The sequence below is a fragment of the Myxine glutinosa genome, chromosome 1, assembly GCF_964187855.1.
Source record: "Myxine glutinosa chromosome 1, kmMyxGlut1.1, whole genome shotgun sequence".
NCBI classification, from domain to species: Eukaryota; Metazoa; Chordata; class Myxini; order Myxiniformes; family Myxinidae; genus Myxine; species Myxine glutinosa.
In genome coordinates this window covers 366,691,426-366,763,514 of record NC_136261.1, presented here as the reverse complement: position 1 = coordinate 366,763,514, position 72,089 = coordinate 366,691,426, and the positions used below count along the sequence as shown (strand labels likewise).

The 72,089-nt window shown below is 44.5% G+C and overlaps 2 protein-coding genes across 2 annotated transcripts; one reads left to right on the top strand and one right to left on the bottom strand.

The window, feature by feature from the left end:
* The first annotated feature begins 7,973 nt into the window (after positions 1 to 7,973).
* On the top strand, positions 7,974 to 19,303 carry LOC137419368 (E3 ubiquitin/ISG15 ligase TRIM25-like). Its single transcript, XM_068105449.2, has 4 exons — positions 7,974 to 8,045; positions 8,150 to 8,297; positions 16,118 to 16,177; positions 18,605 to 19,303. Exons 1-4 carry the CDS (start codon positions 7,974 to 7,976, stop codon positions 19,126 to 19,128), a joined length of 804 nt encoding a protein of 267 aa, XP_067961550.2. The 3' UTR covers positions 19,129 to 19,303.
* A 16,759-nt stretch (positions 19,304 to 36,062) lies between these two features.
* Positions 36,063 to 53,078, bottom strand: LOC137414902 (protein FAM107B). Its single transcript, XM_068100460.2, has 4 exons — positions 52,982 to 53,078; positions 50,286 to 50,484; positions 41,505 to 41,658; positions 36,063 to 37,752 (listed from the first exon to the last, which is right to left on the bottom strand). Exons 1-4 carry the CDS (start codon positions 53,010 to 53,012, stop codon positions 37,630 to 37,632), a joined length of 507 nt encoding a protein of 168 aa, XP_067956561.2. The 5' UTR covers positions 53,013 to 53,078; the 3' UTR covers positions 36,063 to 37,629.
* Positions 53,079 to 72,089: the final 19,011 nt, after the last annotated feature.

Below are 72,089 nucleotides of genomic sequence, written 5' to 3'. Positions count from 1 at the left end.
TGAATAAATATAAATAAATAAATAAATAAATAAATACACTCAATAATTTTCACCTAATACACTTAATACAGATGTATTGAAACCTGTGGTGCCACATGTACAAAGCGGAGAAACCAAGCAAGGTGGAGGGGCATGAGTTTAGATTCCAGACCACACCATCTGCTGGCTCTCCAACAACCATGCAGACTGGCTTACTGCACCTCAATGGTCCCAATCCCGGAGAGAGTGCAAGCATCCCCCACTCCAATGACTCCTCTCGACTGACACAAATCACTCGACTCCAGAGAGAGCATGCACCCAGCTCACTGCCCTGACTTCAAGGAAAGCAAGAACCATGCTCACTGCTCCGACGTGAGGGTGAGTGTACGTATCTGTATACAGCTTTTTATCCCCTGCCTTTGAATGGCCCGTGCCTTCTAACCTTTTTCACTCGTGCCCCATCACTGGCCAATGAGGTAGAACGTCGCCGCCGCCGTAGCGACGTCATGTTGACGAGGTGTTGCCACCAGCGCTACTTGAACCCATGACGCAAAACCTTGCAGCCTGCCAATGGTGTTGCACCCTCTGGGGTCCCTGTGATGGCCAGCACTCTGCAATACTCCTTGCACTCAAAGCGAGAGCCGCGGAGGGTCATATCAGCCCATGCACCGCCAACACATCCAAATCCACCCATCTCCTTATCTTGCCTGGTGCCTTGTCCGGTTTTACAGAGGACATGTATGAATTATGCTTTTATAGCTGACCACTATGTCAACTATTCCGATTATTATGGCACACGTATAAACAAAACAACTTCACTCGAATGGGTCCCTGGTTACAGAAAATGTTCTAACCTACAAGAACCTACAAGAGGCCCTGGTGTTGGGCTAGCGGCTAGGGTGCCGGCTTAGGATCCTATGGATCCTGGGTTCGAATCCCGGTCAATCACCGAATCAACGCCAGGGGGGTTGACTCAGCCTGTAACATACCTTCCGAGGTCGGCTAATTGAGTACCAGTTCACTGGTAATTCCCTGCTTGTCGTTAAAGGCGGCAAAAAGGGCTGGCGTCAGGAAGGGCATCCAGCCGTAAAACATTGCTTCAAAAAGGGGACCAAAAAACAACAACAACCACGGTGCCCGAAAAAGGCCAACCCCCACTTTGTGGGGAAAAATGGCCTCTAAAGGTGTTTTTTTTTTGTTTTTTTTCTACAAGAACGCATGGACCACACTAACTTATCATAAATGGTAATTCATACTTTCCTAACTAACTAACTAACTTCCTAACTAACTAACTAACACTAACTTCAACATAATACTTTCCTAAAAATAAGCAATCTTTTTCAAATATTATGTCAGGCATTCCACAAAGACATTCATGTATTCCAGATGAAAATTGGAATCATGATAATTTCCCCTTTTTTCCAACCACTCCTTTCCCAAATCCCACCTCGTCCAAAGAATGGTCTCCATGTGGATTTTCCATTATTAGGATATATCTAAGCCGTTTATCTCAGATCGGAACTGATGGATTCTACATCATAGCTGAGGCCAGACCAAGTTCTCATGCGGCCAAATGCAACCAGCTGTTTCTGCAACAGACGATCTTCTTAAATATGATCATTTTATCTCAACCCCAAACTCATTAAATTAAAATCTGGGAATTGTAAGAATTTCAGGTCTTTCTTGTTTTCCGTGCACCAAAGTGGGGTATTAAGAAACGTGGGGTGTTACTAAAATTTGGGAGTTATTCAAGTGGAAGGAGCACTGAAGTGGAGAATTGCCCGATGTCTGGAACATCTTTTGTCATTTCATAAGTACGTCCTGGTTCAAATCTCGTGATATGAGGCATGGAGAGACCATGTTTCAAATTTCAGGAAGCAATGGACAGCAGTAACATAAACACTGATATTATAATCACCCCTTAATGGCATTAAATAGTACTAGTAACGGTACCCGCCCTATGTGCGGGGCTTCAATTGGGAGGCCCAAATGAAAAGGCAAAATATCAGAAATTGAAGGCTTTTATTATTTTAAACGATTTATATAAACATCCGTTGAATCATATCACACGCAAGTCATCAAAATCTAAACAGTATTTGTAGAATTTCAATAAAAGCCACATCACTGTTCATTTCGGTAAATATTTTTCCATCGTGTTTGGAAAAACTGGAAAATAGGAAAAATTGGAAAAAAAATGGAAAAACAATATAGCCTATTTTACTCCAGAGGGGCCCAGGAATACCCACCCAAAATTTCGTTGCGATCGGTTGAGCCGTTTTTGCGGTACCTGGGAACAGATGGTGAATTTGGTGAATTTCACATTTGGTGAATTATAGTAAGATGAAGGTAAGTCTAGCAGCACGATTGGCAATTCTTCCTTTTTCTCTCCTTATATTTTTTGGCCTGGAATGGAGTCCAGACCATCTAGAATTCCCTACCCTTACAAATCCATTATTTGCAACTGTTCAGTTCAGTTGTGCTTGTTCCATTTCATTGGCCTAGCTTATCTTGGCACATTAAATCTTTTAAAATTGTTACATTGGTTTGACCTACTTTCTTTCCAGATATGGAAAATGATGCCAACGACAACAGCACTTCATATTGTCCTCCAGGCACAAACGAAACACAAACCAAATATGCTTATTGAAAGCTTCTAACAATGACGTTAGCATGGAGCTCCGCCATTGAATACCTTCCAACGGACTAATGAAGATGCTTCCAGTCAAGTTGTAACACATTATTTTCAAAATCAAACATCAATTTCACAAACCTAGAAGAAAAAAAAAATACTCACAAAAAAAAAATCACACAAAAAAAAAAAAATCAAGAACTTTTAATTTGAAATCGATTGATTTTGATTTTGTAATATCAAGAAGTCTTTGTGACTTGAGGATCACCTTCATGGGGAACATTTTTGATGTCAAGGCGGCTGTGAATCGCTGATTAAGTCAGTTTGAGCCGTTTTTGAGTTGGATGTACTGTTCTATTGTGACGTCATCACAAAACCGCTTGCAGTGGTGATTAGGTTGATAAATAAGTATGCGATATGGTAGAATAAAGATGGATGTCAGTATCTGCCTTTACTTCATTCGAATAACTTTACCCGTTTTGGATAAAAAGAGTAGGAGGCATTACTTTTCAGCGTGCCCTCGTACATACGCGATACCAAGTCTACGCTTCTCACAAAGAATACAATAAGTCTGGAGACTTAGCGGTGAAGGTGGCTGGCTTTAGATATTGAGTTTGAGCCCCTGTTGTGCAGTTGAATTAACACCAGGTGGGTTGAGTCAGCCTGTCATCCTCCCCATGTGTCGGAAAAAGGAGGACCAGCTTACTGGTAAAAGGACACTGCATCAGTGGTACAACCACGCTTCCAGAAATGATGCAACTTGCAGTAAAGGGCTGCATATGAACAACAACAACAACAACAACAACAACAACAACAGAAAATACAGTAGAGACAAAGACCATTTCAAAATGCAAAAATTTGCTACGATGGAAATGCCAAAAAGCATCTAAAAACAAGGTAGCGATGGTACAACGAAAATATGCATGGACCGTCCCTACATCTTTTTTCACTAAATTAAAGTGTTAAGAGAAAAGCAAACATAGCTATCTGTAGTACTTATCAAAGAAACGTCAGCACCTGTCTGGGTTCTTGCACAACCTTGACTGCTGAAACACCTACAACTACATTCACAAGCACTATGTGATGAAGGTGCTGGAAGAGGTGTACTTCCAGGAAGGCAAAATACAAATGGACTCTAAACTAAGTGTAGAAAGGTATAACAAATGGACTCTTCAAGAATGTTCGTTCAAATCTTGTAGCTGGCTATCTATCTGTCAAATAAGGCATAGCATGATTACAATTCATTTGTAACTGCTTTAACAGTGCACTGTATATATCGTGCTTTCAGAAAGTATTCACACCCCTCGACTTTTTCACATTTTGTTGTTACAGCCTGAATTAAAAATGGATTCAATTGAGATTTTTTGTCAATGATCTACACAAAATACTCCATAATGGCAAAGTGGAATTTATTTTTTTATTAATTTTTACAAAATACAAATGAAAAGCTGAAATTCTTGAGTCAACAAGTATTCCACCTCATTGCTATGACACTCCAAATTGAGCTCAGGTGCATTCAATTTCCTTTGATCATCCTTGAGATGTCTCTACAACTTGATTGGAGTCCACCTGTGGCCAATTCAATTGATTGGACATGATTTAGAACGAAGCACACTTTTCTATATAAGGTCCTACAGTTGACAGGGCAAGTCAGAGCAGAAACTCTACCACGAAGTCCAATGAAGTGTCTGTAGGCCTCCGAGATAGAATTGTGAAGAGGTATAGATCTCGTGAAGGGTACAAAACAATTTCTAGAGTGTTGAAAGTTCCCAAGAGCACAGTGAGCTCCATCATTAGGAAAAGGAAAGAATATGGAACGAGACAGACTCTTTCTAGAGCTGTCTATCCGACCAAACATAGCAACATGGCAAGAAGGACCTTGGTCAGGGAGGTCACCAAGAACCCAATGACCACTATGACAGAACTACAGAGTTCCTTGGCTGAGATGGGACAACCTGCCGGAAGGACAAGAGGTTTGCGGATCTCCATGCATGGCTTGCGGACTTCCTCTCTGGTCGTAGTCAACGTGTGGCCCTGAATGGATTTCTCTCCTGTTCAGGCTGGGGTTCCCCAAGGCAGTGTTCTGCGCCCTGTGCTTTTTCTGGTCTTCATCAATGATCTCTTTGACTCTCTGGAAAATCCTCTCTATCTCTTTGCTGATGAGTCTACTCTCTGTCGCTCCATTCCTCATCCCTCAGATCGGCAGTCTGCAGCCTCCTCACTCTCTGCCGCTCCATTCCTCATCCCTCAGATCGGCAGTCTGCAGCCTCCTCACTCTCTGCAGACCTGGACAAAATCACAGACTGGACAAACAAGTGGAACATGTCTTTCAATCCTGACAAATCTCACACTCTTACTATGTCTCTCTGAAAAGACGGACTGGAAAAACCTCCCATCTACTTTTTCAACAATCCTCTCCAAGATGTTCTGTCGCTCAAGCTTTTGGGTCTCACTATCTGCCATCATCTTTCTTTGGAAAACCACATTTCCAAGCTGGCCTCCAAAGCCAGTCGCCGACTGGGCATCCTCCATCGTGCGAAGTCCTTCCTTGGCACACCTGAGCTCCTCACCACATACAAGGCTTTCATCCACAGCTCAATGGAGTACTGTTCCCCCCTCTGGGCCGGTGCTCCTGCCTCACACCTAGCTCGGCTTCACGCTGTTGAAACCAAAGCTTTCAGAATCATTGGAATCTCCTGCGATGAAGCTAACTCCGAGGGCCTTTCACTCACTCACCGCAGGCAGGTTGGTGGTCTTTCTGTCTTCTACCGACTCCTCTCCGGCCTTGCTCCCCCAGCTCTCTCTGTGCTCTGTCCCCCAAATATTCCAACAGGTCGCACAAGATCTGCCAGCAACCCTCTTATGGTTAAACTGCCAAAATCTAGGCTCTCTGCTCACCTTCACTCCTTCATTCCCCTTTTCTCCCGCCTCTGGAACAAACTCCCCCACTCCCTTCAATCCCACTCCTCCCTCGAGGTCTTTAAAACAGCTGTTCACCACCATCTCTTATCTTCCCCCATCCAAAACCTTGATCTTTTCTACCCCCGCTAATTGGGAAGTCCTTGCAGTGACCATATGTTTTATACGTCTCCCACCTCCCCCCAAGCCCTCTCCCTCCCACAGTTCTCTCGATGTCCCTGCTCTCAAATGTTGTGTTTGTGTCCTTCCCCCTCTCTCCCCATCTTGTCTACCGCTCACCTTATTTTGTGTTTTATGTGTCGGTTTGACTTTTTGTGTGATGAATGATTAATGTTAGCTCTTTCACGAGCCTCGATGTTGTATATAAAAAAAAACATTATAATAAAAAAGGTCTCTGCAGCACTTCACAAATCTATTCCTTATGAGAGAGTGACTAGACGGAAGCAACTCCTGAGAAAAAGGCACATCACAGCACACCTGGAGTTTGCATAAAGGCACGTGAATGACTCAAAGCATGAGGCAAAATATTCTGTGCTCTGATGAGACTTTAACTTAAAGGAAGATGGCCTGAATGGAAAGCGCGAAAAAGCGGAAACCGTGCACAGCTCATTACCCATCTAACACCATGCCTACCATGAAGCATGGTGGTGGAAGCATCATGCTATGGGGATGCTTTTCAGCAGCAGGGACTGGGGGACTTGTAACGATAGAGGGAACAATGAATCGATCCAAATACAGGCAAATCCTTGAGGAGAACCTGCTTCAGAGTGCAAAAGACCTTAGACTGTGGCGAAGATTTACGTTCCAACAGGAAAACGACCCCAATCATACAGCCAAAGCAACACTGCAATGGTTTCAGAACAAGAACGTGAAAGTCCTTGAGTGGCCTAGCCAAAGCCCAGACTTGAATCCCATTGAAAATCTGTAGAAAGACTTGAAGATTGCTGTTCATTGATGCTCCCAATACAATTTGACAGAGCTTGGACAAATCTGCAAGGAAGAATGGGAGAAACTCCCCAAATCCAGTGATGCCGAGTTGATACAGACATACTCAAGAGGGCTCAAAGCTATAATCGCAACCAAAGGCGTTTTTACGAAAGTATAGACTAAGGGGGTTGAATACTTATCAGTTATGAAGTTATGTTATGTGGATATGAATCAATCTGATATGAATACATATCAGTTATGAAGGCACAGATGTAGCATATTCAAGTGGTTCAGAACATTAGATATTTCTGTTTTTCATTTTTAATGATTTTGTAAAATTCGTCAAAATTATTATCACTTTGACATTATGGCTTATTATGTGTAGATCAGTGACAAAAAAAATAATTTATTCCATTTTAAATTCAGGCTGTAACATGGTGGGTAGGCGCAGGCGATTAGTCCATCTCAGCCAATCCAGCGACCTGGAAATATTGCATTCAGAATGGCTCGAACGACTAAGGCCCAATGAGGGGGAGTGCTGTCCTGTTAAAAATGATATCGGGTTGCAGGTCTTCAATCTGTGGGAATGTGAATCCTTCCAACATGTCCATGAAAATTGTTGAGGTCACTGTACCCTCCATAAAGAAAAACAGACACACCAAGTGGTCATAGAGAAGGCCACACCACACATTGACCATTGGACTGTTGCGTATGTGTTGAATGACCCCAGGGGGTTTTCAGAGCCCCAGATCCTCACATTGTGCCGGTTGACCTTCTGCGATACATGAAAGCAAGCTTCCTCTGTGAACATGACCTTTTTCAGGATGTCTGAGCATCATCCTCTGTGTCTGAGCATTTCCAAGGCAAATGCCCTGTGTTTGGGTCCATCAGTTGGTTTGAGTTCCTGCAGAATCTGCACCTTATGGGCACAAAGCTTCAGTCTTTTATATAAAATCCTGTGTACAGTGGTGGTTGGTAGTCCCAGTTCTCTGGATTCGCTTCAGATTGATTTTCTGGGACTTTGTTGAAATGATTCACACACTCGTTCAACGTCTGCTGTACTTGTGCTTGGTCGACCATTACTTTTTCTGTTTCTGACAACTTCCAGTCTCCTTAAACCTCTTGTCCCACTCTCTGATACTATTCCGCGATGGTGGATTCCTTCCATACCTTGTACAAACTTACACTGAACTTGCATGTCGGATCTCGTCTCAATGAACCATTCGACGCACTGAGATTTCTCCTGTGGAGTCGCCATTTTCTTTTACATTAAACCAACACACCTGAAAATATAGAAATATTCATGAGTTTCTATATCATATAAAACAAAGGGTATTCATTGTATCATTTGTGGTCCTAAATATATTAACAAAAAAAATTGTCCAGGTCTTTTTGGAACAGCCTGTACATAAAAGTACAAGGGAAAGGTTACAAATTACCTTATCTGAGTTTTCAAAATCCTGAGTTTCCAAAAACCTGAGTGAGTATCCTGAGTTTTCAAAATCCAAAGTCATAGCACATGCCAACGGATCTGGATGATGTTGAACGATTCATAAAAAGAATTGGTGTTGGCTTCATTTCAAACACCCAGGTTGCTGACATATCAGTTATGAAGGCACAGATGTAGCATATTCAAGTGGTTCAGTTTCCAGGTAGTTAAAATGTGCTGGTTTAGGTTTATTTGTGCGTTGACAGAGATTGATAACTCGCAGAGCCAAAACTCGACTTCCGCAAGGTGATGCCATCACGTCCTTCATAAATGTCACAAAAAGAGGAGTCTTTCCATATTTTTCCACTCTGGGGAGGATCTTCCTGCTGTTCACAAACTCCTTCTGCACTAGAGGTAATGTAATGTGAACTCGGTTGCTGGGTTCAGGATTGATGAAGTTCATACTGAGTAATATTGTACAATGATGGCTATGACAAAAAGGATATTAATTTTGTTTTCTGTAGATTGAAGAACAACTGAATTACAATTGAATTCTCTATTTTGAAAGCTGGAGAACACGAATCGGAACACAAACCTGCAGCATAGCAGTCTCTGGCTCTGAATTTGGCAAATAGTACTCAATAATTGAGTCGCATAAGCATGAGCGGTAACGCAATTGCTTCAGTCTATCAGTCTGGCAGTCAAATAAAATTGATAAATAATCCCAAGTGGGCTGCTGGTCATCTATTGAGGTTGTAGTTCAGGCCCCAGCTGATTTGGAGGAACTCCCCTTGGGAGCCCCCAAATACGAAATTGAAAAAAATCTAAGACCAAGCGATCCTGTGGACCATCGAGTGGAAGGGCTGTATCGGGTTTCAGAGCAATCGGTTGGTAAATAAAGGACAAGTAGGTATCTGAAGTTTGGGGGGTAACCCACCTTGGGAGCCTCCATGATCCGAATTGGAATAAATAGCCCCTAGTGGGCTGACAGTCATCTCTTGAGGATGTAGTTCATACGTCTGCTAATTTTTTGGGGCCCCATTGGGAGCCCCCCTGATACGAAATCGAAAAATGTAAGACTGAGCGATCCTGCGCGCCATTGAGCGGAAGGGCTGTATCGGGTTTCAGAGCAATCGGTTCATACAGTCACGTGAAAAAGTAAGTACACCCCATGTAAAGTTTTGACTTTTTCAACATATTTCAACATACAGCTATTTGATCTTCATTTCAACAATATTGATAGATAAAGGTGATATAATATAACAAATATCATGAAACATTTACATTTTGTAGTCCATTGTATAATTTAAATAAACATAAATGCAAATTTCGCATGTGGAAAAAGTTAGTACACCCCTACATTTATCACTACTTCAAATACCTAAAATTAGAATCAAGTGCACCAGCTCAGGTGCAAATGATTCGAACATCGTTAGAGAGGATCTTGGAGGAACCTGTCTTATTTAAACCTCAGACATTTCGTTTGGTTTGCCCTTTGTTGTTGAAGTGTGCGGCGTCACCATGCCGAGATCAAAAGAGCTCTCTGAAGCCTTCAGAAAGAAAGTTATCGATGTCTATGAGTCTGGGAAGGGATTTAAAAAGATCTCCAAACAATTGGAAATCAATCATTCGACTGTCCGGAAGATCATCTACAAGTGGAGAAGATTCCAAACAACTGCCAACTTGTTCAGGCCAGGCCGCCCCAGAAAATTCAGCCCGAGAGCAGACCGCAAGATGCTGAAAGAAGCCTCTAAGAACCCCAGAATGTCATCACGGGACCTACAGGTAGCTCTTGCCACTGGTGATGTCAAAGTGCACGAGTCTACGATTACAAAGAGGCTGCACAAATTTGATCTACATGGGAGGTGTGCCAGGAGGAAACCTTTGCTGTCCAGAAAGAACATCAGGGCAAGACTAAAGTTTGCCAATGAACACCTAGGCAAAGACCAGCACTTCTGGAACAATGTGCTCTGGACAGATGAGTCGAAGGTAGAGCTATTTGGCCACAGTACTAGAAGACATGTTTGGCAAAAACCAAAGACAGCATTTGACCACAAGAACCTGATACCAACTGTAAAGCATGGTGGTGGAAATATTATGGTTTGGGGCAGCTTTGCTGCATCAGGGCCTGGGCAGCTCACCATCATAGAATCCACTATGAATTCTTCATTGTACCAAAGGGTGCTTGAGGATAATGTGAGGCCATCTGTCGGAAAGTTGAAGCTCAACTGAAGGTGGACCTTGCAACATGACAATGACCGTAAACATACCAGTAAATCCACCAAGAAATGGCTGAAAAGAAAGAAATGGAGGGTTCTGGAATGGCCAAGTCAAAGCCCGGATCTAAATCCCTTCGATATGTTGTGGGGGGATTTGAAACGAGCTGTGCATGCAAGAAACCCCTCAAACATCGCACAGATGAAAGAATTCTGCATGGAGGAGTGGGCAAAAATTTCTCCCAGTCGATGTCAGAGACTGGTAGACAGTTATAAGAAACGCCTACTTGAGGTTGTTTCTGCCAAAGGGGGCAATACCACCTATTAGAACCAAGGGTGTACTTACTTTTTCCACATGCGAAATTTGCATTTATGTTTATTTAAATTATACAATGGACTACAAAATGTAAATGTTTCATGATATTTGTTATATTATATCACCTATATCTATCAATATTGTTGAAATGAAGATCAAATAGCTGTATGTTGAAATATGTTGAAAAAGTCAAAACTTTACATGGGGTGTACTTACTTTTTCACGTGACTGTATATGAGGGACCAGTAGGGATCGGAAGTTTGGAGGGTAACTCCTCTTAGCATCCCCCTGATCTGAAATCCAAAAATCGAAGCCCAAGCGATTGTGCGAGAAACTGTCTTGCATCCACGTGTCAAGTTTCAGAACAATCGGCCAGGTGAAAAGGGAGGAGCAGCAAAAATAGCAAAAAGTTATCGGATGAATGGAGGACCGTATGGACGGACAGACATCCGGACATCTCGGCCCATTTTATAACGTAATTTCTTCGAAAAATTGAAATGAGATGACCTAAAAATCATTCCAAACAGGAAATTTACTGTTTTTAGGGATGTCATAAAGGACACAAACAACAGTCCCAAATGATGAATTTAATGTGTTAATTAAGGTGGTGTAAAAGAGAGTGCATCATCAGCGGTAAACTTCCGATCTATTTCGCAAAGATCGTTCCAAAATCGTGAGTGTCTCTGAGAGGAGTTGGCAGAAGGTTCAGCTCTGGACTGTTCCGCTTGACCCATCGGCTTCGTGTGGTTATATCATCGTGCCTGATATTCAAAGTTTACGAACAAAGCTATTGAAGGTCGTTCTTGGAACTGCCTAAGAACCTGAAAGAGTGATGATAACTGGTTGCTAGACTTTGTCTGATCTGATAATCTGATAATCCCCAAAATAAAGTTATTTAACCACTTTGGGGAAATCTTCACAGGACGTGACCATGGACCCCCACCCAATATTGGTCCTGTGTCATGGTCAATTGGATCTGCAATCGGATATATTTGCCTAAGTCGTGGAGATATCCATGTGACATTCCTGAGTGAATGGCGAGTATGTAATGATGTAGGATTTATCTTTGATGATGTCTCCCTCTGTTGGTTGGTCATACATCCTCCTGTGTCTGTTTGTTTCTCTCTTTTAGTGTCGAATAAGTCAGCAAGGTAACGAAAAAATGCTGAACTAGAAAGGCACTTGGTAGAGCGCATACATCTGAGAGGTCGGATCAGTATACGTTTTGGACGCACTGATAGGCCGAATCTGGATTTGCACCCGAACCAAAATCGAATCGGCTTGTTATCGTCACCTAACCAACTCATCCACCTAGTTTGATCAGAACTCTTATTCAACGTTTTGAAATATCATGCTTCATATTGTTTTTTGTCCCCATCTTTCAATGGTAAAGAAACACTTTTTAAAAAAAATTTTTAACTATCGGATTTGGACCTTTACCAAAATGTAATCATTTCTATCTTGTCACAAACACCACCTCTCCACCAAATTTCAGCCCAATTAGTTTACAACGTTTTAAAATATCGTGCTATATATCGTTTTGGCCCCATCTTTCAATGGTAAAGAATCATGAAAAAACATTTTTAAACCATCAGATTCGGATCTTTACCAAAATTTAATCATTTCTATCTTGTCACAAACACAACCTCTCCACCAAATTTCAGCCCAATTAGTTTACAACGTTTTAAAATATCGTGCGATATATCGTTTTGGCCCCATCTTTCAATGGTAAAGAATCATGAATTTTTTTTTGAAACTATCGGATTCGGATCTTCACCAAAATTTAATCATTTCTTCCTTGTCACAAACACAATCTCTCCACCAAATTTCAGCCCAATTAGTTTACAACGTTTTAAAACATCGTGCTATATATCGTTTTTGGCCCCATCTTTCAATTGTGAAGATTCATTAAAAAAATTTTTTAGCTGGATTCGGATCTTTACCAAAATTTAATCATTTCTTCCTTGTCACAAACACAACCTCTCCGCCAAATTTCAACCGAATTAGTTCACAACTTTTTAAAACATCGTGCTATATATCGTTTTTGGCCCCATCTTTCAATGGTAAAGAATCATGAATCTTTTTTTTAAACTATCGGATTCGGATCTTCACCAAAATTTAATCATTTCTTCCTTGTCACAAACACAACCTCTCCACCAAATTTCAGCCCAATTAGTTTACAACGTTTTAAAACATCGTGCTATATATCGTTTTTGGCCCCATCTTTCAATTGTGAAGATTCATTTAAAATTTTTTTTAGCTGGATTCGGATCTTTACCAAAATTTAATCATTTCTTCCTTGTCACAAACACAACCTCTCCGCCAAATTTCAACCGAATTAGTTCACAACTTTTTAAAATATCGTGCTATATATAGTTTTTGGCCCCATCTTTCAATGGTAAAGAATCATGAAAAAACATTTTTAAACCATCAGATTCGGATCTTTACCAAAATTTAATCATTTCTATCTTGTCACAAACACAACCTCTCCACCAAATCTCAGCCCAATTAGTTTACAACTTTTTTAAATATCGTGCTATATATCGTTTTGGCCCCATCTTTCAATGGCAAAGAATCATTTAAAAAAAAGTTTTCACTATCGGATTCGGATCTTTACCAAAATTTAATCATTTCTATCTTGTCACAAACACAACCTCTCCACCAAATCTCAGCCCAATTAGTTTACAACTTTTTTAAATATCGTGCTATATATCGTTTTGGCCCCATCTTTCAATGGCAAAGAATCATTAAAAAAAAAAGTTTTCACTATCGGATTCGGATCTTTACCAAAATTTAATCATTTCTTCCTTGTCACAAACACAACCTCTCCGCCAAATTTCAACCGAATTAGTTCACAACTTTTTAAAATATCGTGCTATATATAGTTTTTGGCCCCATCTTTCAATGGTAAAGAATCATGAAAAAACATTTTTAAACCATCAGATTCGGATCTTTACCAAAATTTAATCATTTCTATCTTGTCACAAACACAACCTCTCCACCAAATCTCAGCCCAATTAGTTTACAACTTTTTTAAATATCGTGCTATATATCGTTTTGGCCCCATCTTTCAATGGCAAAGAATCATTTAAAAAAAAGTTTTCACTATCGGATTCGGATCTTTACCAAAATTTAATCATTTCTATCTTGTCACAAACACAACCTCTCCACCAAATCTCAGCCCAATTAGTTTACAACTTTTTTAAATATCGTGCTATATATCGTTTTGGCCCCATCTTTCAATGGCAAAGAATCATTAAAAAAAAAAGTTTTCACTATCGGATTCGGATCTTTACCAAAATTTAATCATTTCTTCCTTGTCACAAACACAACCTCTCCGCCAAATTTCAACCGAATTAGTTCACAACTTTTTAAAATATCGTGCTATATATAGTTTTTGGCCCCATCTTTCAATGGTAAAGAATCATGAAAAAACATTTTTAAACCATCAGATTCGGATCTTTACCAAAATTTAATCATTTCTATCTTGTCACAAACACAACCTCTCCACCAAATCTCAGCCCAATTAGTTTACAACTTTTTTAAATATCGTGCTATATATCGTTTTGGCCCCATCTTTCAATGGCAAAGAATCATTTAAAAAAAAGTTTTCACTATCGGATTCGGATCTTTACCAAAATTTAATCATTTCTATCTTGTCACAAACACAACCTCTCCACCAAATCTCAGCCCAATTAGTTTACAACTTTTTTAAATATCGTGCTATATATCGTTTTGGCCCCATCTTTCAATGGCAAAGAATCATTAAAAAAAAAAGTTTTCACTATCGGATTCGGATCTTTACCAAAATTTAATCATTTCTATCTTGTCACAAACACAACCTCTCCACCAAATCTCAGCCCAATTAGTTTACAACTTTTTTAAATATCGTGCTATATATCGTTTTGGCCCCATCTTTCAATGGCAAAGAATCATTAAAAAAAAAAGTTTTCACTATCGGATTCGGATCTTTACCAAAATTTAATCATTTCTTCCTTGTCACAAACACAACTTCTCCACCAAATTTCAACCGAATTAGTTCACAACTTTTTAAAATATCGTGCTATATATAGTTTTTGGCCCCATCTTTCAATGGTAAAGAATCATGAAAAAACATTTTTAAACCATCAGATTCGGATCTTTACCAAAATTTAATCATTTCTTCCTTGTCACAAACACAACCTCTCCACCAAATCTCAGCCCAATTAGTTTACAACTTTTTTAAATATCGTGCTATATATCGTTTTGGCCCCATCTTTCAATGGCAAAGAATCATTTAAAAAAAAGTTTTCACTATCGGATTCGGATCTTTACCAAAATTTAATCATTTCTATCTTGTCACAAACACAACCTCTCCACCAAATCTCAGCCCAATTAGTTTACAACTTTTTTAAATATCGTGCTATATATCGTTTTGGCCCCATCTTTCAATGGCAAAGAATCATTAAAAAAAAAAGTTTTCACTATCGGATTCGGATCTTTACCAAAATTTAATCATTTCTTCCTTGTCACAAACACAACTTCTCCACCAAATTTCAGCCCAATTCGTCACCAACCTTTTGAGATATCGTGCTATATATCGGTTTTAGTCCTATCACTCAATGGTAAAGAATCACTTAAAAGTTCTCAGATCAAGATCCAGATCCGGATCTTCACCAAAATCTAATCATTTCTTCCTTGTCACATGCTCAACATCTCCACCAAATTTCGTGCAAATCCGTCCACAACTTGTCGAGATATTCTGCTCAAAATTTTTTTCTCTTTTCTCCCGCCTCTGGAACAAACTCCCACACTCTCTTCAATCCCACTGATCCCTCGAGGTCTTTAAACCAGCTGTTCACCACCATCTCTTATCTTCCCCCATCCAAAACCTTGATCTTTTCTACACCTGTTAATTCACCCCAGATACACTTTTCTCAAATACCGACTTCTTTCCTGGAAGTCCTAGCTGTGTCCATGTGTTTTTTTTTTACCTCTCCCACCCTCACCCCCCTTCCCACGCCTCCTCCCCCCAAACCCTCTCCCTCCCACAGATCTCCCGATGTCCATGCTCTCAAATGTTGTACTTGTGTGCTTCCCCTCTCTCCCCATCTTGTCTCCCGCTCCCTTTATTTCGTCTTATGTGTCCGTTTGTTTTTTTGTGATCAATGTTAGCTCTTACAGGAGCCTCGATTTGTATACAAAAAAAACCCCCAAAAAACCAGACAGACAGGGGTGAAAATATATCCTACGTCCAACCTCGGTGGCAGAGGAAATCAAGTGAAGATGAAAACCTTCAAGGACATGCATCCGACATTGATGTAGATCGGGATCATCGTTTGTCTGATTCGACAATAGTACAGCAGTTAAAAAGATGCACTAAAAATGCACTAAAAATTTTGTATTTTTTATACACCTCCACGAAATGAATTCTTTCAGGATTTAAAGCTCTTACACCAGGTATATGTCACAAGCAGTTACAGGGACATTCCAAAAGCTCCCTGACCAAGATGCACAATTGAAGACTTTCCTTTATAATGTACAGAGTGAGTCTGCCATTGCTGGACTTCAAGAGTAGTTGACCTATAGTTCAGTGATGTGGAGTCTCCAAAACATGTTATCCAATAACCAATTAAATTAACCATAATCCTCCTGCTGTTGTTTCACTTGTGTAGAAATGACTAAGTTTTGAAGTTTTTGTTCATCTTCATTCATTTGCACAGAACATCCGGCGAATGAGCTGGAAATGGATGACATGGAGCAGAGCCGCTTGAGAAGCCTTTGTAAGTGATGGGAAATGGAAGAAGGACAAAGGATGATGATGATGATAATAAAAGAGAATGAAGTATAACGAGGAATTTATACTGCAAGGTCCTAGTTTGGTTCTTTTTTCTGATAACCCTATACTATAATTTAACGCAGAGCAGGGGTTGGCCTTTTTTGGGGGACCTTGGTCCTCTTTTTGAAGCAATGTTTTATGGCCGGATGCCCTTCCTGCCGCCAACCCTGTTCGTCGCCCTTGCGACACACAGGGAATTACCAGTGAACTTGTACTCAATTTGCCGACCTCGGAAGAATGACAGGCTGAGTCAACCCCCCTGGCGTTAATTCAGCAATCAACCGGGATTCGGAACCCAGGATCCTCGGAGCCCAAGCCGGCACCCGAACCGCTAAGCCAACACCAAGATATGATTGATGTCAACCAATAATATGGTCGGCCCAAAAACCTGCCTGCGGTACACTAGACTCAGGAGAAGGGCACGAGTGGAGAACTCCATCCAAAACAACCCATTGCTTGACAACTATCGGGGACGCCTCTTCGCGCTGGTTGTACCACCCAACGCAAGACACAACACAAGCCAGATTTGTCAGGGCAGTGTGGTCACGGTGAGAGTGCCGATCGGTCCGGCCCAATGGAATCAAACAATGAATCGGCTCAACCAATCGGCTCACTGGAATGGACCGGCCCATCTCCTCTTGTCTCTCTCTTTCTTTCTCTCTCTCTCTCTCTCGAACTCTGCCGTGGCGCTGACTTTGTGAAGGCAGGACCATCCTGGATGTGGAGGATCTCCGGGTCGCTCCTGCGAGGTCGATCGGCTGTCTCCATGCCGTCGGCTTGTTTCAAGAGAACTGTCCGGGGCTATACTACAACAACAACACCAACCCGTTGCTTGTGCTCAAACAAAATGTAACGGCAACCATAAGAAAGAGCCGGATCTACGTAACACTTTCGAAGATTAGTGCAGGTCGAAGATTAGTGCAGGTCGAAGATTAGGGCAGGTCGAAGATTAGTGCAGGTCGAAGATTAGGGCAGGTCGAAGATTAGGGCAGGTCGAAGATTAGTGCAGGTCGAAGATTAGTGCAAGTCGAAGATCAGTGCAGGTCAAAGATTAGTGCATGTCGAAGATTTATGGCAGGTCGAAGATTAGTGCAGGTCGAAGATTAGTGCATGTCGAAGATTAGTGCATGTTGAAGATTTGGGCAGATCGAAGATTAGTGCAGGTCGAAGATTAGGGCAGGTAGAAGATTAGTGCAGGTCGAAGATGAGTGCATGTCGAAGATTAGGGCAGATCGAAGATTAGTGCAGGTCAAAGATTAGTGCAGGTCGAAGATTAGTGCAGGTCGAAGATTAGTGCAGGTCGAAGATTAGGGCAGGTCGAAGATTAGTGCAGGTCGAAGATTAGGGCAGGTCAAAGATTCGGGCAGGTCGAAGATTTGGGCAGGTTGAAGATTTGGGCAGATCGAAGATTAGTGCAGGTCGAAGATTAGGGCAGGTCGAAGATTAGTGCAGGTCGAAGATTAGTGTAGGTCGAAGATTAGTGCAGGTCGAAGATTTGGGCAGGTCGAAGATTAGTGCAGGTCGAAGATTAGGGCAGGTCGAAGATTAGGGCAGGTCGAAGATTAGTGCAGGTCGAAGATTAGTGCAAGTCGAAGATCAGTGCAGGTCGAAGATTAGTGCAGGTCGAAGATTAGTGCAGGTCAAATATTAGTGCAGGTCGAAGATTAGTGCATGTCGCAGATTAGTGCAGGTCGCAGATTAGGGCAGGTCGAAGATTAGTGCAGGTCGAAGATTAGTGCAGGTCGAAGATCAGTGCAGGTCGAAGATTAGTGCAGGTCGAAGATTAGTGCAGGTCAAATATTAGTGCAGGTCGAAGATTAGTGCATGTCGCAGATTAGTGCAGGTCGCAGATTAGGGCAGGTCGAAGATTAGTGCAGGTCGCAGATTAGGGCAGGTCGAAGATTAGTGCAGGTCGAAGATTAGTGCAGGTCGAAGATCAGTGCAGGTCGAAGATTAGTGCAGGTCGAAAATTAGTCCAGGTCAAATATTAGTGCAGGTCGAAGATTAGTGCAGGTCGATGATTAGTGCAGGTCGAAGATTAGTGCAGGTCGAAGATTAGTGCAGGCCGAAGATTAGTGCAGGTCGAAGATTAGGGCAAGTCGAAGATTAGGGCAGGTCGAAGATTAGTGCAGGTTGAAGATTAGGGCAGGTCGAAGATTAGTGCAGGTCAAAGACTAGTGCGCGATAAGATCCAGCCAAAAGGAAATGAGGATGCCTGCAGTAGCAAAGACAAAACAAATTCCTATACGGAAAATCTCTGTCTACACACTACTTTTGAAATCAATGTAAACATCTATTAGAGATGTATGTATTTATGCTTCTTACTCTCTGTTTGTCGAACAAAAGCGCTTGTCTCTTACTGTGTCCACAGATGGTCGGAACCCGACTCTGGACCCAAACTCCGCACATCGACGGATAATACTCTCCGAGGACCTCAGCATGGCAACTCGAACCGAGGTCAAACAACCATACTCAGAACACGCTGATCGGTTTGATTTTTGGGATCAAGTTCTTGCCACTGATAGTTACTCCTCGGGCTGTCACTACTGGGAGATCGATGTGAGTCAGAGTCGCTACTGCGCGGTTGGAGTCGCGTTAAACAACTTGAGGCGGAAAGGGGGGAATAAGCAGACCAGGTTGGGATGGAATTCTGAGTCTTGGTGTATATGCAAATGGTTTAACGACTACATTGTAATGCACAACAATGTTAAGACTCAACTATCCTTGGATGTGGGTCCCCTAAAGTTTGGTTTGTTCTTGGACTGTGAGAAGGGAGAGCTGACAGTTTTCGGGGACTCTCAGGTCCTGCATGTGTTCAAGGGGAACTTCAGTGACTCCGTCAAACCCGCTTTGTTGTTTGGTTTGAGTGGTTCTGCGCAGTTCTGTTCCTTATGATGATTTTCCTCATTTTGTGCCATTAGCGATGAAAATTTTGATCACATGACTTAAAACATTGCATGTTAGTTATTTTGGGGTCAAAGAAATTTGAAAAACAACATTTCCTTGTGCTTATGTGCATATTGATCATTTGATTAATATTTGCTTGTTGTAGTAATAAAGCTCTCAAAGGAAGTAGACTTTGTCTTCTGGTATCCTTGACCTAATAAAATGTATTGTCACACATGAAAGCATCTACCATATAAAACATAATGTCAGTTTGTGTGTTTGTACAGATGTCTGTCCCACTTCACAAGGCTAGGTTTTAAAGGCCGATCTTTTAACACGAATGTGTGTTCACTACGGTCTATTTATGAGGATAAAACAAACTCGAAAAAGATTTTCCATAAAAGGGTAATTATGTCTCTTCTATTGGAATTGTAGACGATGGCTTGTAAACTGAGCCTCAGGGGTGGTGCAGAAAAGCGTTTTTTTAAAAAACAATAAATACAAGGTACAGGGACGTGAAATTCACTGCATGTGATGTGCAACACGCGCAGAGTAAAACAAGTGTTCATTTACGTCCGTAGGATATCTAATAAATAAAGAAGATATAAGCACACCTGACACTAGGCCGAGGCTTCAGACTTTGGCATGCTCACGAGGCTGCACCGTCAAATGAACTGTTCCAACTTGTCATTTTTGACGGGCTTTTTATTAGTACTCCAATAAACGTGTTGTCGTTGTCTCTAAACCGTGTACACGTGGGACGTGGCCTCAAATAACCGAGCGGTGATTTTTTGATTTAAAGCCCAGCGTGGTAAAGGAAAGTCCGCCCTTTGCTGATGACTCCCTAGTCTGTATGTCGGTCCCTCTGTCACATATCGTGATGAAAGAATCTCATGAGATTGTGAATTTAACTTTGTTTCATCATTATTTAATTTCAACTTTGTTGTTGTTTGTTGTATCATGAAGTGGATAATTAATTTTGGATAATTTGTTAACCCAATTAGGCTACCCACAATCACTTGAGCATGGCAATTCCATGGAATTTTCCGTGGAACATATCTCACGAGATTGTGAATGGGGAGTTGAAGTCCGAAGCTAGTTTGGATAACCAGAAACACCCGCTCCCTACGGGATGCACCAGGACCTTCTCTTTCCAAATATCCACACGTATCCACAGTACCGATGCAGGAAACCTGTCTCAGGATGGTTTAAACCCAGCTCACGTTCCCTGTTAGTGAGTGAACAATCTTAAGAGGCCGAAACAAAATGGCGGCTTAAGAACCCAGCGATGTCACAGTGGGCTGACAAAGATGGCAGACCGCCATTTTTGGTAAGGCTTTATATGATTTTTTTGTTATGAGCACCTGGTTAATCATCTTCAAAAAGTGTGTTTAAACACACCCAAACACCCAGTTTACCCTGCGCTCGCGAGCAATTTTGGATTGCATATAATTCAAACAGACAAACAAGTTCAAAAAAAAAACCCCCCGAACAGCAACAAGAAAGATGTCTTGCACACCACTTATGAAATACAAATACAGTAAACAATAGTTTCCATGGAAGCATCAATTTGGCAATTTCGAAAATTTGACCTATCAAGTGTCTTGCATGATTGATGATTGTTGATTTTTACATAATTCAGTGACTCAATATGCAAATTATGACAAACAAATTTGGCTGATAAATTTTTCTGACTATGGCCGACTAGTTGTTACCCTGCGCTCGCGAAGCGACAAGCGGGGTTAAGCATTCAGGTGCATACGTGTGCCGTGTGCCGTGTGCTGTACGTGTCTGCATTTAAAAAATTCATTTTTTCGGCAACCGTTGGCCCGATTGACATGAAATTTTCACCATAGGAGCGCCTCCGCATGTAGAATATTGTAATGATTATTATGACGTCATAAGTCACGTGATACAGGCGCCATCTTGGAAAAACTTTGCACCTCTATATCTCTGAAACCACTCAATGAAAAAAATTGAGACCTGGCTCTTTGTCAACTACTCCCCATGGGGAATAAGATATTTTAATGATGATGTCATCGGTGCCTTCGTTATGACGTCATAATTCGACAAATACAATACTTATACATCCGATCATTATGATTTTTTTTTCAGCAACTGTTGGTCTGATGGACACGAAATTTTCACCATAGGAGGGCCTCCTCCTTTAGAATATTTTATTGATAATCATGACGTCATAGGTCATGTGGTACAGGCATCATCTTGGAAAAACCGAAAAATGTTGCACCTCTATATCTCCAAAACCGCTGCATGGAAAAAATTTAAACTTGGCCCATTGTAAATAACTCCATATGGGGAATAGGTGTTGTTAATGATGACGTCATTTGTGCCATAATTATGACGTCATAATTTGGCAGGGACAATGCTTAGTCTGATCAGTTTGAAATGTATTGAGCGTGATCTATGCAACAATTATATTAAAGAATATAAATTTATGATGTCATCGCTCACGTGGTCTGGCAGCCATATTGGATCAAAGAAAAGCAATGTTCAAAAACAGAAGAGTTGGCTCGCAACAAGTTGACTGCGCACGGTAAGTATTCTATGAATACCATCTAGTTGTCCATGTTTTGGATGGCCTTGACTTTGACCTTTGAGTCATTTTGACCAAGTTTACACATATACTCAGTCCACAAATGTACAAACAGGCTGTGTAAATTTCAATTTGACATATTGAAAAACTATTGAGGTATGGCAATAATAATAAAAATCACAAAAAGTTCCATTTGAATATAATGGGGTGAAATTGTTGTCATGGAAACCGTTGACATGCCAAAACCGTAAATAAGTCGGATGTCGAATAAATTTCAAATCAATAGGATGCAAATTGATGATTTATGTGACCTTGACATTTGACCCTTTGACCTCAAAAACAATTGGCATCTAGCTTTTGATTTTAGTGAACCAATTCAGTGACCCAATATCCAAAATATGTTCAAACTAGCAGGGCATCTACCCTCGGGGTGGATGGAGATTGCACATTAGTTTTAGGGTCTAATGGGATCCATATGGTCTAAACTCTAAAGGGTCTATGTAGTCTGAAGGGGTCAAGAGGGAGGGGTACCTGGTATGGTCTGTGACCTCTTCTTTTTCACCCACCCCTTCCACATCCAACCCCCGAGTTTGACTTGCGTGGTTTAACCCAAGATTTGAGGCCCTGTGATTGGATGTGGGCGGAAGAGACAGGAGGATGGTGATGGTTTGTTCCGGTTTTGAGGAGGGCTTTGGACTTTTGACTCAGAAACGTGCAATGAGGGGACTTCCCAGGTAAGAGCTTGAATACCTGACGTCATGAAAAGTGAAAGATATTCGTGGCACCTCGGATGGTGGGAGGAAAGTTAAGGACGGATTGACTGCTCCAGAAAGGGCAGCCTCATTGGAAGGCCCCATTGAAGAACGGTTTGACCAACCTCAACTTTGCCTCGGTTATATGGGTCCACATGGTATCAGCTCAGGTGTTTTCACGTCCTGCTCTCTTGTTCCTTCCTGCTTCCGTTCACGTCCTTCCTGCTTCCTGCGTTTGTTCTTTAATTTAGGCTTCCATTGTCTGCTCCCCTCCCAATCTGAAAAAGGATGCAAACACAGGTCTACTCAATTACAGGTGAGCTTAAACCTCCATCCAATTCTCCAGTTATTGTTTTTACTCTGCGCTCGCAAAGTGAAAAGCAGGGTTAGGCGATTGGTTTCGTACATGTGGAGTGCATGCGTGAGTGTCTGCATTTAAAAAATTCATTTTCTCGGCAAATGTTAGTCCGATTGCCACAAAATGTTACCATAGGAGCACCTCTTCCTGTAGAATATTTTTATTCATAATTATGACGTCATAGGTCACGTGGTACATACGCCATATTGGAAAAATATTACACCGCTATATCTTCGAAACCACTCAATGGAAAAAATTGAAACAAGGCTCGTTGTCCAGTACTCCCCATGGGGAATAAGCTACGTTAATGGTGATGTCACCGGTGCCTTTGTTATGTCAATGTTCGACAAGTACAACGCTTCATCCGATCAGTATGATTTTATTTTTCTCTGCAACTGTTGGTCTGATGGACACAAAATTTTCACCATATGAGCACCTCCTCCTGTATAATGTATTAATGATAATTATGACGTCATAGGCCACGTTGTACAGGCGCTATCTTGGAAAAAAAACGTTGCACTTCTATATCTCCGAAACCGCTCCGTGGAAAAAATTAAAACGTGGCTCATTGGAAATAACTCTACATGGGGAATAGGATTTCTTAATGATGACATCATTGGTACCTTAGTTGTGACATCATAATTCGACATGGACAACGTTTAGTCTGATCAGTTTGAAATTTCTTCAGTGTCATCTACACAACAATTTTATTAGAGAATATAAATTTATGATGTCATCGCTCACGTGGTCTGGCAGCCATATTGGATTAAAGAAAAAAAAGTTCTCTTGCACAAGCCCTAACAACCCTAACCCTAACTCCACTCGGGCTAGGCAAGACGAAGAAGACCGAGCGCCACTAGAAACTAACAGGGCCAGGAATCTGCCAGGAATCTCCCAGGAATCTCTCTTGGCCAACTCACTCACTCTCGTTCTTCCAACTCGCTTCTCAAAACCCAACTGCTCAAACGAACTAAAGTCCTCGCCTCTGCGAACTCAACTCTCTCCACGAAAAGTCCAACTCTCTCCAATGGCGTTCGGCGCTCGCTAATATCGCCCTCTTCGTGACGTCAGCCTTGGCGCGCTGCCAACCAATCAGTCTCCTCCACCAACTCGCCGGCTCGCCCAGGTGCACGCCCACTGCGTCACTCCCACTCCCTGCTCCTGGTGTCATAGCGCGTGCTATTCGAGGTGGATAGGCCTGTCGGAGGTGTAAATGGCGGCGGTCATGCGGCAGTGTCCTGGCCTGGTTTCTTCCTAAGGAAGGGTGTTATTTAGTGTTGCGCTAAGGATCCGTCGGAATGTCTATGTTGGTCTGCAGTGCCAAAAGGGACAAAGGTTTGGCTAACCAGGTGAGGACACACAGGGGCGCTATTCTTTAATCCCTACACTACTTATCACTCAAACCTCCTGGTGGATTCACAAGTATACATCTTAACCGACAAAACGCCTACACATGAACTTATTACAGGTAGTTTTCCTTGCTGCGACACACGAAGCATGTTACCTACTCAGATCTATCTGCTCTACATATTGCTCTACCACATCAACATAACAATATTATACATATACATATATTTATACACACACACACACATATATATATATAATTTTATTTTTATAAACAGGTATCAATTTCCTGCGAGGGGCTAAGTGTGAAAAAATTCTGACTCAATGCGGGGCTCGAACCACGGACCTCCGTTGATAACTCGTCAACAGCCCACTGCGCTATTGAGCTAGCTGCAATCTCCTCAGAACTTTTCCAGACTTAACACTGCGAGCTTTATCATGGCCGATGTCTTACGTGCCTGCTAGGCAGACCCCGAATGCTAGCGTAAGTATATGCATGCGTATGTATGTGTGAATATATAAATATATATATATATATATATATATATATATATACATATACATATATATATATACATATACATATATACATATATATATATACATATATATATATATATATATATATATATATATTTGCTATGGTTTTGAGATTTGTACATATGACATCATTAAAGGCTAAAGGTTTGCCCCCCATAGTTACTCCACGAGCAACACGTAGGCCCACTTAGAGTATTAGTTATGTCATAGTATGCGTGAGTATAAGCCATTTCCACTAGTAATATCTGCGTTGTGTAAAGGCATGAGTTTAGGTCCTTTCATTTTGCGTCCACCCTCCAATTCCACCTATGGGCATAACTGATCCCGTGCCCCATTTGGCTGATCCCTCAGTTTGTTGCGCTTTGGGCTACCCGCAGCAGTTTGTTACGCTTTGGCTGCCAGCAGCATTCGCTGCCCTTTGTTTGCTCGCTAGTCAAGTAACACGAGGTAGGCCGCAGAAGAGGGAGGAGCGTGGGGTCGGGGTGGGGCGGCGTCAAGGAGCGCGTCAGAGGCGATGACGGTAAGGGCCACCAGCCAACCAGGGCTCTAAGGGCATGGCGTGACAGGGCGTGGTAAGGCGCATCTGGCAAGTGCTAGAAGGTTTGCGGGGCATGCCTATAAAAGCCAGTGCACAAAGCCCTTGAAAGGACTTATGAGAGAGGACTTGCTACCAGAGGACTGAAGCGAAGGACTCAAAGGACTTATGAGAGAGGACTTGCTACCAGAGGACTCGTTGCCAGGACTCGCAGAGAAGAGGGCTGGAAGGACTTTTACGGTGAGCGCATTGAGAGCACTTCATTGTGTCAGCGCTTCAAGGCTTTGAACTGTATTCACCTATTACGTACGCAGCCACGTGAGTGAACGCGGCAATAGCCACCAGTGTTAACCGCCAGAGCCCAGACCCTACCGTTCACCCCGTATTATCCCATGTGCGCCAATGACACGCGGAGAGCTCCTGTCGTCTCTACTTACCATCTGCCCGGTACAAGCTGGGGACCGGAGAGAGAGCTGCACGGAAGCCATCCCTGGACGCGCTGGTGTTCATCAACCTGACCTTCATCAGCAAGCCCCGTGTGAGTGCGTCTGTGTGTGAGACGGGCCCGTGTTTGTCTTGGGGAGTAAGTTAAGACTGTTCTTAAGGATTGCACTGTGTCTCTTCATCTTCTCATCATTGTAAATAGTGTGAATAAATCTTGTTATTCCTTTGGTTCTGAATTCGACCACTTTTGTGATTTCTCCATTGAGTAAGCGTGGCATGAATAAGAACCGCTTGGATCAGGGTCTAGTAATTGATAATGGCTCGGATCACGTGTTCGCTACCGCTCGGCATATCCACCAACACACGTGATTCGTGCGAGGCTTATCTCCTCGTTTCAGGGCAGCGCTAGTACTTAGGTAATAGCGAATTTGGTCCTACAACCCTATTTAGCGCTGTCCGGAAAGGACGTCATAGGCCTCGGGTCGCGCCTGGTCAGTCAAAGACAAGGGGACTAATCCCCCCTTGGTAAGGGGAGAAGGCCGGCGCCGAGATCCGCAACAATATATATATATATTGTTACGGTCCGCGGTTAAGGATGTTGTTTGCCGAGCGGAGGCGCCGCGGCCGAACAGTTTTTCCCGACTCACCCTTCCCGAACGTTGGCTGGATCGCGCCACAGCTATTCAATATGGAAAAGACTAAAACGACACGGATGTGAAGAAGAGGAAGACGAAGGCAAAAGGTTGAAAATACTACTAAATTTATTTACTATGTACAGGCTCAAAATAACCAAGGAGAAGGAAAGATAAGAAAATAATATACAGAAGCTTTTTAGAGACACAGTGCAAATTCCTTATACAAGCTTAATTAAATCCCCAGGACAGAACAAACAGAACAAACTCACGTACACAAAAGGATGCAAAGGCAGGAGGTGGATGGCTGGAGGGAGAGGAAAGTCCAATGGGGTCCTGCAGCACGATCGGCGCGTTGGGCAGCCACCGTTCCTTCGCGGCCCTGCTCAAAACCGCCGTCCAGGCCCCAAGCGGCTGTTGAGTGTTGTTGCTGCTGTGGATGCTGCTGCTGGCGAGCAAGGCGACGAATAGCAGGCTTTGTGCTTCCCTGGATGATCTCCTTTGAACAAGAATCGCTGCTGGATGATCTCTTCTCTTGGACAAGAATCGCTGCTGGATGATCTCCCTTCTCTCTCTTGGACCTCACAACCCAGCTCTGCTCTTGTCCCTTTTACTCAGCTCTCCTCTGACGACCCAGCTCTTTTCTTTGCACCTCACCACGCAGCTCAGCCCTGGTCACTCTTGCGCGCGCGCTTTTATAGCGCCTCCGGCGATTAAGCCGCCGTCCTTCAGGACACGCCCATCGGTGTGCTCACCTCGGCCCTGGTTGGTCGCGCGACCCTCTGGCTCCGCCCTTGATGACGACGGGCGGGCACGCCTTTCTTCCCCAACCCAAGCACATGTTCAATGGCGGCAATTGTAGTTGGCAATGCGAATGGCAATTGACAAAAGGGGAAATGGAGGTTTTGGGAATGGGAATGAAGGATGAAGGGAATCTATCTTTTTCACTTGGTGCAAAGGAGTGTCATTCTAATGGAAGACAAGGCCTTACCCTAAAACAGATAATAAGGATATAAACGACTGAACAAGGGTATTATAGTGTCCTTCAATGGATGCTTTATGGAATTAACTACCGGGACGCCCTTTTAACCATTACACAACACTGGAGGCAGGAGGGGCCAGACTCAAGCAATAATAATAATAAAGCACACAATAAAAAAAATACAATCCTCATATCCGCAACAATATATATATATATATATATATATATATATATATATATATATATATATATATATATATATATATATATATATATATATATACAGTGATCCCTCGTTTATCGCGGGGGTTACGTTCCAGAACCCCCCGCGATAGACGAAAATCCGCGAAGTAGCGACCATATTTTTATTTTATTATTTATATATATTTTAAAGCTTTATGATCCTCCCCACACTCTTATTAACCTTTCCCACACTCTTATTAACCTTTCCCATACTCTTATAAACACTTCCTATACTCTTAAACACTTTTTACACTCTTAAACATACGTAATTTTAACAACATATAAAATTCTAATGGGTACTCACCATTGAAGATACTGTAGCTACCCATGGGTCCCCCAAGCAAGACCAGCATCAGAATCTCCTTGCTCCAGCCGGTGACGTCACCGGCGGGGATCCGCGGCGCAAGAGTGGCTGGTCACGTGACCACCAAAGCGTGCCGCGCGTGCGGGTATAATCAGCTACACCTGTTGATCACGTGACCACCGAAGCACGCCACGCTTGAGAGGCGTGGCTTTCGGTTTCGGTTTCTGGTTGTGCTTTATAATGCAGGCCGATAAACGGGCTTTTCAGTGTTCCCGAGTTGGTTTTGAGAATAAATATCTTCTCGGACGAGTTTGTGTCTTGCCCGTCATTTCGTCCGTATCAAGCAAGAGCCCCGGCTCTTCAATACTACAACTTGCGTGATGAAGATGATGATGAATTAGCTGTGCAGTACTGATGACGATGAAGGTGATGACGATGATGAATGTACTGCACAGCCAGAAAGAGCATTACAGTTACCCATTACGTGGGTAACTAGCGCAAGTGGAAGCTGCCGCATCTGCGTTTTCCATACGCACGACTCTTTGTCTCTTTGTCTACCCTTCTACTGTACACTATGTACAGTATTTTATTTCTTGTAATATGTTTTAATTACTGTATTTTTCTTATTTTTTTACGTTTTTTAATTTTTTAGGCTAGAAAATGCTTATTTTACCACAAAAATTTTTAAAATAATAGTATATAAAAATACATTTATACCGCAAAATCCCGCGATATAGCGAAAAATCCGCGATATAATTTTACATATACCAGCGAGAAAAACCCGCGATGTACCGAAGCCGCGAAAAGTGAACCGCGATATAGCGAGGGACGACTGTATATATATTTATTGTTGTGGATATGAGAATTTTTTTTTGTTGTTGTTGTTGTTGTTGTGTAAATTGTTGTAAAAATATCGCCCTCCTTACTCCAGTGTTGTATAAAGGTCAAAGGGCGTTCCCATAGTTAATTCCATAAAGCATACACGAAGGACACCATATATCCATGTTCAGTAGTTAAATCCTTATTATGTGTATTAGGCTAAGGATTTGTCTTCCATTAATTTGACACTCCATTGCACTGCATTAAATAAAGTAGATCCCTCCGAAATGGCGTCTTCGAAGTGCCAGGTTTAGCCACTTTGCTGCATTTCATCTGCCGTCCACTTTGCTGCAATTGCCAACTGCATTTTGGGCGGTTTTCTTCATTCGCCATTGCTGCCCTTTGGCTGGGGCTAGCTCGAATCGCCCCAAAACCACCATTGGCCACGAGGCAAGGTCGGGGAAGAAGGGCGTGTCTCCACCTCGTCATAGAGGGGAGGAGTGAACCAGCCCTTGCCGACCAACCCAGAACGAGGGGTTGGCTTTAGAGGGCGGAGAGAGAACGTTTGGGGGAGGTTCGCAAAAGGGTCAAGGGTGGGGCTTATATAACCCGAGGCAGAGGCCCCCAGAGAGAGTCGAGGAGGGAGGAGATCAGAACACCGAAAAGCCTGGAAGTTGTTGTTGGACTAAGCAAGAGAGGAAGTTGTTGGACTGGGTTGGACTAAGAAAGAGAGAGGAGAGAACCCGTCACGCCAGACCCCCCACCAGCGCGTCGGCTCCACCAAGCAGCTCCGACCCGTGATCCCGCGCACACGACAGGATCGGTGGCATCGGCGGCCGTCGAGGTCCAGCCCGACGTCCCGTGCGGGATCAAGCTCCAGCCAGCTCCGTGCCTTCCTCCCCCTCCAGCCACCCACCTCCTTCCAGCCAATCCACTCTGCAATTCCCCGTGTGAGTCCGTCTTTGTTTGTTCTGTCCAGGGAATAAGTTAAGCCTGTTAGATAAGCTAGTATTTTCACTGTGTCTCTGAGTTCTTCTGTAAATTATTTTATTATCCTTCCTTCTTCCTTGGTTTCTTTGGTCCTGTAAATAGCAAATAAATTATATTCGTATTGCAAACCCTTTTTGTCTTCTTCTTCTTCTTCACATCCGTGTCGCCTTTGTCTTTTCCCTATTGAATATCTGTGGCGCGATTTTGGCCAACGTTCAGGAATCGGGTTAGTCGGGGTAACTGTTAGGGCCGCGGCGCCATCCGCTCGGCAAATTAACATCTTATCCGCGGTCCGTAACAATTGGTAGTCAGGAGTTGGGATTCGAACCTGGGACTAAATTTATTTAGCCCAAATTTTGGACACAATTGTACAATTGGCCGTAACAATTGGTGCCAGGAGCGAGAACGGACCTGAAGTGCTTAGTGCGCTCAAATTACGAGTGGGCCGAAATTCGTTTTATAAAAACTTAAATTTGAAAATCGCGCCATGGCTAGTCAAGGCGATCGGATGCAGGTGGGTGAGCTAGAAGAGGGGTTAGGGGTAACACAGGACCACAGGGAAGAAATGGAGGAGAGCAATGAGGAGGTGGTTGAGGAGGTATCAGGTGCACAAAATGGCGCTCTCGCGCACGTGGTATCAGACGCCAGCTCGCACGAGCACGGGGTAGCCGCGCCCGCTGCACAAGTAGGGGGAATTGATGTGCGAGACCTCGTGGCGCAGATTAGTGCAGCCATACTAATGGCGAATATGGGGCTAGAAGCCAAAATGGGAGAAATGGGGGACCAAATGGGAGAAATGGGGGACCAAATTGAAGCAATAACGAACGAAATGAGGGCCGATAATGAGGGACTGGCGAGGGACAGAGTCGCATATGAAGTAAGGGAAGCGGAGAGGGACAGAGACCGCAGGTTGAGCGAAAGGGTCCCAAGGGTGCATGACGAGGTAAAGCGGGTCGAGGAGCACTGGTTGAGCGAAGTGGAGAAAAGCACGGGTAACTGGACCGGGGTAGAAATCGCGACCCGGGGTAAAGGGCAACCGGCGACCGTTGAAGTAGAAGAGGGAATTTTATTAAAGCCAGCGGTCGTCGTGGTGAATAAAGAGAAAGCAAAAGTGCTGGGAATTAAAATTGAAGAAACGACAGACGTAGAAGAGCAACAGTCGGAGGAAGGAATGGAAATTGCTCAAAGTCTGAATGCACATCCTGATGCCGTACTTGCTAATCCTTATAAAGATTTGCAGGTGTGCGTGGAGAAGGGAATCCCCCAGGTGAGTCGTGCTGTGTATTGTGCGGGGAGATTTTGCAGGAGGATGTTTGGCGCGAAGAGAATTGTCACGCGATTGGGGTCAATATGGCACCCGGGCGTTGGTGAAGGGTCCCGTGTGAGTGGAAATGGCACGCGTGTGAGGAAAAAGTGTGCGTCGGCGAGTGGGTGTGTTATAAAGTGTGGGAGTGAAACCGAGTGCGAGCGAGAATGCACGTCGGGGTGTACGGAGTGTGACACGAGGAGTGAGTTGGTGGTGGAGCGGGTGCGAGGATGCACGTATGGGATGAACGGCGAGGGTGTGCGAGAAAGCACACCTGAGTTGGTTGTGGCGCGAGTGCGAGGGAGCACATCTCAGCGCGTTAGTGGGTGGACGCAAGAGAGCACGCCCATGGTGAGTGGTACGGAGTACGTACTGAGTGGGGAGAGTGTGCGAGGTGTGTTAAGGGAGTGTGCGAACGGCGAGTGTGCGCGAGAGGTGTGGTGTGTAACAGGGAGTGCGTTGGTGGAATGGACGGAGTGTGTGGAATGTACGGACGGCGTTGGAACGCCGGGTTTTGTGAGTGTCAAAAGGGTCGCGTGTGCGTGTGGGCATGCGAGTAAAGCATCGACATTGGACGGGTTAGCGTTTAGGGCGACGGATAGCTGATGCGAGCACTCGGGGCGCGATGCGCTTTGTTGGATGCAAGGCCCGGCGCGGATCGATGCTGCGTCGCTTCTCTTCGAAGCATCGTTGCCGATTCGGGCTTGGCCCCGCCCTGCACGGTCGAGTCCGGGCCTTGTCGGGCGAGGCGACCGGTCCGGTTCAAGGGCGAGTGGGAGGAAGCGGAACGGTGCCCCCTCCCAGGGATGGGGTTCCGACCGGGCGAGCCTCAGTCATCGGGCCCGGGACCGCAAGGTACCGAGCCGCGATGATGCGTGGAACCTCGGTCCGAGCATGCCTCCTCCCCAGAGTCGTGAATGCCGGACGGATCCAACTGCAGGCGACCAAACCACCCGAATTCATTGCTCGGCTTTGCGAAGCCGAGTTTAATGATGTGACGACGCACCGAGGCTCAGATAAAGCGGACCGTGATGATGATGATAGTGTTTTTGATCCGAAATTTAGAAAAGTGAATAGAATTGGCAGTAATTGGAAAATTTTTGATTGGGTGGAATTTGGTGAGCAAAATTGATAGTGGAAGATGCCCAATGTGGTGGGATGGCAACTTTGCCATCTCTCACAGCGGGGGGCAAAGGAGCACTAGTTATGGGGTTTATGGCAGTGAAAACTAGCCCAGGAGGGTTAGGATATAGTGTGTAGGGACCTAGAAGATGACCTTAGGTAACGGTAAGATTAGGTAGTTACAATGATACCTGTAGTGGGGACGCAGGTAGATAAGTGTGGATTATAATGACGAGAGAGCGCAATAGTTTAAAGGGACGACTGGGAAGCGCAAGTTCCAGAGGGGAGTAGTTAGATGAGATGATGCCGTGTGTTTGAGGATTGGAAGTGTATTGAGCAGGGTATGAGTAAATGATTGTGATTGTGAGTGTGAGTTGTAGGTGAGATTGTACAGGTGTGCAACTGAACAGGTGGATGGAGCAGTGTTTGAGTGAGTGATAGTGATGTGAGTGTGTTGACCTAAATGGTCCAGGAAGGAAGGAGGGTGCAGGTGGCTCCAGGTGTGATTGCACACGTGTGCAACGACAGGTGTATGGAGAATGGTTGTATGGAATAAATGGTCTGGAGAATATGGAGTATTGGAATGGATGGTCGTGGAGTGAGTATGATGGAAACTGTGGAGTGGAGTGGATGGTGCGGAGGTGTGAATGGGGGAAGAGTGGACCCCCATCACGAATACCCGGGGAGGGTAGTTTAAGTGTTAGGTAGAGGGTACAGGTAAATTGTGGTTGGATATTGGCATCTGTGGTGCGAGGTGAAAGAATGGTATTTGGATGGGTGCATTAGTGACGTGGAAATGGCTGGGCGTGTAGCCTGTTAGTGTGTGTAGTTGGTTTGGGCACTCCACCACTGTGAGGATGTCGGCCAGGTGAGGCCGCAGGTGGGCTCTGGGAGCCGGTAGAGTTGTTGTGGATGGGGCCCGAGGATCCGGAGGACGGACCCGGGTAGCCCAGTGCCAGAGGGCACCAAGGGGTGACAGAGCCAGGAGGGGCCTTCCCCAATTAGATAGGTTAGGGTGAGGAGCTAGGTAAGCTCGGGTGGCAACTGCAGTGGTGGAGGTGTGCAGGTGGACCTGCTGGGAGAGCTACACTACTCAGCCCTGAAATTGTGCAAGGGCACAGGGAGATGAATCGGGGGAGTGAGACCCCAAATTGAGAAGCACCACAGTTTGGTCAATGGGAATTTGGTTTTTAAAACCGCATAGAGTGTACGGTGGCCAATGGTTTGGCAGGGAAAGACCCCGGGTAGTGTAAAAGTGTGTTAATGTCATTTAGAGGATAGTTAGGATTAAGAATCTCCTCGCACCATCTGCATCCACTCACCTGGGATGACGTAACTCCACACCATGCCATGTTTTATTATTTTTATTGTGCAGATGTTTGGAATGAGAGACGCATCATGACGTGGGTGTGACATTGTGCTTTGTTGTTCCATCTCTCCCTCCTTATGAGGATTGATGATGAATTGGTGATGGCAAATTTTGGCTTAAAGGGATTGAACCAACGAATTTGGTATAGGGGAAATATGGGGAAGACGTGACATTAGCGACGAATTTGTAAAGGTGTAGATTTTGTAAATATGGGGTAAGGGCAAGGGTAGAGTAGGTGACAGGGGGGGTGACGTACGGTAGGGACGAGCTTTCTCACATCGCTCTCCGTACGCACTTCGCCTTGCATTGCCTTGTTTGATGTGTACCCTTGAGACCTTACCCCTCGCTCATCTGTCTTTTCCCCCTTTTGTCTCCCACATGAGGACTGTGCACCACTGGGCGCCGAGGGGAGCATGCGGGAGTCCGCCATTGTGCGCCCGGAACTCCCAGAACCAGCTGTCTGCATCGATGCACCACATTATGGACCACATGTCTGTGGCTGAGCACCACTTATGGACCCCATGGGTTGGGGCATGGCCCCTCTGCTGGAACCGGCCATGAAGGCCCGAGATCTTGCTGGTGGACCTTGGCCACAGGGCACCGATGCCCCACAGGTGAACCATACATAGTCGGCCCCCTGTGGGCCATAAATAAAAGAAATGGACACGTTGGGTGCATTTTATTTCATGTGCAAATAGGCCGCCAGCAAAGAAGATGACAACACCTGGAAGATAGCAATAGCCAGCAGAGGGAGCCGAAGAGCAAGAGACCACCAGCAGGGTTTGTCGGTTTATTTTTTATTGAACAGTGATGACTGTGCACCGATTGGTGCTTGAGGGTACTTTGGTGTATTTTTGGGGTGCTTCATGGTGCATCGATGCAGGGCAGACTGTCTCCCCCCACCCCCAAAAGAACGATCACAGGTCCTGGGTTAGTATTGTAAATAAAAGCAGAGTCATTGTAAATAATGCGCCCCCACCCTAAATGTATAGTTTGAAGACCATTCCGCAATTCGGTTAGCTGTGGGCGTGAATCTGTTAGGCAGGGTGCAATGGAGCAGCGGGACATATTTATTTATGTTTTAAAACTGTCGCACACAGGGTCAGGTTAAATGTAGAGGGAACTACACCTACGTGCCACACTAAATGTTAAGGTAAGAGGCCCGGGACGTGCCTAAGAGGAGGAGGGTGCAGTGTTGTGGATATGAGAATGGTTGTTTTTTTTGTTGTTGTTGTTGTGTAAATTGTTGTAAAAATATCGCCCTCCTTACTCCAGTGTTGTATAAAGGTCAAAGGGCGTTCCCGTAGTTAATTCCATAAAGCATACACGGACACCATATATCCATGTTCAGTAGTTAAATCCTTATTATGTGTATTAAGCTAAGGATTTGTCTTCCATTAATTTGACACTCCATTGCACTGCATTAAATAAAGTAGATCCCTCCGACATGGCATCTTCCAAGTGCCAGGTTTAGCCACTTTGCTGCATTTCATCTGCCGTCCACTTTCCTGCAATTGCCAACTGCATTTTGGGCGGTTTTCTTCATTCGCTATTGCTGCCCTTTGGCTGGGGCTAGCTCGAATCGCCCCAAAACCACCATTGGCCACGAGGCAAGGTCGGGGAAGAAGGGCGTGTCTCCACCTCGTCATAGAGGGGAGGAGTGAACCAGCCCTTGCCGACCAACCCAGAACGAGGGGTTGGCTTTAGAGGGCGGAGAGAGAACGTTTGGGGGAGGTTCGCAAAAGGGTCAAGGGTGGGGCTTATATAACCCGAGGCAGAGGCCCCCAGAGAGAGTCGAGGAGGGAGGAGATCAGAACACCGAAAAGCCTGGAAGTTGTTGTTGGACTAAGCAAGAGAGGAAGTTGTTGGACTGGGTTGGACTAAGAAAGAGAGAGGAGAGAACCCGTCATGCCAGACCCCCAACCAGCGCGTCGGCTCCACCAAGCAGCTCCGACCCATGATCCCGCGCACACGACAGGATCGGTGGCATCGGCGGCCGTCGAGGTCCAGCCCGACGTCCCGTGCGGGATCAAGCTCCAGCCAGCGCCGTGCCTTCCTCCCCCTCCAGCCACCCACCTCCTTCCAGCCAATCCACTCTGCAATTCCCCGTGTGAGTCCGTCTTTGTTTGTTCTGTCCAGGGAATAAGTTAAGCCTGTTAGATAAGCTAGTATTTTCACTGTCTCTGAGTTCTTCTGTAAATTATTTTATTATCCTTCCTTCTTCCTTGGTTTCTTTGGTCCTGTAAAGAGCAAATAAATTATATTCGTATTGCAAACCCTTTTTGTCTTCTTCTTCTTCTTCTTCTTCACATCCGTGTCGCCTTTGTCTTTTCCCTATTGAATATCTGTGGCGCGATTTTGGCCAACGTTCAGGAATCGGGTTAGTCGGGGTAACTGTTAGGGCCGCGGCGCCATCCGCTCGGCAAATTAACATCTTATCCGCGGTCCGTAACAATATATATATATATATATATATATATATATATATATATATATATATATATATATATCAATGACCTCTCTGATATTGTAACAATAACCAGGAAGCAATATGTGTTCTAGTTAAGTCCAATGTTGCAGATTGATCCAAAGGATAAACTCAGTTAGTGTGGGAATGAAATAAGCAAGAAACCACAAGAAGGACCGTTATACAAAAGATAAACTTGATGTTTATTCTGCACAATAATTTAAGTTTACTCGGCACAGTCATATTGCTCATTCAATTAATATGTAAATGGCATTCAATTTAGCCTTAAACCCTCTATACATTAAACAAGATGTGAAAAATGGGTATGTGAAAAAAGAAAGAAAAAACAAGATCCAAGAGCCTTGCTCAGAAGTTCCTCAACATAATTTTGTAGGCCATGAATTCCATTTTTTACAACCTCTCCTGTTCCCATTCAATTCCACATGGGCTAGAACTGTTTAGAGTACGGACGTGCATGGAACAGCTCCATTTCACTCCAACGACGGAGACCCTGAGCAAGTGGATCACTCCTGTCCCTGGGTGCTGGGTCACTTAAATCACTTAATAATTTATTTTCTGGCAAGATCCAAGCCCAGTCAAACCTCTCCGCACCCATGTCGCGAGAGCTTGATTTTCCTCCAATATACAAGCTCAACATCTATCCTCAAAGCTCTGAAATAGGTTGTGGAGAGAATTAACAAAAAGACAAACGAAAGCACAAGGTGGAACATAAAAAGAAAAGATTTTGATTGTAAAACTAAATAATAAACCTTTAAAAAAACCAATAGGGATTCCTCCATTCTAATCTTAGCTAATACAATAATATCAAAGAGCTATACATTCATTTGATCCATGCTCACTGTAGTATGCCTTTTGTGTGGTTAGTTAAATGTGTAAGTGCTGATCAATCTAGCTGTGTTAAAGTATCACCAGCTACTTTAACGATTGGTGTTGTTGTTATTGTTGTATAGACCCGGAGAGTTCTCTCAAACAAGCTCGCGACACGGAGACAGCTGATCGATCTCGCAGGAGCCACCCAGAGATCCCACACATCAAGAGTGGTGTACCCCCCACCCCCCACCTTTCACAAAGTCAGGGCCATGGCAGAGTTAGAGAGTTAGAGAGAGAGCGATAGAGAGAGTTAGAGAGAGAGCGATAGAGAGAGTTAGAGAGAGAGCGGTTGAGAGAGAGAGCGAGCGAGGGCGAGAGCGAGAGATAGAGCGAGAGCGAGAGATAGAGCGAGAGCGAGAGCGAAAGCGAGAGAGATAGAGCGAGAGATAGAGCGAGAGCGAGAGAGAGAGAGAGAAGAGGGTAGGGCCGGTTCATGGCGACCGGTCAGCACTCTGACCGTGACTGCGCTGCTCTGACGAATCCAGGCAGCAGGGAAGAATGGGGGAAGATTTGGCCCCCGACTTGCATTGGTGGGGGGAGAGGGGAGGGTACAACCACCACAAAGAGGCATCCCTGATAGTCGTCAATGATTGGGGTTGTTAAGGAGGCATAACCGCTCGGCTGTCCTTGTGACTGGGTCACCTCGGCCATCAGACATTACGGCAGTGGCGGAGAGCCAGAAATGTTTTGGTGATGTACTTCATCGCTTTTGATTCCCAGGATTTAAGAAATGGTCGTCGATGGAAATATTCCACGGTATCTAGTAAGATAGAATGTGATTTGCCGTCAGCCTACTGCCAAGCCAGCAGTCACCCATTGATCATTAGGAGCAACCACACTGCTATGACTACAGGGTCACACTGCCTCGGCATCGACATTTCCAGTTCTGCGGAGCTTCTCACGGATGCGCAAGAATTCTGGAGTTGTGGCCTCCGATTGCGTCTCACCCCCAGTTTGCTGTTCCTTCTCCGTGTCAAGCTGCAATTTAAACAAAAATAACACAGAACAATGATTACAACTTTATTCAAGGTTGTGACATCTGAATAAAGAATGACAGTTCTAAACCATTTGACCTTTTGACCCTAATATGAGAACACTTGCCCTTTTGACCCCATGGAGGTTTTAGGTGGTAAAAAAAAAAACAACTTCATAGTCCAGGGTATTCAGGGTGAAAAGATGAGACGCCTGTTCTCTCTATGTGAATGTGTATCGTACAGTCACCAGCCCCCCTGGTGGGAGGGGATATTTCAAGTCATACGAAATCACGAAAATTCCGGGGGAATTAACCCGTTCATAATTATAGTGGGATTATCCCATGACGTCCATAATTCGACATGACGTCCATAATAATTGGGATTATCCCATAATTAGACAAGTACAAAACTTCATCTGATCAGGATGAAATTTCTTGAGCATCATCCAGGGATCCCACTATAATTGGGATTGGGTTGGGATTGGGTTGTTATAGAAAACTATAACAATGCAACTGTCGCCAATGTGCCTCCGCATAGTCCCACAACGGGTAGATGCCATCACTCTGCATATGTATGGGTAGGGGATCACGTTTGTGAAGTTTCGTGTTGATCGGATAAGGTTTGTTTTTCTATCCAAGATGGCTGCCTAACCATGTGACCTATGAGATCATCATTTTCAAACTATATGCAACAGTGCTGTTAGATGTTATTTGTAAAATTTCGCATCAATAGGGTGGGCGGTTTAAGAGATATAATTATTTAATATTTTCCTTCAATCAAAAATGGCTGCCAAACCATGTGACCTATGATGTCATAAATTTAATATTTCAATACAAATGGGTCATAAATCATGTGCATGCAATTTCAATTTTTTAGGATAAGGAATTCGATTTAAAAAAATTTGGCTGGTATACCACTTCACTTATAATGTCATTATTAGCATGCTTTTGTTCCCCATTGGGAGTACTTGACAATGTGCCAAGTTTCAAATTTTTCTATTCAGCGGTTTCCAATAATTAATTTTTAATTATTACCTTTTAATCCAATATGGCTGCCATACCACGTGACCTATGACGTCACAATTATCATAAAAACATTCTGCATTGGTATCACTCTGACCCTGAAAGTTTTGTCTCAATCGGACATATGGTTGCTGAGAAAAACGAGATTTAGTCCGGACGGACGGACATACGGACGTACGGACGGACAGACGGACGGACAACCCGAAAACATAATGCCTCCGGAAACTTTGTCGGTGGAGACATAAAAATTAATAATGACGTAATGGTCACGTGGTTCGGCCGCCATATATGTTTAAGAGAAAGCCTTAAAAACCACTAAAAAACAATTTTCTGCTAAACGGCTGAACACATGGAGGCCAAACTTTACATGCATGATTGCATACCCATGACGAACAAAAAGTTCAACGACCGAGACATCATATGTCACATGGTTTGGGAGCTATGATTTTTTTGAAGCATAAAACTTTAACTCATTTTTGAACATATGGAGTGGAAACTTCAGAAATATGTTCCCATGCCTGGATGCTAAAATGGTCTTTTGGAATTTGCGATAGGTCACATGGTTTGGCAGAGATAAATAATGCAACTGGAATATTAAAAACCTTCTATCTCTTGAACCGCTTCATTGATCGACGTGAAACTTTACATTAAAAAAAAAATAGAAGTCCTTTAGGGGAACAAGTGTATAAAATTTCAACATGATTGGTTGTACGGTGTGGAAGCTAAAAGTTGTTATTGTGTCAAGAAGAAGAAACTCCACATTATCTTCTCAGCCCTTGTGACTGACTGCCACTGCAATTTTTCAAGTTTTTCTTTAAAAATAATTTTCTCTGAAATAATGAGACCGATTGACACGAAATTTTCACCATATAATTGATTACTCCTGTAGAATTTTTAATTTTAATTATGACATCACAGGTCACGTGGTATGGGCGCCATCTTGGAAAAACTGAAAAAAATTGCACCTCTATCTCCAAAAGTGCTGCGTATAAAAAAATTGAAATATGGCTTATTGTAAAGAGCTCTCCATGTGGAATAACATATGTAATAATGATGATATGAAAGTGGGGTTGTATGAAAGTGGAGTTTGTATCAAAGTGGGGTTGCATGAAGGCGGGGTTGCATCAAAGGGGGATTGTATGAAAGCGGGGTTGTATCAAAGTGGGGTTGTATGAAAGCGGGGTTGTATGAAAGCGGGGTTGTATGAAAGCGGGGTTCTATCAAAGGGGGTTGTATGAAAGCGGAGTTGTATCAAAGGGGGGTTGTATCAAAGGGGAGTTGTATGAAAGGGGGGTTGTATCAAAGGGGGGTTGTATGAAAGCGGGGTTGCATCAAAGTGAGGTTTTATCAAAGCGTGATTGTATCAAAGTGAGGTTGTATGAAAGCAGGGTTGTATCAAAGTGGGGTTGTATCAAAGCGAGGTTGTATCAAAGGGGGGGTTGTATCAAAGGGGTGTTGTATGAAAGCGGGGTTGTATCAAAGGGGGGTTGTATCAAAGCGGGGTTGTATCAAAGTGAGGTTGTATCAAAGCGGGGTTGTATAAAAGTGGGGTTGTATCAAAGCGGGGTTGTATCAAAGTGAGGTTGTATCAAAGCGGGGTTGTATAAAAGTGGGGTTGTATGAAAGCGGGGTTGTATCAAAGTGGGGTTGTATGAAAGCGGGGTTGTATCAAAGCATGGTTGTATCAAAGTGGGGTTGTATCAAAGGGGGGGGGGGGGTTGTGTCAAAGGGGAGTTGTATGAAAGCGGGGTTGTATCAAAGGGGGGTTGTATGAAAGCGGGGTTGTATCAAGGTGGGGTTGTATCAAAGTGGGGTTGTATGAAAGTGGGGGTGTATCAAAGCAAGGTTGCATCAAAGTGGGGTTGTATCAAGGTGGGGTTGTATCAAAGCATGTCCAATGAAAGCGGGGTTGTATCAAAGTGGGGTTGTATCAAAGCATGTCCAATGAAAGCGGGGTTGAATCAAAGCGGGGTTGTGTCAAACCGGGGTTGTATCAAAGCATGTCCAATTAAAGCGGGGTTTTATCAAAGCGGGAAGGCAGAGGAAACCGGTCATCACTGCCAGCAGTTATAAAGTGGCAGTTCTAGTTTTTATTAGTATTTTTATTTAATTTTTTTTTCTACTTTTAAATGAGATATCGCCCGGCACAAAGCCATTAAGGCCACTCGAGGTGGGGTAACAGTCTAGGGTAACTCGAAGGTGGGGTAACTCGAAGTGGGCTACAATGTACAGGACAAAAAGGAGCCGTAGAGAGTGGGAGAGTGTGGAAACACCAACAGCACAGTTGAAGGCCAAGATAGAGAGAGGCCTGGACAAACAATGCGTGTGGGGAGGAATGGGAGGCAGGCGAGTATGCACGGGGTGAGCAAGATGGATACAGAAGGAAACTCTCAGAAGGGAAAAATAGAAATTTGGAAAGAGGAAGGTTAGGGGTGGAGTGGAGGTATGGGGGTAGGGAGGGAGAGAGAGCGGGGTTGACGAGGGTAGAAAAGATCGTGGTTTTGGATGGAGGACCATCTGAGAAGTTCATTATTGGGTTAATTAGTGGCTTTGAAAAGTACTTTTCTAGAATTACACTTTTTTCACAACAATCACATTATGTCATTCCACCTTAAATGGACGCCAGGCAGACAGACTCGTACCAATATGATCACAGCCATTTTGCAACAATGTTACGCATACATGATTTCATAAAGAGTGCATTTAATGGAATTGACGATTGTTAACTGGTAACCTGGTCGAGGCGTTGCCTGCGTTTCAGTAGTTCAACTTCAAAGGCACTGGAGGGACGTTGTTGAGCCGACTCACATCTCTGCCGATACTCCTGGTCCCGCCGCCTGTGCTCCATCATGCGCAGCAGTTCCGGCTTCGACTGAACTCCGACACCCCTGGGCAAAGGTGAATGATATTGTGGAAATGTTTTATGGACATTGATTTCTCACCAAAACTACATGGTATTCATATAATACTTACCGCGTGCAGTCGACTTGGGGCAACAAAACTCTTGTTTTTAAGGGGTTTTTTTTGATCCATTATGGCTGCCAGACCATGTGACCAATGACGTCATAAATTTACATTCTCCAATATAATTTGTGCATAGATCACGCTCAATAAATTTCAAACTCATCGGACTAAGTGTTGTACTTGTTGAATTATGACATCATAATAAAGGCACCAATGACGTCATCGTTAACAGCACTTATTCCCCATGCGGAGTTCTTTAGAATGAGCCGTTTAATTTTTTTCCATGGAGTGGTTTCAGAGATATAGAGGTCCAAAGTTTTTCGGTTTTTCCAAGATAGTGCATATAGAATGTGACCTATTACGTCATAATTATCACAAAAAAAAATTGCGCGAATAGACGCTTGCAATACTATGGTGAAAATTGTGTCAATTGGACCAACGGTTGCCGACAAAATGGATAAATGATTTTAAACAAGATGGCGTCCTAACATGTGACCTATGACTTCATAGTTATCACTACAAAATTCTGCATGAGTACTATGGGGAAAATTTCGTGTCAATTGGACCAACGGTTGCCTCCAACAGGGATTTTTAAAATGCAGACACGTACTTACATACATACGTAACCGATCGCTGAACCACACTTTTTGCTTCGCTAATGCATAATTAAGCCAAATCGTCAAATCGTCGGGAAAAAGCATTGGTTTTTCTGGATAAAATACTACGTGATAATGGAGCATTATTGCAAGCAGACAAAGAAACTATGTAGACTCAGAGAGATATCTCTCAAATTAAAATTCTAAAACCCTGTAAGGGGGAAGCATGAAATTTACAAACAGACTCCATGATGAGCTTCGCATCAACAAGTCTTCACAGCGTCATCTTATGATACATCCCTCTTGTCTCCCACTCCCTTTATTATATCTTCTATGTGTTAGCTCTTACACGAGCCTTGACTTGGTATACAAAAAAACTAGAGCAATTTGACTGTGTCGCCAATATGCTTCCGTGTAGGCCCTGCCCGTGACAATGGGTAGATGCCCTTGTTCACTGTCAATGGGTATAAAGCATCCTATAAGTATCTTAGAAAAATCAGTGGGTAGAAAACAAGTTTGGTTTAAATCCCATCAGCTGTTTTGAAGTATCACATTTTTACCACAGGACAGATTTCACATTGATTGGTGAAGCGTTTTCGGAGAAAGGATATTTTTTAAATATCGGCTTTCAAGATAATATGGCTGCAAAACCACGTGACATTCAACATCAAAAATGTACACTCTGCATATGTATGGGTAGGGGATCACGTTTGTGAAGTTTCATGTTGATCGGATAAGGCTCGTTTTTCGATTCAAGATGGCTGCCAATCCACGTGACCTAAGATGTCATCATTTTCAAATTATATGCAACAATGGTGTTATATGACAGTTGTAAAATTTTGCCTCGATAGGATAGGCGGTTTCAGAGATATAATGATTTAATATTTTCCTTCAATCCAATATGGCTGCCAAACCATGTGACCAATGATGTCATAAATTTAATATTTCAATGCAAATGTGTCAGAGATAATATGCATGCAATTTCAGATTTTTAGGATAAGGCATTCGATTAAAAGGCCAGCTTGGAAATGTGGTTTAACCAGGAAAGATCATGGCAGATAGTGAGACCCAAAAGCTTGAGTGACAAAACTTCTTGGAGAGGATTGTTGAGAAAGTGGATGGGAGGGTTTTCCAGTCGGTCTTTTCGGAGAGACATAGTAAGAGTGTGAGATTTGTCAGGATTGAAAGACATGTTCCACTTGTTTGCCCAGTCTGTGATTTTGTCCAGGTCTGTAGAGAGTGAGGGCGCTGCAGACTGCCGATCTGAGGGATGAGGAATGGAGCGGCAGAGAGTGCAGTCATCAGCAAAGAGATAGAGAGGATTTTCCAGAGAGTCGGAGAGATCATTGATGAAGACCAGAAAAAGGACAGGGCCCAGAACACTGCCTTGGGGAACTCCAGCCTGATGAGAAGGGGAGATGAGAGAAATCCATTCAGGGCCACACGTTGACTACGACGAGAGAGGAAGTCCGCCAGCCATGCGTGGAGATTTCCATGGATACCAAAAGAGGAGAGTTTGGTGAGCAGAGCAGGGTGCCAGACCGTATCGAAGGCATGCGATATGTCAAGGGAGACAGCTCTGATTTCCTGTTTGGCATTGAGGACCTCCATCCATTGTTGAGACAGCAGAAGCAGCATGTCCAGAGTAGTGACCTGGTCTGAAACCAAATTGATGATCTGAGATCAAGCCATTGGAGAAGAGGAAGGATTTGATGAGAGAGAGAGAGAGAGAGAGAGAGAGAGAGAGAGAGAGAGAGAGAGAGAGAGAGAGAGAGAGAGAGAGAGAGAGAGAGAGAGATAGAGATAGAGAGATAGAGAGATAGAGAGATAGAGAGATTGGGTTGGGTTTGGGACACAAGATTTTGAGGCAAACACTGAGTTGAGGCATTCAGCTTTTTCACGTGCGAAGTCAGATGTGTAGCCGTTTGAGGTAAGGGAGGGGATGGAGCGAGAACAAACACCAGAAACAGATTTGACCAGATGCCACCAGGAATTGGAAGAGGCAGACAGGTTTGAAAGTTCAGTCTTGAGAGTAGAGAGATAGTGTTTCCTGGCTCTCCTGAGGGTAGACACACACTTGTTCCGAGCTTTGTGAAAGAAAATGAGATTGCCTTCAGTTGGATTTGCCTTCCAGGAGGCGAAGGCAAGTTGTTTCAGGGCAACTGCCTCACCACAAGATTCAGTGTACCATGGAAGGGAGGAAGGGTATGACAACTGAAGACGAGATGGTAATGGCGGCTCACTCTTCTAAACGGCACAGGATCACGTGATAGGTGCGCACTCGTTACTCCGCCAGGGAGTAATGCATTCACTCGTGTCCGTGTGTGTGTGTGTGTGTGTGTTCATGTGTTTGTGAACAAGATATCTGGAAAAGTTCTGAACGGATTTGGATGAAAGTTGGTGGGATGATTGCCCTTGGGATAAGGAAGAATTGATTAGTTTTTGGTGAAGCTCAGGATATTATTCCCGATCCAGGAATTTTTTGAAGGATTTTTTTACCATTGGAAGATAGGGCTCATTTTTTTTAAACATTATCTTCTATATATTCTATATTTAACATTGTGATATGAAAATAGTTTTCATATTTGTTGTAAATGTAGTTTAAACTCGTGGTTATGCGTTAGAGCGGTGTATTTTTTTTAGCAGCGTCGTCTTCGATGTTCATTTTTTTTTCTAATAAAGACATTCTGTCATTTTAAAACCACCAAAGTGTGTATTAGGTTTCCCCGTTTCATAAAATGTATCGTTTGATACGTATAATGCTTTAAAACTGTTTTGTTTTTTTTGTTTTTTTTAACCTCAGAAGAGATATCAACATTTAGCTCAGCGAATGTCATTCGCGGTGTCAGTATTTGATGAACTTATAAAGACTTAGTTCCAGATTTGTCAATGGCTGAGGTATATTAACAAACGAATAAAACAGATTTGGCAAAATTCCAACTTTTTTTTTAAAAGATCGCATATTCACCCAGGGTTGTGAGGTGGAAGAAGAAGAAACCACGCATGGGCCTTCTCAGACCAAATAAATAATTCTGGTTCTGGCTCTGCGATTTTCACGTTTATTACCCCCGCCAGGGAGTAACGCATTCGATCGTGTCCATCCGTGTGTGTGTGTGTGTTCATATGTTCATGTGTTTGTGTGTTCGTATGTTCATGTGTTTGTGTGTTTGTGAACAGGATATCTGGAAAAGTTCTGAATGGATTTGGATGAAAGTTGGTGGGATGATTGCCCTAGGGATAAGGAAGAATTGATTAGTTTTTGGTGAAGCTCAGGATATTATTCCGGATCCAGGAATTTTTTTGGGAAATTTTTTTGGGAAAGATTTTTTCTGTTTTACTGCATTAAAGCTTTTATTCTTATTCTTAAATGATGTTTTTCTCCTCTAATTCCGAGATATATCAAAATTAATTATCTGGCAGTTTGGGCCTACTTTCTTTTTCATTTATTGTTTTGGGGAGAGGGGATGTTAAACAAAACGTTGTGGTGCTGTGCACACACGATTCGTTTGCCAAGAAGGTAGGCCACCACGCGTTGTACAAACTGAAATGCTTTATTAACAGCTCACACGTAAGCACCGGGCGGGCTCGACTATCGAGCCCGCATATATGTCCCGAGGCCACGCCTTGCCCCCGGGCGGGGCCGGTCGGCCGAAAGGCGTGGCATGTCCTCAGTTCCACCCTGCGCCTCGTGACGCCTTCGCTCCGGGCATGGCCCGAGCTGCGCTTCCACGCCCGGATGCTCGCGCCACCCACTGGTGCGCGGAATTATTGCCCACTGACAATGTGTCCGCCACAACGTATTATTCCAACTAAACCCACGGTGGGAGTATGCGCTCTACTGAGTGGCGTTCTAGTTTATTTATAGAACTCTGTGGCTATTTATAAACGTTGACTCGATGTTTGTTCAAGGAGGAAAAACCCCTTGGGGAGGTGGGATATTAATGCTATTGATATTGTTTTCTCATAACATTAATAGCGATGTTTACCGTGACGTCACGTACCCGATCACGTGACCGCGCTCTTTGTTTTGGTTGGCAAAACACCAACCATGCTGGCCGTCTCTAAGTGGTGAAGTTTTACGATCATTGACGTGACACCATTTCAAGGACAATGCCTGTGAGCTGCTGTGTTGTTAATTGCACAAATAGATTTGAAAAGAACTCGGGAAGAAGTTTCTATAGAATTCCAGAGCCACTCTCCATGTACGGTGTCGAAGCTATAAGTCTTTATTGTTGAAAGAAGAAGAAACGCACTATTTTGTCCTTCCAGGACGTGATTACGATAACGCGATCTCCCGCAGTCATTTGAACCTCAAATAAAATTACAATTGCAGATTTGTCAATAGGTGAGGTCTATTAACAAACGAATGAAACAGATTTGGTCAAATTCTGACTTTTTTTAACTAGATCGCATTTCACACAAAGTTGTGAGAAACTAAAGAAGAAGAAGAACCGGCTGGCTTCTCAGATAAAATAAATAATTCTGTCTGCAATTTCAGGTTCATTTTCTTTTTAAAATGGCTTTTTCTGCAATCGGTGCATGGATTGACATGTGTGAGCTGCTGTGTGTGTGTGTGGGTGTGGGTGTGTGTGTGGGTGTGGGTGTGGGGGGGGAGGGATGAGGGTGTGTGTGTTTGTGTGTGTGTGTGTGTGTGTGTGGTGGGGGGGAGGGTGTGTGTGTGGGGGGGAGGGTGTGTGTGTGTGTGTGTGTGGGGGGGGGGGGGGGTCTGGGAATGTGTGATTGTGTGCGTGTGTGTGTTTGTGTGTGTATGCATGTGGGGATGTGTTTGTGTGTGTGTGTGGATGTGTGGATGTGCATGTGTGTGGACGTGGGGATGTGCGTGTGTGTGGATGTGTGTGTGTGTGTGTGTGTGTGTGTGTGTGTGTGTGTGTGTGTGTGTGTGTGTGTGTGTGTGTGTGTGTGTGTGTGTATCGGGGTTGTATCCAAGGGGGTTGTGTCAAAGCATGTCCAATGAAAGTGGGGTTGTAGCAAAAGTGGGGTTGTATCAAAAGTGGGGTTGTATCAAAAGTGGGGTTGTATCAAAAGTGGGTGCGAGTAAACCGGTCATCACTGCCAGCAGTTTTAAAGTGGCAGAGTGGCAGTGGCAGTTCTTCCTTCTTCCCCACACACACCCAGGCCTCATGAGGTTTGTTGTTGAGATGCTGTGATGGTATGACTTTGCCTTTGATAAAGCAGAATGGTACATCATTCCCAATCGCATGATACCACAGTGGCTTCACATGACCACTTAAAAAAAAATTGTATGCCTCTAATGACCTGAATGCCTTCAGTGACTCCCTTGTGTAGATACTCGGTGTGTCGATCAAGTACGTGTACATGTCGCCGTAGTTCAAATCTGGCCAGCAAGATGGATTGTTTTGCCATCCTTTCAATGCAAATGGATCCGGAAGAATATCCTCACCATTCCTATAACTCAACTTCGATTTGTACCGAGATTTTGCAACAGTGTCAAGACTATTAAAATACTCAAACGATCACATGTGTGTCGAGCGACGCCATTGTGCAAAACGAAAACACTGCGCTTTTTCCAACCAGGCTGCTGCACATGCGCAGATATGGTGGGTTTGTTTATAAACAGCGAACATCGCTATATTATGCTATTATCGTTAGTTTTGTTATTCGAAGCGGCCTTGGAAAAACGCCACGATAAAGCTAACTTACCACGGATATACACCTCAACATGCAACCCCATTGACGGCAGTGGCGGGGAAAACCCGCTCGGGGGAGAAAACCCCCTTGGGGAGTGGGGGGGGGGGGAATGAATGCACTACAACCTTCATTGTGTAACCCTTCGTCATCCTGTCAAGTTTGGTTGAGATTGGATACGGAATGTATTGGCGTCCAAAATTAACCAGACAGACACAAATGGCGTATTTTAGTATGATGATACAGAATCGATGCTCGTGTAAGAGCTAACACATTGAACATGAAACCATGCACAGACACATAAAACATACGATGAAGGGAGCGGGAGACAAGAGGGGGAGAGAGAGGGAAGCACACAAGCACAACAGTTTTGAACAGGGACGTCGGTAGATCTGTGGAAGGGGGAGGGCTGGGGGAGGAGGGAGGGGTAAAAGTATAAAAGGAATCAGTAAGGGGAACTTCCAATAGCTGAGTATATCTAACCAGGGTGGGCAAGGGCTTTTATAAGAGCTCTACGTAGGAGTAGATGAGGTGATGCAGAGGAAGCAGTGAGAAAAATGAAGGGAAGACAAAGCTCCAGGGCCAGATAATATGTATCCTAGACCTAGATTATTCAGGGAAGTGATGGAGCAGATAAGTATTGTGTTAGCGGATCTCTTTGACAGCTCGTTGGAGTCAGGACAGGTACTGGAGGATTGGAGAGTCGCAAATGTAACACCGTTGTTTAAGAAAGGATCCAGAGAAGAATTGGGGAACTATAGACCTGTTAGTTTGACTTCAGGTGTGGGTATTGGGTATTGGCGACATTAAGGAACAGATAGGGAAAGGTGACGACTTGTGGAGTGGCTGGTCAGGTAGCTACCTGCATTGGGAATTGGCTTAGGGATTGGAAGCAAAGAGTGTCTGTGAGTGGGAGGATGTAAATAGTGGGGTACCTCATGGATCAGTACTAGAATCACGATTATTCATAATTTACATCAACGATTTGGATAGTGGGGTTAAAGCCCCAGTCACACCAGGCCTGCGACCAGGTTACGACCTAGCTGCGACCGAAAATTTTGTGAATCGCGGGCAAATCGTAGAAAGAGCGCGCGGACTGGTCACAGAGGTCGTGGGTGATCGCCAGAGCAAAATCAGTCGCAGCAAGGTAGATGGTCATGTTCAAAACTTCTGACCTGCGATTCCAAATCATAAGAGGTCGCAGACAGGTCTTACATGGTCATACCACCAGTCGCGCATGGACGCACCACCAGTCGTGCATGGACGCACCACCAGTCGTGCATGGACGCACCACCAGTCGTGCATGATCGCGGGTCAAGTAGTCGCACGATTGGTCGTGCTACTGGTCCTGCCACCTGACGATTGGTGGTGCCACCTGTCGTTCAACCTCACGATCGGTAGTGCGAGCGTTCACAGATCGCCACGATTGATTATATCCGAGCGGTCGCAAGTCGCCACGATTGACCGTACGATTGGTCGCTGATCCCCATCACTATTCGCATGATTACCTACGATTGATCTTGCGATCGATCTTCTCCAATCGTTGGTGATCGCACAATCACGCATACCACCAATCGTACGATGACCCCTAAGACCAATCGCTGTTTGCGATCGCAAATGGAGAGCGTAGCAAACATTGACGATTGGTCGTACCTCGGCCAGATTGCCATCAATCGCACGATCCAGAAATCGTACGATCCAGTGTGACTGAGGCCTAAGAGTCAGCTTTCCAAATTTTCCGATGACACAAAGCTCGAAGGTAAGGTAGATAGCAGAGGGGCTAGTGATCGGATTCAATAAAGTCGAGATACTTTCATAGATTGGGCAAAGATTGGCAGATGCAATTTAACCTGAATAAATGTAAGATGCTGGGGCTGGGAAAGGATAACGAAGTGAGGCCTCATCTAGAATATTGTGTACAGTTCCGGTCACCACATCTGAGGAAGGACGTAGCTGCCTTAGAGAGAGTACAGCGGTCAAGCACTTCGATTGATTCCAGGGTTAGCAATAGTCACAGGGATTCACAAAGTTACCTGGATAAAGTGAAAGAAACACAAACAGAAATACAGAAACATTTTGCATCAACTGATAGATATTCTTTTGCAGAAATTTCATCAAATTCAGTTTTTGCTCCATATTTAGCAACAACGTTCCCTTCCTTCAATATATTGCTCTTCCATAAAGTCCAAAAGCTTAATGTGATCTCAAACAGGACATGGATTAAAGACATTTATCGAGCTCTTTATCAAACCTCACAACCCTCACTCCTTCCCTGACTCGTTCCTGACCTCCGGCAATTCATCATCAGCTCCCTGTGCATATCCTGGTGGGTGCGAGAGGCCTTCACTGGGTTGGGCAGCTTCTTGGGCTTGACGAGGCCTTGCGAGTCGTCCTCATAATCTGGGTTGTACATCGCCATGTCGCCCTCGATGGTCTGCGGCCCATCGGGCGGATGCGGTTGGAAACAAGGCCGCGACTTCTTCGACTCTGGAACAGTGTGTTCAGAAGGGTGAGTGTCCCACACAGTTGCTTTATGCAAGGAAACACTTACTCATTCGCTCAAACTGGTTGGACAACCCAGATTGTAATCAAATAAAGCTCAGCTAGGATGAAATCATGCGTTGCTTGGAAACCTGTCGAAAAGTTCGAGTCAAGTCAAAGTAAAAGTAAAAAGTTTTTGACTTCTGTAAATTATTGTATCTAAAGTCTCGGTAGCAAATAACTTACTTCAAACGCTTCTTGTTAATAAAAATATCAAGTTTAAATGATGGTTTATGGTTATTTGGGCTGCCATGGATGGCCTCGAGGTATGAACCCTTACCTCTGAACTGTCTAGCTTGGGTTCGAATCCTGACCCAGCTATGACTATCATCCGGACCCACTGGTGCTATGGCTAGAGCATCCCCTCTGAGTCTGGGAGCTCAGCGGCTTGAACCCTGTCGGGGTCGCACCAAAGACTTTAAAGTGGTACGTGCTGCTAACTGCTTGATGCTCAACATTTGAAAAGGCTGGAGCACGGACAAACAACCATAGGTTGGCAATAATGGCGCAGACTTTGATGGGCCTAATGGCCTCCTCCTGCATCGAAGTTCCTTGAAATGGAACTCGTATTATTATCATTATTACTATTATTATGAGTCCCCGACCAGCTTCACCAGAGGGGACTATATGTTTGCTCTTTGTCTGTCTGTCCGTCCGTCCGTCCGCTGTCCATCCCACCTGTGGTTTTTCAGACTTTTTCCCCCAAACGCTTTATCATATTCAACTGAAACTTGGTACATGGATTTATTATGCCTAGTTACAGAACAAGTTCGAATTTCAGGACGTTCGGTCAATTTTTCAAGGAATTAAGCCATTTTGGACTTAGAAAATATCACATTGGTAGGGCCTTATTCCCCTCCGAGGCCATGTAAAGCAAAGCAATTCTTGCTCTTATTATTATTTTCCCGGAGTTTTACCACCAGGGTGATTCATCAATGTGTGTGCCGTCCCTCAGACGGATTTCAATGGGAGTCCCATGTGCCGACATTAGTTGGTGGATGTTAAAGATCTCACGGAATCCTTCGCGAAGAGTAGGCGAGCTGTCGCAGGCACCATGAGCAAATTTTAAAATCCTTCCTAAGCTCTCTCTCGCCAACTAACATGAGGGAAGCGTGGTGACCAAAGCAATACCCCTGACATGAATTGAGGGTCCTCATACAAATTTATTTAGGTACCACAAATATACAATTTCCCATTTGCTTTAATCCAATAAAAACTTTTTTTTTACCATTTTATTCGCCAAAAAATCTGCTTCTCTGTTGTGGCAGTCGAGGCGCATGCAGATGTCGTTTATAGAAACAACAAACGTCTATCCCATTGACTTCAACATGATCCCGGCTCTGATCCCGGCTCTGATCCCGGCTCTGATCCCGGCTCTGAAGCCGGCTCTGATCCCGGCTCCGATCCCGGCTCTAATCCCGGCTCCGATCCCGGCTCCGAAGCCGGCTCTAAAGCCGGCTCTGATCCCGGCTCTGATCCCGGCTCTGATCCCGGCTCTGATCCAGGCTCTGATCCCGGCTCTGATCCCGGCTCCGATCTCGGCTCCGAAGCCGGCTCTAAAGCCGGCTCCGATCCCGGCTCTGATCCCGGCTCCGATCCCGGCTCTGAAGCCGGCTCTGGAGCCGGCTCTGATCCAGGCTCAGCTCTTCCTGTAGTGTTTGTTAAATTATATGCGTACAGAAAGATCATGGAGGGGGGAGCTGGAGGAGTTACACTACCCTCATCAAAATTACTCGATATGCATGTAAATACCAATCATTTTAATAGTCTCTAAACCTAAAAACCTAAAAATTGAAAGTCCCTGAACACCTCGACCAAAAACGACAAGAACAAGAATTGCTTTGCAAGAATTGCTTTGCATTTGCTTTGCTTTGCAAGAATTTGCAAGAATTGCGACATGGCCTCGGAGGGGGATAAAGTCGCTACCAATGTGATATTTTCAAAGTCCAAAAAGGGCATAGCTCTGTGAAAAAATGACGGAACGTCCTGAAGCTTGAACTTGTTCTGTAATTTGTCATAATGAAGTCATATACCAAGTTTCAGCTGAATATGCGAAAGGGTATGGGGGAAAAGTCTGAAAAACCACAGGTGGGGTGGACAGACCGACGGACGGACAGACAGAGAGCAAAGCGAAACCAGTAGGAGCCTAATAATAGAGGCTGATAGAGATTTAATACCAGGGGGAGGGAGGGGGATAAGAGTGGGGGAGAGGTGGGAGGGTTGGCTTCATGAACACTTAAACGAGTTTAGTGGCGTAGGTGAGGTGGTAATGTTAAGTTACTTGTAATGGAACAGGTGCAAGACAGACAATTTTAGACATCAAAGTGAGGTGGTAATGTTAAGTTATAATGATGCAGGACAATAGCGCATTCATCTACAGTCTACACATTCAATGAAAACCGTTAAACATTCATAAGTCAAAACTTGATCATGAAAGACTAACCAGAGTTTTCAGAACAGAGCAGAGTCTCCATGGATCGGGTCACGGAACACGTCTTTGGATTTATTTTTCCTGAAAAAGGGGAGGTTTCTATTTGCGGCATTCTTTACCAAAACTCGTCCATCTGGTTTACATTTTTACATTTAGGCGGTGTCTTCATCTTTGGGGAAATTTCAACATGTTCATGAAATGCCCACTAACCTAATTTGTGGTTTTTGTGGCTCGTTTTGTACTCGCGCCCATTGATGCCCTGATGTGATCATCGCATAAATACATTAGCCAGAGAGAGTGGTCATTAAAAAAATGGAAATTTCTACAATCTACTCAACATTATTGCACTGCTGCTACTACTACTACTACTACTACTACTACTACTACTACTACTACATGATGCACTTTGTAGGTTCTCCCCGAAAGATACTTTGCTCATATTTGTATAAATGTGTTATTTGGCGTTCTTTTTTTGGTGTTCTTTGGCGTTCTTTTACCTTCCCCTTATCTGTCTTGGTAGTGCTTTCTCTTCAAAATGCTCTACCTTGTCTACTGTAGTTCAAACCATGGACTGGCAGAGATGAGGAATTGAGCGACATTAAATTGGGAACATATGTTTGCCTGAGCTTGCATGAGCTCTGAACGCAAATCTCTGTAACCTTTCCAACAAAAGCACTACAACTACTACTACAACTACTACTACAACTACTACCTCTACTGCTACTACTGCACCCAAATTATTCTCATCTCATGGTGTCTGCCCAGGAAGGATTTGGCCTAAGTATTTCATGAACCGGCTGGCCAGGTTTGAGGTGTTTGACTGAATATGGCAGGAATTTGTCATTTGTTAAATGCCATAGATAACTGTCATATGATAATTTGTCATAGATAACTCACCTAATCTGCAACTATCGGGGACGCCTCTTCACGGTGGTTGTACCCCCAACGAAATTCAGGGGCCAAATATTCCCCATCCTTCCCTGCTGCCCGGTTTTGTCAGGGCAGTGCGGTCACGGTCAGAGTGCCGATCGGTACCCATGGCAGCCCTTTCCCTCTTGACTCTGTCTCTGTCTGTCTCTGTCTCTGTCTCTGTGTCTGCTTCTGTGTCTGCCTCTGTGTCTGCCTCTGTCTGTCTCTGTCTGCCTCTATCTCTGTCTGTCTCTGTGTCTGCCTCTGCCTCTGTGTCTGCCTCTGTCTGCCTCTGTCTGTCTCTGTCTGCCTCTGTCTGCCTCAGTCTCTTGACCCTGACTTGGTGAAGGCGGGGGTGCACCATCCTGGATGTGGGGGATATCTGGGTCGCTCCTGGGAGATTGATCGGCTGCCTCTGTGCCGTGGGCTTGTTTGAGAGAACTGCCCAGGGCTAAACAACAATAACAACAAGAACAACAACAACTCACCTACTTTTTGCGAAGGACACCATGGGTTACCGTGCACCATCTAATGTTGGTAGACAATACGCCAAGTTTAATTTCCATCAAAAGGACGGCACACATATTGATGCCTCAAATGCCTGTGAAACACCAGGATGGCAATTTATAACTGGGTTGAGATTCAAACCCAGTCTGGACAGCTCAAAAGCGAATGTGCATACCTTATGGCCCTCCTTGGCCCTTAATGTACTCCACTGTATGACTTTTTATTTACTTGGGTGATGCACTATTTCTGGAAAAGCAATCTCAGTCCTCCCGTTCTCCTTTCCCACACTCTTCCAACAGCTTAACATGGACAAAATGGGATTGCAGAATATAATTAAAGGGAGTGTTTATTGATTGACAACTTAACCTACCCTCATTTATCACAGTCAATTTTACATTATCTGAATATGGCAGGCCTCTCAAATAATTGACAAATTCACGCTGTCCAAAGTCATTGGAAGAGACTTCTTCTTTCATATGCCGCACATGGCTGTGGACTGTCACTGATGCATTGCTTTTTGTTGATTAGAGCACGAATTTTGGAGGAGGAGAACGGAGGAACAGGGGGGAATGGAAGGATGTTCCAATTGTTCTATTGAAGAGAGAATCCTCCAAGAGAAGCAAACAGAGATTAAATTTGACAAAAATTGATATAATACTTATCAAAGTAAATTAAACGACAATTTTAGTAAATTCTCCCAATTATAGGACTCTTTCCAGTAAAATCCTCCCAATTATAGGACTTTTCTAGTAAAATTCTCCCAATTATAGGACTCTTTCTAGTACAATTCTTCCAATTATAAAACTCTTCCAAGTAAAAACCTCCAAATTATAGGACTCTTTCTCATAAAATTCTTCCAATTATAGGACTATTTTAAGTAAAAGTTTCCCAATTATAGGACTCTTTCTAGTAAAATTCTCCTAAATATAGGACTCTTTCTCGTAAATTCTCCCAATTATAGGAATTTTTCGAGTAAAATTCGCCCAATTATAGGACTCTTTCTAGTACAATTCTTCCAATTATAAAACTCTTCTGAGTAAAAACCTCCAAATTATAGGACTCTTTCTCATAAAATTCTTCCAATTATAGGACTCTTTCTCATAAAAATTCTCCCAATTATAGGACTTTCTAGTAAAATTCTCCCAATTATAGGACTCTGTCTAGTAAAATCCTCCCGATTATAGGACTCTTTCTTGTAAAATTCTCCCAATTATAGGACTTTATTATAAAATCCTCCCAATTATAGGACTCTTTCTAGTAAAATTCTCCCAATTATAGGTCTCTTTCTCGTAAAATTCACCCAATTATAGGACTCTTTCTCGTAAAATTCTCCCAATTATAGGACTTTCTAGTAAAATCCTTCCCAATTATCAGAATCTTTCTTGTAAAATTCTCTCAATTTTTGGACTTTATTATAAATCCTCCCAATTATAGGACTCTTTCTGGTAAAATTCTTCCAATTATAAAACTATTTATAGTAAAATCCTCCCAATTATAGGACTCTTTATCGTAAAAACCTCCCAATTATAGCGCTCTTTCTAGTAAAATTCTCCCAAATATAGGACTCTTTCTCATAAATTTTCCCAATTATAGGAATTTTTCGAGTAAAAATCGCCCAATTATAGGACTCTTTCTAGTACAATTCTTCCAACTATAAAACGCTTCCGAGTAAAAACCTCCAAATTATAGGACTCTTTCTCATAAAATTCTTCCAATTACAGGACTATTTTAAGTAAAAGTTTCCCAATTATGGGACTCTTTCTTGTAAAATTCTCCCAAATATACGACTCTTTCTCGTAAATTCTCCCAATTCTAGGAATTTTTCGAGTAAAATTCGCCCAATTATAGGAATTTTCTACTGAAATTCTCCCAATTATAGGACTCTTTCCAGTAAAATTCGCACAATTATAGGACCTTTTCAGTAAAATTCTCCCAATTATAGGACTCTTTCTAGTAAAAACCTCCCAATTATAGGACTCTTTCTCATAAAATTCTCCCAATTATAGGACTTTCTAGTAAAATCCTCCCAATTATAGGACTCTTTCTTGTAAAATTCTCCCAATTATAGGACTTTCTTATAAAATCCTCCCAATTATAGGACTCTTTCTATTAAAATTCTCCCAATTATAGGTCTCTTTCTCGTAAAATTCACCCAATTATAGGACTCTTTCTCGTAAAATTCTCCCAATTATAGGACTTTCTTATAAAATCCTCCCAATTATAGGACTCTTTCTAGTAAAATTCTCCCAATTATAGGTCTCTTTCTCGTAAAATTCACCCAATTATAGGACTCTTTCGAGTAAAATCCTCCCAATTATCGGACTCTTTCTTGTAAAATTCTCTCAACTTTTGGACTTTCTTATAAAATCCTCCCAATTATAGGACTCTTTCTGGTAAAATTCTTCCAATTATAAAACAATTTCTAGTAAAATCCTCCCAATTATAGGACTCTTTCCAGTAAAATCCTCCCAATTATAGGAGTCTTTATCGTAAAATCCTCCCAATTATAGCGCTCTTTCTAGTAAAATTCTCCCAATGATAGGACTCTTTTTGGTAAAATCCTCCCAATTATAGGACTCTTTCTAGTAAAACTCGCTCAATTATAGGACTCTTTCCAGTAAAATTCTCCCAATTATAGGACTCTTTCTAGTAATATTCTTCCAAATATAAAACTGTTTCTAGTAAAATTCTTCCAATTATAAAACTCTTTCTAGTAAAATCCTCCCAATTATATGACTCTTTCTAGTAAAATCCTCTCAATTATAGGACTCTTTCTAGTAAAATTATCGGACTCTTTCTCATAAAATTCTCCCAATTATAGGACTCTTTCGAGTAAAATCCTCCCAATTATAGTACTCTTTCTAGTAAAACTCGCCCAATTATAGGACTCTTTCCAGTAAAATTCTCCCAATTATAGGACTCTTTCTAGTAAAATCCTCTCAATTATAGGACTCTTTCTAGTAAAATTATCGGACTCTTTCTCATAAAATTCTCTCAATTATAGGACTCTTTCTAGTAAAATCCTCCCAATTATCAGACTCTTTCTTGTAAAATTCTCTAAACTTTTGGACTTTCTTATAAAATCCTCCCAATTATTGGACTCTTTCTGGTAAAATTCTTCCAATTATAAAACTATTTCTAGTAAAATCCTCCCAATTATAGGACTCTTTCCAGTAAAATCCTCCCCATTATAGGAGTCTTTATCGTAAAATCCTCCCAATTATAGGACTCTTTCTAGTAAAATTCTCCCAATGATAGGACTCTTTGTGGTAAAATCCTCCCAATTATAGGACTCTTTCTAGTAAAACTCGCTCAATTATAGGACTCTTTCCAGTAAAATTCTCCCAATTATAGGACTCTTTCTAGTAATATTCTTCCAAATATAAAACTGTTTCTAGTAAAATTCTTCCAATTATAAAACTCTTTCTAGTAAAATCCTCCCAATTATATGACTCTTTCTAGTAAAATCCTCTCAATTATAGGACTCTTTCTAGTAAAATTATCGGACTCTTTCTCATAAAATTCTCTCAATTATAGGACTCTTTCTAGTAAAATCCTCCCAATTGTAGGACTCTTTCTAGTAAAATCCTCCCAATTGTGGGACTCTTTCTCGTAAAATTCTCCCAATTAAAAGAGTGTTCGTAAAATTATCCCATGGATTATTTGTAATAATTAAGTTCTTCCAATTAAAGGAGACTTTGTAGTAAATTATCTGAATCAAAGAAAAATTTGAAGAACAATTCTCCCAATTATAAGAGTATTTGTAGACATATTCTCTCAATTAAAGGAGCATTTGTCAGAAAATCTTATTATAATAGAGCAAACGTATATTTTTCGCTATGTATGTTTACATGAGACGAAAACGTCCTCTTCTTCTTCAAATATAATTACCACCTTCTTAATTAACCCTCTTAATTGCGTTAAGACTGCTGAGACCGCTCAGACCTTTGACGACCCTTTAATTCCCCCAAGATCCTTCAGCCCACCAAGACCCCTGAAGACCCAAAATACCCTGAAGACCCCCAAAGACCCAACATAGCCTGAAGACCCCCAAAGACCCCAAAGACTCAAAACATCCCAAAGACCCAAAATACCCTTCAAGGCCCTGAGGCTCAAAAAGACCCTGAATACCCAAAAAGACCATTTATACCCAAAGACCCTGAATACCCAAAGATCCTGAATACCCAAAGACCATGAATACCCAAAGACCCTGAATAACCAAAGACCCAAAACACCCTGAAGACCCAAAACACCCCGAAGACCCAAAACACCCCGAAGACTCAAAACACCTCGAAGACCCAAAACACCCCGAAGACCCAAAAGACACCGAAATGGTCGAAGATGACTACCCCTCTGAAACGACGTGTGGTGAGGCGCGCGGAGCGCGCAGAGTCACGCTAGTTAATTAATTGTTTGCAATTCAAATTATTGAAGTCATAAACTGATCTTTTGTCGAATTTTTTTTCGAGTTTGTTTTATCCTCAAAAATAGACCATGGTGAACACACATTCGTGTTAAAAGTTTGGCCTTTAAAACCTACCCTTATAAAGAGGAACAGACATCTGTACAAACACACAAACTGACATTGTGTTTTATATGGTAGATGTTTTCCCTCCAATTATTTCCAAAAACCTGACCTTCATTGACTTTGGCAAAGAGCTCGACACCGGAATAGCTGTAGCATTCTCAGCCAGTCAGAAATGCTGTATTACAAAAATGCCAGAGTTTAGTACAACCTTGGAATGAACAAGGCACGTTCTTATTGGGATATGTAAGAGTATTTAGGTGAAACGTGAGTTTTTGTGCAAACATTGTGCATACTCTGTGCCCTTTGGAAACCTGCTCATTCAAATCTTGATCATGTATGTTGAGCAATTAACAAAACATTTTGCCTATTATTCTGACTATTTAATTGAAATTGTAATTAATTTACGTCTGCAACTGGTCAATGGAACTACACAGCATTATAACTTTAAACCTTCCTTAACGAAGTAATTGAAAGTGACACAATCTGTATGAAACGTCACAAGAAGTGGTTCAGTGCTTTCCAGCAGTATATAAAACTATGGAACCAACCTGACTTTCCACAAGTTGCGACCGATCCCTCCGACGTCTCCTCAAACTTTTCCGACTGTTGTCGCTTTGCAGCTCCTGGAGGAAACATTCAAGGATGATACATTTTATCTTGTTGTACCGCCTCTTAGTAAGCGCAACATTCTCATCAACTATGCAACACAGTTGGGCATGGTTGGGACGCTTCTAATTCAAGTGTGCTCATAATATCACACACTATTTTATATATGTAAAAAATATGTCTGGCAAGATAACCGAAGGATACGATCTGTCTAATCTGGTTTTGCATCATGACTGAGCTATAAACTGCCATCCTGGTGTTTCAAAGGCATGGAGGGAAAGGCATCAATGTGTGTGCCGCCCCTCAAATGTATGTTACACTGGGTGTCTCATCTCCTGCCGTTATTGGTGGACATTGAATATCCCACGGTGTCCTTCACAGAGAGGAGGGGAGCTATCACTGGCACCCTGAACAAATTACAAATTGCTATATATATATATATATTGTTATATTGATATATAACACCGATATATATATTGTTACATTTATGGGGGTAGGTAGGGAAGGTAGAATTGTATAGAAATAGCATGGACTGTGTGACGTGTAGGAAAATTTCAATGTGCTAAGTAGGGGAAATTCAGCTTAAGGTTGTGTTTGAATGTGCATCATACGGGGGATGATGCCATGCTAATTAGTGCAGGGTATAAGGTTAATTTTCCCAAGTGCATGCCTTCCCTTTGTGGCCAACTCTTAAATTATAACAACCCCGACCAAGCAAAGCAGGGTCCGGCAACGTGATACACACTCCCGACCAAGCTAGCCCACCTTATGGACATATAGGGCAAAAGGAGCCACTCAGGAGAGGTGTGGCTACATGATGCAAGGGGCGTGGGGAAGATCAGAGGAGGCCACGCCCCAGGAGAAACGTGGCCAGGTGGCGTCAAGAGAGTTCGCGAGGAAGAAGGCAGTTGATGCGGGAAGAAGGAGACGCTGGCCATCTTGTTCGTACTTGAAGGAGAGTGTTGTTTTCTGTGGCAGTCTAAAGGAGCAGCGACTGCAGTCTTTTTCGTTGGGGGAGCTGGAGGCCACACTTTCCCTCCCAAACAGTGGTGGAGAACATAGAGAGGGCAGTTTTTGTGACTTGCCTCATGCCTGGGCACTTTTGAGGTGCGGCACTGATGCCATTTTGGGTGCTTCCACGCAGGTGGGGCAAGGCTCCAAGCTTCGTCATGGCCACCAACCTTCCAAAAAGGACCATTTTGGGCCAAAGCTAAGTACCTGCCAAGCGGATTTGTTTTATTACTTTTTCCCCATTGTTGTGTCAGTGCGTGGAGGATCCTCGAAGTAGCATTTTTACCTCAGTTTAATTTCCGATATTTTCATTCCGCACCTTATTTTTATTAAATCATTATGGTCGCATTTTATTTGTCATGTTTTGAATTTGTGGGTTTCGGAATAAACCCGTGTTTTGTGAGAATAAGCCTTTGTGTCTCTTCCCATCTTGCATGCACAAATTAACTGCCACAATCGGGAGGTCGACTCAGGAGTAAGCTGGTTCGACCATCCATCCCGGCTGATATTGATCGCCAGGGACGCGACAATATGTATATATATATATATATTGTTGCGGTTTTGAGAACCCACACAGGTAACATCATTAAAGGTTAAAGGTTGCACCCCATAGTTAGGCCACAAGCAACACGTAGGTCACCTTAGGACGTTAGTTATTTCATAGTATGTGTTTAGGATAAGGCCATTCCCAATAGTTGCATCTGCGTTGTGTAGAACAAATAAGAGTAGGCCCCGTTCGTCCATTCCTCCAAATTCCCTCCAGCTTCCCTCCAAATCGACCTCGTTGGGCGAACTCGCTGGGCTTCTGCTCAAACCGAACTCGCTGGGCTTCCGCTCAAACCAGCCCAAAAGCCACGAGGTAAGGCCCGAAAAGGGGGCGGAGTGCAAGGGAATTTAATAAAAATAATTTAAAAATCGAGTCAAGCAGCCATCAAGGCGGAGCCGGTAAGCCTTCACCAGCCAATCAGGGCTGAGGTGACATCGCCTGACAGGGTGTGGCTGGACATTCCAGAGGGTTCGCTGGGTGTGGCAATATAACCCTTCGCGCGAGGCCCCCACCTCAGTTATGAGGCAAGCGCTTGATCGGAGTTGAGGCTTGGTTACGGTGCAGAGTTCTGATGGGAGAGGCCCTGAGTTACGAACTCGAGTTTTGAGGAGGGCAGTGACAAGTTGCGAGCCTGGAACAGAGTTATGAGGAGAGAGAGGGCTTGATCAGAGTTACGAGGAGGACCTGCGCTGAGAGAGATCCTGAAGTATCAAGTCGAGAGTTGAGTTACGGGAGAGACGCTTGAGTAGTTACGAGAGGGAGAGACGCGCGGTGACAAGCCTTGATTGATTGATTGCGCTTTACAAAGGGCGGGCGCGCAGCACACATTGCAGAGGACTGCAGCGTCAAGGGGGACCTTGGGGAAGTGGCGCATCATTCGTAACAATACCGGGAGCGCGTATAAAGGTGCCGGTACAAGTATTACGTACGATATATAATCGCCAGCCTACCGATCCCCCGAGATATAATTGTCCGCTCGCGCCTACGCCACGCGGAGAGCTGCCGGCCATCTTCCACCATCTGCACGGCACGAGTCGGGGACCGGACGAGCTGTGGACCCTCGGACCCTCAACATCACCATCTACAAACCCCGTGTGATACTTGTATCAGCCTGGTGTTGGTTTAGCGGTTAGGGTGCCGGCTTGGGATCCTAGGCTCCTGGGTTTGAATCCTGGTCGATCGCTGAATGAACGCCAGGGGGGTTGACTCAGCCTGTCATCCTTCCTAGGTCGGCAAATTGAGTACCAGTTCACTGGTAGTTCCCTGTGTGTCACAAGAGGCGACTAACAGGGTTGGCAGCAGGAAGGGCATCCAGTCATAAAACATTGCTTCAAAAAAAGGGGACCAAGGTGCCCAAAAAGGCCAACCCCCGCTCTGCGGGGGAAAATGGCCTCTAAAGGTGGTTCTTCTTCTATGTATACTGATGTATATGATATACTGATATACTGATACTGTATCTGATGTATACAGATACTGTATACTGATACTGATGATCTGATACTGATACTGAGGATATACTGATACTGATACTGTACTGATGTATGACTGATATACTGATGTATATCTATGTATATGTATATGTATACCCTGAGAGTGAGTCTGAGAGTGAACGGGCCCGTGTCCAGGGATAAGTATAAGACTGTTATAAGGCTGCCCTGTGTACCTGCTTCTTCCTCTTCATTGTACATTCTTTCTTCTTTTCCTCTTATAATTGTAAAAATTGTAAATAAATTACCTGTTCTTCCTGGTTTCCTCTTCATCCAATCGTTTTAGTCTTTTCCTCAATTGGGTAAGCGTGGCACGATTAGGAACCACTTAGAATCGGGTCTAGTACCTGTTAACGACCCAAATCGTGGCTCACTTCGCTCGGCGTGTCCACTGATGCCGTGGTTCAGGTTGGGTTATTTCCTTGCTTCACGGTCGGTGTTAGTACTTAGGTAATAGGACTAATTCGACCAACAACCCTATTTAACACCGACCGGAAGGAACGTGATAGCCTCGGGATCGCATCGGTCAGATAAAGGACAAGGGGATTAATCCCCCCTTGATAAGGGGAGGGCCGACGTTTGAGATCCGCAACAATTGGTGTCGGGAAGTGGGATTGGACCCGAAGTGCACCTAACGCACTCCAAATTACGAGCGGCCGAAATTGTATTAACATCTAAATTGAATCGTGCCATGGATAGCCAAGGCGGTCGGATGCTGGTGGGAGTGAATGAGGAGGTAGAGGAAGAGGTAGAATCAACCCAGGACCCCCCAGGAAGAATTGGGACAATTGGGAGAAAGGGAAGAGGACATTGATGAGGGTGCAGCAGTAGAGGTAGCAGGCAAGGAAAATGGCGGCGCCTCGCACATGGCCGCGGCGGCCGCGCCCGCTGCGCAAGTAGGGGTTGTAGACATGCAAGCCTTCATGGCGCAAATGATGGCGGAAATGGAACAAATGTTTGAGAGGGTCACCAGGAAAAAGGAACAAATAATGGAAAAGAACAGTGAGCAATTGGGAAATCGAATAAAAGAGATAAGGGAAGACATAAGGCACGGGTTGAGCAAAGAGGTCGTGGGGGTACGCGACGAGGTAACGCGATGTGAGAAGCGCGGGTTAAGCGAGGGGGAGCAAAGCACACCTGGGTGGACCGGGGTATAAATAGCGACACGGGGTATGGAAAAGCTGACGACCGCCGAAGTAGAAGAGAAAATTTTATTAGCGCCGGCGGTCGTCGAGGAAAAAGAAAATGAAATAATTATAGTTGAAAATGGGGTTCAGGAGACGGCAGGTGTAGAGGAATTATCGAAGAAAGAAATGGAATATGTGCAAAGTCCGTGTTCGCATCATGATGCCGTACTTGCTAACCCCAATGGAAGTTTGCAGTTGGTGCAGGAGAGGAGGACCCTGAAGGTAAGCAGGGCTGTATATGGCACGAAAAGATTTGGCGCGAAAGTGTTTGGCGCGAAAGGATGTTTCACGCGCTTGGGATCCCGACGTCACCCGGGCGCTTGTGGAAGGTCCGTGGTGCACTGTGTGAAAGGAAATGGTGCGCGTGTGCGAACGGCGCCAGAGCGCGAGTGTGAAACGGAGTGTGGAACGGAGTGTGATACAGAGTGTGAAAGGGAGTGTGAGTTGGTTGTGGAGAGTGTGCGAGGATGCACACCAGAGCGTGTCGGAGAGAGTGTGCGAGGATGCACACCAGAGATGGATGGAGAGAGTGTGCGGGGATGCACACCGGACTGGGTGATTGGGTGTACAATAGAGTGCACACCCGTGGTGGTTACGGAGTACGTAACGGGGGAGAGTGCACGAGAGGAGTGCGGGGAAGAAAGGTGTGTTACGGAGTGTGTAACAGAGAAGTGTGTAACAGAGTGAGCGAATGGTAGGAGTGTGCAAGGATGTGCACGAGGATGTGTACTAAGGGAGTGTGTGAGCGGCGTGAGTGTGCCTGGGTGGTGTGCACGAGAGAGTGCGGTGATGAAATGTGTGGGATGTATGGGAGGCACTGGAGCGCCGAGTTGTACCAGTAAGGAACGGGTCGCGTGGTGTGAAAATGCGATTCGGGCATCGACGCAGACCGGGGCAGTGGTTAGGCCGACGTATAGCCGACGCCAGCTCTTGGGGCGTGGTGTTCTTTGTGTGCTGCGGGAGCCGGCGGGGATCGTTGCCGCGGCGCTCTTGCAAGGAGCGCCATGCACGATTCGTGCCGGGCCCCGCCCTGTATGGTCGGTGCCGCGTCATAAAGGTGATCGGCACGGTTCCGGGGGGAGGCAGGTAGGCCAGGTCGGACGTTCACCCCTTGGCAGGCACGGTGCTCCGACCGGGGGAGGTTGAGCCATCGGGCCGGAGACTGGAATGTTCTGCGCCGGGATGGCACCTGGAACCTTGGTCCAAGTATGCCTCCTCCTCAGAATCGAAAATGCCGGACGGACCCAACCAACAGGAGACCAAACCACCCGTGTGCATTGCTCGGCTTTGCGGAGCCGAGCTGCGAAAGTGTAATTCCACCCCGAGAGGCTCAAGTATAGTGGACAAATGGTGATAGTGATGGCAAATGGTATCCGGTGTAGAGGGATGGTAGATCTACCATCCCTCACATCGTTTTCTTGGGGCAGAGGAGCAGTAGATTTATGGGGTTTGGCAGTATGAACTAGCCAGGGTGGACTAGGATAATTGTTAGGGACTTAGAGATGACCATAGGAGACATGAGATTTCAGTAGAGACATTACACAACTAGTGGGGACGTAGAGAGATTAGATGGATGATAATGATGAGGGATGTGCTTAGTATAAGGGAAGACGGGAAAGCACTAGTATTAGAGGGAGGTAGTTAGCTAGATGATGCTTTGTGTGTGAGTATGAGCATGCGCTTTAGGCGCAAATGAGGAATTGTGAATGAGATTCTTGGTGGTGAGCGTGAGGAAATGAGGCAATGCTCGACAATGATGTGTGTGTGTGTGTGTGTGTGTGTGTGTGTGTGTGTGTGTGTGTGTGTGTGTGTGTGTGTGTGTGTGTGTGTGTGTGTGTGTGTGTGTGTGTGTGTGTGTGTGAAAGTGTATGAGTAGAGTATTGAAGGCAAGGGTAAGTGTGTTGAGTGAATGACTTGCATGGGGTGCAAGTGAATAAATGGTTTGGAATAAATGGTGTGGAGTGAGTAGTGTGGAATGAGTGGTGTGGAGTGCACGGTGTGAAGGAGTGGATGGGGGAAGATGGACCCCATCACGAGTACCCGGGGAGGGTAGTTTAAAGTTAGGTAGAGGGAGTAGGTAAATTTGTTGGATATTGACATCTGTGGTGTGGATTTGTTGTTGCTTTGTTTGGCAAGTTGTTTGGCAAGGCAAGTTGTTGCTTTGAGGGGTGCATAAGTCTGTGGAATGGCTGGGCGTGTGAGCCTGTTAGTGAGTATGGTTAAATGAGCACTCCGCCACTGGTAGTCTGTCGGCCAGGTGAGGCTGCAGGTAGGCTCTGGGAGCCAGGTAGAGTTCATTGTAGTGTTCAGCGGGGCCCGAGGATCCAAAGGAAGGACCCGGGTAGCCCAATGCCAGAGGGGGCATTAGTGGGGTGAGAGCCAGGAGGGCCTTCCCCAAGTTAGGGTAGTCGCAGGAGCTAGGCAAGCTCGGGTGGTGACTTCAGTGGCGGAGGTGCGCAGGTAGGTAGACCTGCTGGTAGAGCCACATGACCCAGCCCCGAATTTGTGTGAGGGCACAGTGAGAAAAAATGGGGGAATGAGACCCCAAATTGGTAAGGCACCACAGTATGGTCAATGGGAATTGGTTTTTAGAACCACATAGTTTAAAGAGGCAAATTGATTGGCAGGGCAAGACCCTGGGTAGTGTAAGAGCGTTAATGTCAATTAGAAGGATAGTGAGGAGGAAATCTCTTCGCACCATCCACATCCACTCACCGAGGTGACAGGACTCCACACCGGGTTTTGCAGATGATTTGGAATGAAAGACGCATCATGACGTGGGTGAGACATTGTGTGATATTCCATCCCTTCCTTCTTGGGAGGGATTGGGTGACGAATTTGGTTTAGGGGAGATATGGGAGACGAGACGGTAGAGACGAAATTTGTGGAAGTTGTAAATATGGGGAAGGGCAAGGGTAGAGGAGGTGACATGGGGGGTGACGTACGAGTAGGGACGAGCTTTCTCCGCTCGCTCTCCCGCGCCCCTCATATCGCATTACCTTGCATTGTGTGTACCCTTGCGCCCTTGCCCCCGCTAACCTCTGCTTTGTCTTCCTCCCCACTCATGGACCCATGGTCTTTTGGTTGAGGGGAGTGTGCAGGTGCCCTGAGTTGTGTGGCTGCACTCTTGTGCTGCACCCTGCTGCCTGCCGCCTGCACCGGTACACCATATGGACCACACGTTCTGTGGCCTGGAACCTTTGCTGGAACAGACCATTGCTGCCAGCAGCATCTTGCTTGCGGACCACTGTTCTTAAGTGGCGCACATGCCATGCAGTCGGACCACCTACGCTGGCCCTGCTGGCCAAATAAAAAGCGGACACAGTTTGTGCCTTTTTATTAATCTTTGGTGTGCCCGGACAAGAAGACATAAAATCTAACGATGGCACACCGAAGAACCTGAAACCAGAAGATCCATCGGCCCAGCAGTCAAGTCAAGCACAAGGCATCATTTATTATTTCTGAAATGTTTTTGTGCATTGGTGATGGTGCTTTTTGGGCATTTTTTTTATTATGGTGCATTTATTGTGCATATGGGTGTATGGTGTATTGGTGCAGTGCAATGCAATTGTGTTTCCTCTTCTCAAACATTCTTCTTTTTCCCACAAAAGACAGGTCCTGGGTTGTAGTTTTGTAAATAATTAGGTAGTGTCTTGTAAATAACATGCTCCCCACCGGCTTTATGTGTAGTTTGAAAACCATTCCATAATTCGGTTAATTGTGGGCGTGAGTCAGTTAGGTAGTACACAACGCAGCAGGTGGGACATATCTAGTGTTTAAAACTGTTGCACTCAGGGTAGTAGGTTAAAAGTAGAGGGAAACTACACCTAAGTGTCACACTAATTGTTAAAGAGTAGTCCTGACCCAGGTATCGAAGCCGGCCGTCCTCTCTGGTATGTGGTTCGGCTCGGAGCGAGCCTGGCAAAAGGAGGGGTGCAGTGTTGCGGTTTTGAGAACCCACACAGGTAACATCATTAAAGGTTAAAGGTTGCACCCCATAGTTGCTGATGAATTATGGGGTTGCACCCCATAGTTGCTGATGAACTGTGGGGTTGCACCCCATAGTTGCCCCAAAGCTGATGAATTAGAGTCAGCCTTCAAGCATGAACTATGCAGCTATCCACCAGCGCTCTTTGATTCCTCTCTTTTTCTCAGAGAAGCACACAAGCCAGCCCTTGCTGGTGCCATCAGGGATCTCCTCAGATCTGATGTTCCTGCAATTATCCCAGATGATGAGACCCAGTATGTCTTGGGTGGAGGGGCACTTCTTCAACGCATCCCATGGTCTCGCGGAGCAACATACAAAGACATCTGTCACCAGTACACGGAATATGTGACGAAGAGGTTTGGAAATGCCATTGTCGTGTTCGATGGTTATGAGAGCACCAACACAAAGGACATGACACACCAGAGACGATCGAAAGGAAATGCTGGCGCAACTGTGAGATTTGCAGCTGACATGCCTCTTACAATGAAGAAGGAGCAGTTCCTTGTAAACAAACAGAATAAGCAGCGATTCATTTTCATGCTGAGTGAAGAGCTGCAGAAAAAAAACATATACTAAGACATAACTATACTACAAATGAGGCTACATGTTGCTCGTGTGACTATTTTTCGGGGGCAAACCTTTAACCTTTATTAGCCTCACAGTACAAATCTCAAAACCGTAGCAATATATATATATATATATATAAATATATAAACACATATGAACGGTCTTTTAAGGCCATTTTCCCAACAGAGCGGGGGTTGGCCTTTTGTGGGCACCTTTTTGTGGGATTCAAACCCAGGATCCTAGCCGGCACCCTAACCACTAAGGCAACACCAGGCTTATATATAAACACATATATTTGAATAAATATATATATATATACACACATATATTTGTGTATATATATATTATATATATATATTGTTGCGGTTTTGAGTCTGTCAAGTGAGTTTAATAAAGTCTGCCCCCCATAGCTAGTCACACAAGCAACATGTAGCCTCGCAATAGTATCGTTATGTCTTCGTATTTGTGAGCTTAGTTCCTTTCCAGTGTTAATTCTGCGTTGAGTAGGAGCCAGGAGAATAGGCCCTACTTGCCACCGATTTTCCAGCCACCCTAGCCTCGAACCAGTTTGTTAAGCATTGGTTGATCATTGGGCGAGTTAACATGAGGCAGGCCTAGGAAGGTCGGGGCGGAGTCGAGGTGGGGCAGCAGAAGCGACAACGGTAAGCACGAGCCGCCAATCAGAGCTCGAGGGTGATGGCGGCGGCGTGGCGTCAGAGGGCGTGGTGAGAAGAGTCGGGTGAGTTACAGAAGGTTCGGGGGGCGTAGCTATAAAACCGCTGCGCGAAAGCCCTCGACAGGACTTGCTGCGGGAGAGAAAGATAAGAGGACTTACATTGGAGAACTTGTATGAAAGAACTTGATAAGCGGTGAAAGCTGATGAACTTGACAAACTTGCACGAGAACGCGCGCACTAACCAGCTCGGAGTGTATAGAAGAAGAGGAGGTGGCCGCTTCAGATACGCGGGCGCAGCCAGATGCACTTATAATGAATACGGCGCATTTGAGATGTGCGAGTGAACAAGGCTGAGTAACCGCCAGCCGCGCTAAAGCCCACCCTCTGCCGTTCCACCCCATAATCTGCTGGTATGAGAGATGCGCTACGAGCCCCTGCCTTCATCTGCCACCATCTTCGCGGGACATGCGGGGGACCATGGAGAGCCGGACGGGAACCATCTCTGGACGCGTTGGGGAGCACCTGCCCATCTGCAATACCCTGTGTGAGTGTGAGACGGGCCCGTTGTCCCAGGGATAAGTTAAGAATGCTTAAGGATTGCTCTGTGTCTCTTCATCCTTGAACTGTACATACGTGTGGGAATAATTAAACCATCTGTGCTTCCTTTCTTCTTGATTCGATCGTTCCTGTGGTTTCCTCATTTGACTAAGCGTGGCACGAATAAGATCACTCCAATCGGGTTCCAACATCTAAGACTGTGCGGCCCACGTGTACGCAATCCGCTTGGCATACTCAAACCACACGTGGTTCGTGCGAGGCTTGTTTCCTCGCTCCCAGGGCAGCGCGGGGACTTAGGTATGAGCGAAAAGTGGTCCCGAAACCCTACGCCGCGTGTGTCCGGGAGGGACATAATAAGTCTCGGGTCCGCCAAGCCCAGTAAAGACAAGGGGATTAATCCCCCCTTGGTAAGGGGAAGAAGGCCGGCGTAGAGAACCGCAACAATTGGTGTCAGGAGTGTGGGATTGGACCCGGAGTGCGCTTCACGCACTTGAAATTGCGAGTGGACGAAATTTAGTTTTAAAATCAAAATTCTAAATTCGTGCCATGGCTAGCCAAAGCGGTCGAATGCCGGTGGGGGTAGAAAATGAGGTAGACGAGGAAGAATTAAGGACCCAGGACCCACGGGAAGAATTGGAAGAAGAGGAGGACATTGATGAGGGGCCGGCAGCAGGGGTAGAAATGGCGACGCCTCGCACGTGGCGGCGAGTGCCGAGCCCGCGGTGCCAAGGTACATGCAATTATTCATGGCGCAAATACAGGCATCCATAGAAATGGAGGGGGGCAGAGCCACCCGGGAAAGGAAAGAATTGGGGGACAAAACCACCCGGGAATTGAGAGAGGTGAAAAATGAATTGGAAAACAAAATGGGTGGCCAATTGAAAGAATTGGGGGACAAATCCACCCGGGAATTGGAAAAGATGAGAGTGGCGTCAAAGAAAGAAATAAAAGAAATGGGAGAGGACATAAGGCATAAGGTTGAGTGAGGAGGTCGCAAAGGGACGCAACGGGGTAACGCGGTGCGAGGACGCATGGAGAGCGGGGTAGAGCAGAGCGTGGCTGAGTTGACCGAGGGGATAGAAATCGCGACTCGGGGTGTGGAAAAGCCGACGCCGTCGAATTGGAAAAATAAATTTTATGCGCACCGGCGGTCGTCGAGGAAATAGAAGAAATAAAAGAAATAGTTGAAATTGGGGCCAAAGAGACGGCAGAGAAAGTAAATGAATTGTGGGAGGAAAAATTGGAATGTACTCAAAGTCTGCATTTGCACCGTGATGTCGGGCTGGCTAACCCCAATAAAGGTTTGCAGGTGCTGCTGGCGGAGAAAAGAATCTCCAAGGTGAGTAGGGGTGTGTATGGCGCGAAAGTGTTTGGAGGGAAAAGGTTCTTGGTGCGCTTGGGATCAAGTCGAAACCCGGGCGCTCGTGGAAGGTCCGTGGTGCGATGTGTGACGGTGACTGGCGCGCGTGTGCGAGAGAAGTGTGCACCGGAGCGCGAGTGTATAAGGGAAGAGTGTGCACAGGAGAGTGCAGTAACGGAATGTATGGAGTGTATGGGGGCGCCTCGCTGTGCGAGAGTGGAATGGGTCGCGAGTGTTGAGAACACGGCTCGAGCATCGACGCAGACCAGGGGAGCGTTTAGCGTGACGTATAGCCGACGTGAGCCCTCGGTGTGTGGTGTGCTTTGTGTGCTGCGGGGACCGGCGGGGATCGTTGCTGCAGCGGTCTCACAAGGATCGGCATGCACGGTTCGTGCCGGGCCCCGCCCTGTATGGTCAGTGCCGCGCCCTGGCGGGAAAGGCGATCGGCACGGTTCAAGGAGGGGGGGGGGGGGTAGGAGAGTTTGGAGCCGCACCCCCTGGCGGCTATGGTGCTCCGACCGTGGGCGGTTGGGCCATCGTGAGTGGGACCGCAAGGCCTCGCATAGGGATGGTGCCCTGAACCTTGGCCCAACCAAGCCTCCTCCCCTGGATCGAAAATGCCAGATGGACCCAACCAACAGGTGACCAACCACCCACATGCATCGCTCGGCTTTGCGAAGCCAAGCTGTGAAAATGCATTTCCGCACGGAGAGGCTCCAGTGTAGCGGACGATTAGCAATAGTGTTGGCGAATGGTGCCCGGCGTAGAGGGATTTACCATTTACCAGCTTTACCATTCCTCACCTGGGGCTCATGAGCATCAGTTTAGGGGGATGGCAGTGAAATGCACATGGAGGGACCAGCGATGGTTACCTCCATGGGGCACTGAAGCTCGCCGAGGTCGGGCTAGGTTAATTCCTCGGGATTAAGCTGACTTTAGAAGACAAGATTTAAGTAGTGACATTTGTACAGGTAGAGGGGACGTAGAGAGATTTAATTAGATGGATGTTAACGACGAAGGGTGTGCTTAGTGTAAGGGAAGACGGGGAAGCACGAGTTTTAGGGGAAGTAGTCAGCTAGATGATGCTGTGTGTGTGAGGATTGTATTGAGCAAATGAGGAATTGGTTGAGAATAACCAGGAATTGTGTATTGAGACAGATGGAGTTGTGTCGGAGTGTATGGGAAAAGG

Excerpts from the sequence above, each read along its gene's own strand:
- LOC137419368 (XM_068105449.2), top strand. The coding sequence starts at position 7,974 with ATGCCAACGGATCTGGATGATGTTGAACGATTCATAAAAAGAATTGGT. Across the intron at positions 8,298-16,117 it reads AAACTCCTTCTGCACTAGAG|AACATCCGGCGAATGAGCTG; the intron begins GTAATGTAATGT and ends TCATTTGCACAG. Across the intron at positions 16,178-18,604 it reads GAGCCGCTTGAGAAGCCTTT|ATGGTCGGAACCCGACTCTG; the intron begins GTAAGTGATGGG and ends CTGTGTCCACAG.
- LOC137414902 (XM_068100460.2), bottom strand. The coding sequence starts at position 53,012 with ATGGAGACTCTGCTCTGTTCTGAAAACTCTG. Across the intron at positions 41,659-50,285 it reads CTGATGATGAATTGCCGGAG|GGGTGTCGGAGTTCAGTCGA; the intron begins GTCAGGAACGAG and ends ACCTTTGCCCAG. Across the intron at positions 37,753-41,504 it reads GCAGGCAACGCCTCGACCAG|CTTGACACGGAGAAGGAACA; the intron begins GTTACCAGTTAA and ends TTTAAATTGCAG.